The 62,427-nt window shown below is 36.9% G+C and overlaps 3 protein-coding genes across 3 annotated transcripts; 1 reads left to right on the forward strand and 2 right to left on the reverse strand.

Annotated features, from left to right (window-relative positions):
- Positions 1-790: 790 nt before the first annotated feature.
- On the forward strand, positions 791-7,250 carry LOC139687747 (uncharacterized HIT-like protein Synpcc7942_1390). Its single transcript, XM_071585021.1, has 4 exons — positions 791-1,087; positions 1,164-1,400; positions 1,480-1,549; positions 7,137-7,250. Exons 1-4 carry the CDS (start codon positions 1,001-1,003, stop codon positions 7,226-7,228), a joined length of 486 nt encoding a protein of 161 aa, XP_071441122.1. The 5' UTR covers positions 791-1,000; the 3' UTR covers positions 7,229-7,250.
- Positions 7,251-7,253: 3 nt separating this feature from the next.
- Positions 7,254-29,464, reverse strand: Wee1 (Wee1 kinase). Its single transcript, XM_071585019.1, has 7 exons — positions 28,810-29,464; positions 28,144-28,389; positions 27,742-27,966; positions 27,317-27,468; positions 24,990-25,115; positions 14,941-15,068; positions 7,254-8,069 (listed from the first exon to the last, which is right to left on the reverse strand). Exons 1-7 carry the CDS (start codon positions 29,364-29,366, stop codon positions 7,731-7,733), a joined length of 1,773 nt encoding a protein of 590 aa, XP_071441120.1. The 5' UTR covers positions 29,367-29,464; the 3' UTR covers positions 7,254-7,730.
- Positions 29,465-34,297: 4,833 nt separating this feature from the next.
- On the reverse strand, positions 34,298-57,204 carry LOC139687873 (uncharacterized). The gene is made up of 5 exons (XM_071585206.1): positions 56,795-57,204; positions 55,442-55,619; positions 39,205-39,760; positions 37,100-39,090; positions 34,298-35,425 (listed from the first exon to the last, which is right to left on the reverse strand). Exons 1-4 carry the CDS (start codon positions 57,057-57,059, stop codon positions 37,123-37,125), a joined length of 2,967 nt encoding a protein of 988 aa, XP_071441307.1. The 5' UTR covers positions 57,060-57,204; the 3' UTR covers positions 34,298-35,425; positions 37,100-37,122.
- Positions 57,205-62,427: the final 5,223 nt, after the last annotated feature.

Raw genomic sequence — 62,427 nt, forward strand, 5'->3', positions numbered from 1 at the left:
GGATACATATATAAGGAACAGGGATAGGAACACACACAAAAGACAGACAGGAATGGTGGGGAAGATGGAATCAAGCAGATCACAAGTGTAAAATAGTTTCCTTGACTGGGATTTATATATAAAAATAAACTCTTTATATATCCCCCCACTCCTTTTAAGGTCCCTATTTTCTTTCCTCGCTCTATTTACACATTACCTGGCGGAAATACCTGTACATTTTCAATATGGTACCTAATAGTAATATCTTGAAAATTGACGGTATTCCATTTTACCATTTTATTTAAAACTTTTGATTCTTTCAAATAAAAGTATCAGCTCGTGGGCTAGATATTTTTACATTTATTTTCTTTGTTCTGAACGGGGAAGCTTTTCAGTATACAATATCTTTACCTTAGCATTTAATAATGACTAGCTGCCGTCATATATCACGATATTAATGTTCACCAAGGAGTAAATAAGGTAAGATTTAGAAAATTTCAAGAAATTAAGAAAATATAAAGAAATAAATTATTCGGTTTTCGTATTACTTTTTAAGTTGTGAGCTCTCCCCTAATGATAATGGAAACCCACCCATCTCTTTCTTTTAAAACGGTGCAAAATAAAGCAGCAACGGTCGATATTTGAGGTATCTCTTATATACTTAGTAGAGGATAAAAAAATGAAATGATATATGTCAATTTTTGGGGGAAATGGAGACAAAAAGAGATTATTAGAGGAGGAAGAGGGGATTGAAATAACTTACCTCCGAAGCCGTAGTTCAAAATTAGAGGGGCGAGAATGCCTGCGCATCGTGTGCTTCATTAACAGCTTTGTGGACATGTACTGTAGGTATTGTAATGTTTTAGTCCACTTTCCTCGTGAACATTTGGATAACGCGTCCTAGTGGCGAACTACATTTGAAAGTTATCATCCCTGAATATTGTCCCCTCGTCATTATTTAGTAGTCTACTCAGGAGGCGCTGGATCACATATGTAAATTTAACCGGTTGGTCGGTTATCAATGACTATCCAAATGATTAGGTCTATCAAAACTACATATACTTCTCTTCTTAGAACCACAATTATTTATAATCGCTCCTGGAATAAGGTTAGATCATTAGTATTAGATTTACACATTAAAATGTGGTACGGACCCTGATGAGTTTTTTTGTGAATTGTTACAGGTAAATGTTAGGTTCTCTAGCAATGAGGTTGAGAAGGCCCAAAAGGCGGGAATGAACCCCAAATCTCTAACAATCTTCGAGAAAATCATAAAGAAAGAGATACCAGCTGACATAATTTACGAAGATGACAAATGTCTCGCCTTGAACGATGTTAATCCCCAAGCTCCCACCCACTTCTTGGTTATACCAAAGCTGAAAATAACCATGCTAGAAAAATGCGAAAAGACTCATAAAGAGGTATCTCTGGATTTCATTGATATGCTGTTAATGGAATGACCAAACGATTTCTAAAAATTTTATTGCCTTAACTTTCTAGCTCCTTGGACATTTGCTTTATACAGCAGCTGAAATCGCAAAGATTAAACTAAACAATGGATACAGAGTTGGTGAGTATAAAGTTTCGCCGCTGTTTTATGCCTCAGCATATTGCATGTGTTGCAGGCATGTATACGGATTTGATGAATTTGGCAGTTTAGTAAGATTACCCTACGTTTATAACTCAGTTGAGTTTTAAAAAATCATCACAACAACTTAAGAGTTTGTTTATTCGTAGTAATCTATACCATGTAGTGTACTTGCGAAACTAATGTACAAAATTATGAACGAGTAAAATTTCAATATTTCTCTTAGAAAAGAATATGATTTATTCAATGTTAAATAAACAAAATACGAAGAAAATAAGGAATGCAACAGTTAACAACTATAGGTGTATCAGATACAAAGAGTATGCCCGGAGGAATTGGGACCATTTCGAAAATGATAAAGTAGAGTTGAAATGCAAACAGGTTTCAAGAACGATGTGGCTTAACTATTAATTTCCTCCATTCCAATATTACTAAGAATATCTTTGACTTGTTGGAAGCGTATTATTTCATAAGAAAACGACTTGAATCTGTGAATTCAAAGAAAAGAATCTGTGAGGTGATGAGTAAATTGTTTGGGGACACCTTTGAAAAACCTATCTATTATCCTTCTGAATATAGCCTTATCCTGTTATGGTCCAGCTCAAAGGCAGCTATATTTGATTGTGATGTACTTTGGAAAGCATGGGTAATTTGAAAACTGAATGAATCCACTAGTCCCTTGTAATTCCCTGGAATACAAAATTATGCTGCTCCCTCGTTCATATCTCCCCATCCCTACATAATTTTCATTTAGTTGATCCTTTCCCATCAAATCCCATTCCCTTATCCCACAATATCCCATTCTAACGCTCACAGACCTTCCTATTGCCATTTCCCCCTTGTTACCAGGTGTTTCAGTAGCTAGGGTGTCCTCAAACCTGGAAAATGCAGGGAATTGTGTTCTCCTTGAAACCTTGAGGAATTGGTGAATGTTCAGGTTTTATTGATGTTTGAAATTTTACGTAGGAAAGTTAACAAAAAATTTAGTTATTAAGAGAGGCATTTGACAGCTAACGTCAATTGCACCACTAGGGATAAGTGGGTAATTTGGTCAAGTTAGAATGTTCAGGGAATGGAGGAAGAGTGGAGAGAAACCTGGCATTGGCATTTGCGTACTCTTAACGAAAGGTGCTAAGGGGACTCACAATTAAACTTCCCAGCTGACGCAGGGCGAACTTCACTCGAATTGCTCTCCACATAGTACCCCGAGTAGGGATTGGGATACACTAAAATATCCTGCCATATCCAGGATTTTAACCTCGGCCCCCAGGGTGGGAAGTACATTAGCCACCACACCACCCTGATCCTTACTTAGTTCTTGCTCAGGTGCATGATTTTAGTTAATCTTGTGAGTAATTTTGCAAGGGAGGGCTCATTGTTGATAATCTGGGCTCACTCTAAAGGTTCTGATTGGGGTGGTTTAATCACTCAATATTCTTTAAATATTTGCATATAATTCTGGTATAGAGTATTATGTCGTGTGCTCGATTTCACAGTGAGACTACCAACCATTCTTTAGCATTCTAAACCCCTGAATTCCGTAATTATTATTAGGTATTTACCTGTTGAGGTAAGATGCACAAAACTACCAAATTACTATTTTGTTTCTCCTAACAAAACAACCCAGCATACTTTACAGCAAGTCCCTCTTCATCTCTGTGTTCTTCCTTCCTCCCTTCTTCCTGTCCAACATCCCTAACCTATTCTTGCCCTCTCCTCGTTTGGCTAACATTCTCCTTTCCATTACAGTCTTTAACATCCCACTGCCGATCAATATGCCTTTCATCCATTTTCCCTGCCTCCGTATGATTTCTCCCTACAATCCCCTCTCCTTGCCCATCATACGTAGCACTTCCAAATTTCAAAAGCCTCCAATCTACGTACTATATATCCTCCTACTTCAGTGGCCATGTTCCATGCCGTGTATAAATATGCTCCATATCAAAGTTTTGACTATCCTTTTCTTAACATTCTTACACAATATCCCTGTACTGTTCTGTCGCACTAGGCAAAGAGGCTTTCACTAGGAGGAGGTTGATGAAGTCATTCCTCCCAGTGAAAGTCTTGCTAATGCAATTCTTCTCCATATGTCCCAATTACTTGGACCTTTTTGGTCCACAATACTTCCAAGATGCATAAACTGTTCTACCTGCTCTAGTTTTTGCCCCCCTATTTTAATGTTAAGCTTAGCCTTTCTCTTTCTGGAAAATCACATAACCTTTGTTTTATTAATATTAATTCTCGTCCCATATCTAATCGCACTGAATTTCTAATTCACTCAGCAATGCTTGCAACAACCTCTTGGCTAACTGACAAATTAGAGCTTGGTCATCAGCAAACCTAACTGATATTACGAGTTCCCCTCCGACTTTCATTCCTGCCTCCAGTTTTTCCCATGCCTCTTTAATCATTTCCTCCACATATACGTTGAACAGCACTGGTGATAATGGACAATCCTACCTTACACCTCTTCCTAACCCAGCCCATCCAAACTCTGTATTCCCCACTCATACCTGAGCAGTATGAGACATGTACAGGTTGTGGATTAGCCTGTCCTGTCCCTCCAATCTGTTCCTATTTTCTGTAGTATACTCATTAGGTTTTCCCAATTCATTCTATCAAATACCTTTTCGAAATCTACGAAATAGGCAAATATGTCCTGATTGTATTCTGTATTCCTGTGGATCAGTTATTTCATTGCTGCAATTGCATCACGCGTGCCTGTCCCATTTCTAAACCCAAACTGATCATCTCCTAAGGAATCATTTGTCTTACTCCCTATCCTTTTGTTGATGATCCTGAGAACAAGTTCAGCTGGGCGGGAAATCAAACTTATTGTTTTATAGTCCTCATATGGTGTAGCCTGTACCTTTTTTGGAATAGGAATGAGCACAGATCTCACAAAGTCTTCTGGCCAGATTCCATCCTCGTAGATGTAGTAGTTGACTGGATAATGATGTCTACGGTGGGCCCTGGTGCTACACCTTACTATAGTCCTTAGCCTGTTCTGTTTAATTCCATAACTGTTTTGCATCCTTTCCAACTCCCTTAATTATCTCTGAAATACCTTATTTCGTCCCTCAACCTTGATTTCCCAGAATTCTACCCTCTGCATCCTATCGCCTCTCTGTACATCCTGCATCCACTTTTCCTGCCTTCTTCGAATTTCTCCCAATAGCCATCACTCTTCCCTTACCAGACCTAGAACTTTATCAATTGTTTTACATTTCATCCATTTTAGTTTCTCTACACCTAATCTCAAAGGCCTCCATCAATGCTTATCTCATCCTGCTTCAGCAACCTACTTTATGAAACTTGCAAAACTATGCTCTGTATTTAAGTTTTAACTGTCTTTTCTTCACATCTTTTCTCAAGGTACCTGTCACAATCTCCTGCCTCTTTGTAAATGCTCTTTACCTAGCAAAAGTCTTCTTTTTCTATCCTCAGGACTCAGCCCATCTTCATCCAAAACTCTTCTACCTACTCCAGTATGTCCCCAAACTTAAATGCTTTTCTTAGCCATTATATATATTGAGAATATCATTACCTTCATTTTCTTATAATTCTCATCCATCACACTGATTTGCAATGTGTTAAGTAATGATTGTAACCATTTGGCTGACTGGCTATGCTTGATCATCCACAAATATAACTGATTGAAGAGTTCCACATCTTTCACTCCAATCCAACCCATGCCTCACCATTTCGATTGCATACAAGTAATATTAAAAAGAACATCCTATTCCTGCTCTCCTACAATCCAAACTCCTTACTTTCAACTCATGCTGGTACAGCCCGAGACAATTATAGGTTGGATTAAGTCTTCAGCCCCTCCGATCTACTCCTATATGCCTTAAATGGAAACATATTTACAAAATAAGTGTTAGAAGTTTTAGTCCATATATTTCACCATGGCATAAAAATATACCCAGCCACTTTTGTACCTTTTAGGGGTATTTAATTTTTTTGTTTCGCCTGGTAGTATACATATTGTACAATTTTCTGCCATTACATTCTAATTTATTTTGGCCTTAGTAAGAAATGTTAAGGAATATGTTATAATGAATGATATTACTGTCTTATCTAAGACTCATAAAGGCATCATTGCCAAATTTTCTTTTCTGTTACCCAAAAAAGTTTGCCTTCTACATTCAATTTTGATCTGAATTTTTCATTGATCTTTTTATAGCTAATTGCTTCAATAAATTTACTATTTAATACAATGCAATGAAAGTTCCCTTATGATCTTAGAAAAGTGTAAGCACCTTTTTTCAATTTAAAGAGCCAAAAAAGCCACGCCACCTCCATTTTGCAGAGATTAAGCAATGCCATAATCAAACCAAAACTCTTACTTATCAAATAAATTACAATTTGATCCCCACAAGACATTAAGTAGGTTTTGCTGATTATGGAAAATATATACTGCTATTGATTAATTTATTTAGGTGTAGTGCTTCAGTAAAAATGCTCTAGTTAACATTAAAATGGCTTCTTAAATTTCTTAGTGCTGTTATTACCAGAAAATGTTTCGACATATGATGCATTTATTTTAACACATAAGCTGCCATACTGCCGAACTGGTGCGAAGTGATTCTTAATAAGTAATATAAACAATTGATAGTATGCATCATGATTATCTTGGCGTTACATAAGCTGACTCAGCACAAATGGTACCGAATAACACTCCCTGTATCTTGCGATCAGTGAATTAAGTTGGCCTGATAATTTGCCATTGACAGATGAAAATAAATGGAACTTGATGGGAAAAATTTAGACTCTCAAGAAAATTTGGTCTAGTTACCCTGATAACAAGAATTTTCTTCCTGGATACACAATCTTCACGCATGACCCAGAGAATATTAAAAATTTCAACTAATACCGGAAGTATCGGCCACAGAGAAAAGCTAGAATACCTGACCCACCTCTGAAGGCATACCCAAAAATGTGTGAACCAATATCACAGACTCCACTGCATTGAGCTTGACAGTTTTAAATGACACCACTTTCAACACTCAGAAGAGTGGTTTCTAATAAGCATACATATTGAGATTAACTTTTTGGTGACAGTTGATGAGTGGCTTCTGGCATATGGCAGTATTAGTCTCATATTATACAACTTTTTGAATTGTCATAAGTTGCACATGCAAATTACTTGAATGAGGAAGGAAGAACTTTTCCATTGGGTTTAATGCCTATGCCATTAGATACTAACATTGATGTGAGAGGAGAAGGAATAAGAGTAGATAGAAGGGGAAGGAGTCTCTTGCTGTGACCAATGGATAACCCACCCTTGGATAATTAGGGCTCTACTACATAGGATAACATTTGTTAGTACACCAAAACACTTGGCTTGATATAATGGCACCTATGAATTCTTTCAAGTAGTGCAGGAGATGTTCAAGTGCCTAAAATGCCTTCACTGTGACATAAGTTCAGAAATATTGACACCCCAAATGATGACTTTCTTTTATATTTACAGTTATGGGTGTGCAGACTTAAAAAGTGTATTTCATAATCATACATAAGCTGTGATATGTAATTCTTAAGTATCTAACTTGGTCTTTTTCAGTGATTAATAATGGAGTTGAAGGCTCACAGTCGGTCTATCATTTACACATCCATGTACTGGGTGGAAGACAAATGTCCTGGCCTCCTGGATGAAGCAATGATTAACTCAAACGGATTTGTTTTGGAAACCTTATGTAATGGTAGAAAGCTTTTATTTGCTAACAAAGTAATAATAAACATGTATAATGTAAAGTCGGCCATATCTCCAAAATGTTTTTCTGTTCAAAAAGACACAGATCAATATGAAATAGTGATTTACTATGGAAAACGTAAGCATGCATACGACATGAATAATTCCTACTGATGTACAAACCCTACATGACAAGCTTTAAGAGAAACAGCACAAAATACAGGTCATAGCAAAGCACTGAGCTAGTACTCAACAAAAACTTAAAAAGTGAAAAATATACATAATTTAAGTGCTAGGGGTCGCATAGGCATATAGCAGCTCTGGTACTATAATAGTTGTACAAAAAGGGAATGACTCCACAAGCACAGCACCATGGCACTCATTTTAACATTAAAGGGCTGTACAAAGCGTATACACAAAGTATAGGGAAGTTTATCACAAGATCAGATCACTGACATCAAAATTTCAAAAGTTTGTTGTACTGTGACTCCTGTTCACTTTCCTTCCGATGATTCTGGAGGATTTTCCCTGCGCAGTGGAACTGACAACAGGGGTGGAAGACAAAATGCAATTGGATGGAATGGGGGACACGGACCCTTCAGGGGATATCACACTAGGAGATAAACTCTGGATACACTTGGCTGCTTCTTGCAGCCGCCTCCAGAGAATTTCATTTTTTAGTCTTTCTGCATTCAGCTCTCTCCGAAGTTGAGCCTTCGTCTTGTTACCAGTGGGACAGAGTAATCTGTGAGCCAACAGCTGGGCAGCTGCCGGCCTGGCATCAGGATCGGGATGAATCATTTGCTAGAAGAGAAATTCAAACTTAGAAGTTATATTTGAATAGTTGCACACAACCAAAATTTGGGCTAATGCCCAGTAAAATTTATTTATTTATAATGGCTCAGATGGGAAAGTTGATATTCTGCACCTTACATCATTTGAAAGAGTTACAACCTTCAGCTATCTGAATATATACTGTGGCAAAAATTTAAAATTTGATTTTGCAACATTATTTACAAATCTTCATCGAGCATGCTTCTGCAAAATGTTAGGCACTGCAAAACTTACATGGTGCACATATGTGCAAAGCATGATATCAGGGAGAGGGAAGTATATGTTGAACGGGATGGTTAACCGAGCATATAGAAGAGAATACGGTATGCAGTTGTGCTAAATTATAACTATTTCCACGAAAATAGTAATACGTGTTTTTATTTACAAGATGAGAAACTTGTTATAAGTCTCTGAATTTATGTCAACGTTACACCTTTTGTGCGTGGTCTTGCCACATTTTTATCATATTTTCAATCAGCTCTCTTCCTGTGCCTGCTATTATTATAATTAGTCAGTAATTAAGATTTTGAGGGTGGCCGAAGACAATCTTACAAGGAATAAATTAATGAAACTTTGTAAGTAGACACACTGCTTTAATTAATTTCATAATATGGAGATAGCTACATATTGGTGGAATGGAATTAATATGATCTAGTTACTGATTCAGATTATCATACTATTCATTTAATATTATTCATTTTTATTTCTCTTTATTAAATAAACTACCTATTATGGAACATAAGAATACTTGCGACTCGTGAGTTTCATAATTTCTAACTAAAAAAACCAGTAGAATGCAGTTCTAAGATAGTTGGATGCTACAGGTACATTTGTTCAAATCATGGTATTGCTTCCTCTTTTCGTATTTCAATACTTTTTCCTTCGTCTATTCTTTTCCCACAATTCAACATTACAATGCAGAAGAATGCTACAATCAAGAACTGGAATGCACCAGTCTAGACCAGTAAACTCAACCTGCATAGCCAGAAAATACCAGGTTTGTATAATAAGTATCGTTAACCAATTTTTCCTGACTTGTGCATGAAGTGCTGGTTTCAGACTGTCAGCTAAATGTGCACATGATCGCACATTGTATCGGCATTGATAAGATGACAGTGCACACCATATCATTGAAAAAACTTGTCCCGAAGGTCTAGACGGATGACCACGAGTAGTCGAGTGTGCGCTTGAGAAGACCTTCTGCTATTCATTGAAGAAGACCCAGACTTGTGGACAGCCCGACTTGACACCAGCAAACTATTTCCAAAAGTGAAATCCACCCTCAAAGAACACCAGCATGGGACAAGTGCCATCAAACAAGCTTGCACACGTACCCTAAATGATTTTCTGGGAATCTCTCTACGAGGGTTTCCTACAAGTTGTGGAAAAGTGGGCCAATGCTAAAGGGATGTATTTTGAAGAATTTTGAGGCATTGTAGCAATATCCAAAACATTATTTTTGCAAAACTTTTCCCAACACTTTTTACAAACACCATGTATCACATGTAATGTGGCTTACTGAAAAAGTCCGAGTGATATTATGACTTAAGGAAAGCAAATTTTACACACTAGTATATATTTAATTTGATATTACATCTTCTGGTATATGCTATAATGCTGTTAAGCAATTACACGGAGTTATTAAATACATAGTTCCTCAGGCCATAAACTAGAAAGTAACCTTGAAATATGCAGCAGTTCAGTTAAGGAGAAAAAGCATTTGAAAGTTGGCAACAAAAGCAAGTGATTGTGAGCACCCTCATTGATGCAGGTGGTGACTTCCCATCTTCCCCACATTGGGTAGGGTTTTGAACAATGAACCCTGGTGCTGAAAAGTGATTTCTGCACAAGAGCCATCAATTTCTGCAATGCCCAGTTGTCACCCATGAACCACAGTATAGCATTTGGCTTTTGATTGGGACAGAAAAGCAGCAGAAATTAAAAAAGACCAACTTTGTAAAAAAAAAATCCTTACATTCACTTTGTATGAAGCATAGACATAAGGTTAAAATATATACCTCTGTTTTATAACCCTAATATTTTAAAACTTGTACAGCGGTACATCATCTATAATCACTAGGTAAATAAAAAGTTTGTACCAAACTTTATTAATATTGATTTGGAATAGAATTGTCAATGAAACAAGTGTTGAAAAAGATTTGCCAAAACTAAAGACGAAACTGGTTGGATACCTACCATAAAAAGTATTTGAATACTGAATTTCCACACAGCGAAAAACAGTATTATTGTTAGAAATATCAAGCATGGACATAATTGGCCCATAATTATGAACATTTGAGAAAATTGATACTAAACACGAAATGATTTTAGTTCAAAAATCATACATCAAGCGATCATGTAAAATCTGCCCGTAACTGACAAAATACACTCATTGCATGGGCACAATGCATAGTTTAATACACAAGTCAAGATGGCCTGTACTAAACCAACCAAGGGGCCTTTGTTAAAATTATCAAATCAAATTTCAAGGAATGTAAGGGAAAGAAAAACAAATTCTACGGCATAATTCATCAAAAGCTATCCTAGTAATCATTCAGCATCCTGTTCTTCCTACCCCCTTTTATTGGACATCAGTTTCTTACAGCTCATACAGGGTACTGCACGTTGAAACCGGACAAATGAAACTTATGCTTTTAAGCAAGTTTATTTAAAAAAAATATAAAAGAAAATCCTTTTACATACAAGTAATGGTATCTGTCAAGAGAAACATCTCAATATAACCCCCTTCAGCTGCAATGACCGCCCCCAATCTTGTCCTGAATCGATCGCATACACTCTTTTAAAACAGCACTGTCCATGGCAAATTCTGCTATGATAGCCGTGCTTAGAGATGTGAAATTAGGGTGCCTTGTCTTATTGGTAACTCTTTCGACTACACTGCAAACATAATAGTCGAAGGGGTTCAAGTCCCGGCTATTCAGGGGCCAGAACTCTTTTGACCAGAACATGCTCAGGTTATCTGAGAGCCAGTTTTGGACTAAATGACTCATATGAGCTAGTGCACTATCCTGTTGAAAGACAAACTACTGTCTACCTGAGGCCACAGTTACCATCCACGGTTTCACGGCATTCTTCAAAATTTGCATATAGACTTCTTTTCTGACAGTTCTTCCATTTTCAAAGGAATGTGGTGGCATGATATCACCCTCACTGGACACAACACCTAGGACGTGAACACTAGCAGGAAATTTTGTTCCAGCAACAATTGGGACCTTCTTGGGGTCGTGGGCGAGCCAGCGTTCATTACTCTGGTTGATCTTAACGGAGAAAATGTTTTCATCAGAAAAGAATCTGATTCGCCCCACAGCTTCATTTTTTTAGAGAATACAATAGCAGGTTGCAGCATGCATCCACTTTGTTCTGGCAGCCTCAGACAGCATCTGTCGCACCTTTATTGTGTACGACTTGTATCATAGGTCCTCCTCTGCCATCCAACAGCGTTCTCTCGCTAACATTCAATTCTGATGCCAATTTCAACAGCGATCGCCCAGGGTCCTATGAAATCGGCTCCTGAGTCTTCTTGATGACTACCGCAGTTCATGACATGCGTTTACTCAAATCAGATTACTTTGCCGGGTTAGCGAAACCTTCCCCAGACTTCTCCGAAGCCTTATACTTAGCCACAAAATTGTAAACAGTTGATCTGGGGTACCTGAAGAATCGAACTATTTCACTGGGCAAATTCCCAGCACAAACACTTTTGATAATAGCAGCTCTTCGATTGTACTCCGCACTTGTACCTTAACATCTCAGCCATTTTGAGGCAATGACCGAGTCCTATAGCTTTCAAGAACGCTAATCACAACCACCAGTGGAACTACGATATGGCGGGAAATTCAAAATGAAATTAGTTCGGAGAAAACCACTGCACCCTGTATGTAAAAAGTTTTAATTGAATAAACTACAGGCTGGGGCAACATAACTTCCTTTTTTTAAATTCACACCAATCAGATTGTATAGGTCATAGCTAGATAAGAATTTGAAGAAAAAGATTTGACAGCCAGGGTTCTAAAGTTTTCAAATGGCTTATTCAGTATGTGGACAATGGGAGGCATAACCTACCTGTTTTGATTTTCAAAACTGTTTGAAACAAAACTTTAAATTTGTACCTACATTAAAAAAAATTATAAAAAGATTGTTTCATAAAATGGGCTTCATTGCATTTTGAAAAAAGGAAGTTATGTTACCACCCCCTGTACAATGCAATCTTGTGTTTTGAATCCTAGCAATTTCATGGAAGACAAATGTGATTTACCAGGATCTACACAGGCCTCCAAAGACTTCCGGAGAGGCAAAAAATGTATATACATAAGGTCTGTTCAAAAAGTATCACGACTTTGTGTTTTTTCAAAAATTATCTATTTTGTCCCCTTCAAAGTAATCCCCATGAGATATTATAAACTTGTACCAACGTTTTCTCCGATCCTTGAAGCACTTCAAAAAAATCATTTTTGGTGATCTTGTTCAGCTCCTTCAATGCAATCTTAATCTCGGCAATCGTAGTGCAGTGTCTTCCTTTCATGAGCCTCTTGGGTTTCGGGAACAAGAAAAAGTCACTGGAAGCCAGATCTGGGGAATACAGTGGCTGCAGCATCATTAGTGTTGTTTTTGACCAAATATTCGCGCACAAGGAACGATTTGTGAGCAGGGGCGTTGTCATGGTGCAAAAGCCAATTTATGTTCTTCCACAAATCCAGGTGTTTGTGACGGATTGCTTCATGCAAATCGCGCATAACTTGCAGGTAATATTACCTATTTACCGTTCTACCCTGTGACAAGAACTCATTATGCACCACGCTCCTGCAATCAAAGAAAACTGTTAGCAAAACTTTCATATTCGATCAAACTTGGGGTGCTCTTTTCGGTCTTGGCTTGTGCTGCAGCTTCCATTGGGATGATTGAGCTTTAGTTTCCACGTGATAATCATTAACCCATGATTCGTCACCAGTTATGACCCTCTGGAGTAAATTTGGCTCTTGGCGGAAATTTCATTAGCAATGCTAATGCGTTGCTGTTTTTCGTAGAAATTGAGGATGAATTGAGTTTAGAATTTTGTGGCGACCCGTGTCATGCCCAAATCATTAGCAAATATCAAATGGCATGAGCCAATCAATATATATTTAGATCCACAGCAACTTCTATAATGGTGATTCGACGATTGGCCAATACTATTTTCTTCACTTCATCAATGATTTCGTCTGTTGTTGACATGCTCGGGCATCTGGCATGCTCTTTGTCGTTCACATCTTCTCGGCCCTCCGAGAACATTTTGTACCACATAACCATAGAACATTAACATTGCTTCGGTTCACGGTAGCTCCTCCATATGCCACAGTCAACATTCGGAATGCGTCCACGCACTTAATTTCGTTTTTCACACAAAATTTGATACAGATTCTTTGATCTATTTTCGGGAACAGGAAAAAATCGAAGACAAGCCAAAACACGTCCAAGTAAAACAGCGGTTAACAATTAACTGAACATTCAAAATGGCCAAACCTTTTGGCATAAGTGAGAGACATAAGTACCAACATAATGCCATAAAAAAATACATAACCGTCGAAAATTCAAAATTTTCGATACTTTATGAACAGACCTCGTTCAAAGGTGTGGCTGGCCAAAATTCAATTTGATATTCCCGTAGTTTTATACCATTGGCACCTAAATATGCTTGAAATAAGTACTGAACAGTCACCACCTCAAAAACAGTTGCAATGCTGAGAACAAGGGCAGAGTAAAGCCAAAGATCCACAATTATTGAAAAAGTACATGCTGGTTGCTTGGCGACAGAAATTATTTGGTTCTCAAATTTTCAGATATTATTTAGTTCAGTGCCTATGTATAGTACCTAGTATATGATGTCACTGCAGTATAACGAGGAAGAAAAGTCTAACAATGGCTGTACAACAGTGATGCAGTAAAATCACTCAAAGGAACATGTCAGGGCAGCCGACGTGCTCCAACAGACTCAGGATCTCATTTCTGAGGATCCTGGGCCATCAATCCAAAAATTGTTGTTGGTTGGCAGTGTGAGTGAAAAGACAATCTGTTGAATCATAGAGCAGGACCTCCACACTACAAGTCTTAAACCATTAAAATAAAACAAAATCTTTCCAAAGCCACCATGGAGAAGCACATTGAACAATGCAACCTACTTTTGTGTACCTTAAAAACAATGCAGCTGGACAAATCAGATTTGTTCCTAACAAAACTGGTTTTTACTGTGGATACTGAAACCAATCGTAGGACCTACTGCTGGCTTTCCCACGACCCTGAAGAGGTCCCCGTTGTTACCAGAATGAAATTTCAGGTGAATGTTAGCAGTTTTTTCCAGTTAGGGTTATGTCATGCCAATGCACTTCTTTAACAAAGAGGAAAATATAAACAAAGAAGTTAATTTGCATGTTCTGACGAATGTAGAGAATCCATAGATGGTAACTGTGTCATCTGGAAGGCCATATATTTTACAGCAGATCTGAGCACCAGCCTAAACAAGTCATTTGGTGCAAAATTGGTTGTCAGATGTCGATATGTTTTGGTCCAAAGAATTCTGGCCTCCCAAAAGCCAAAATTTAAATGTTTGAGAGCTGTGGAGCATGGTCAAAAGGGTCACTAAAAAGCACAAACATCCGAACATTGCGCCATCGAGAGCCATTATTGAAACAACATCAGCCGATATGGACCTTGGTGCAATAAAATGTGTCTGCTAACACTTCAGACCCAGAATAAGAAAATAATGTCTGGCTTTTAGCGCCTCACACTATATTGAAGTACCGCATGAATAGCTGCAATGCACTATATTAATACAATTATAATTTACCTTTAACAGATCATTGAAATCAGTAGAATACTGTGGCAGATTAGGAAGTAATCCTTTTCTGATCTCATGCCATTGGTCCCCATTTTTGGGAAGTGGTCCTCCTCCACCAGCTTCAAACATAGTCAAACCTGTTAAAAATAAAGAAAAAAATATGAATTAGGTAAATACAGAGTTGAGTATCTCCTTAATTATTAGTTTGAAATGATATATCCAATTAAGTAAATTAAGGGAACTATTCTATGCACTAGAAAAAGATTACTTTCATTTGCTGATATTTGTTTTCTGGTTTTGCTCAATTTTATGTGTACTATCTAAACACTTGCTGGAGGTCCACTTCGCTAAAAAAATTTAACTCCAGGTAAAAATATATTGGCTGTCACTGACCAGTATATGCAAATTCCAGAAATTAACGAACGTTCATTTACTGTAAAGATTTACCTCACTGGTTAGCATTTCATCAATCTTAACAGCAAAACTACCCAACTATGGGATGAGAGCTAATATTTTTTTCTAAATGTGTTGCTGTAACATACGAGGGTCATCCGGAAAGTAGTACCCGTTCGTGCCGCATGAAGTGCTGACGACGCGAGTAGCCGCTGGACGAGGTCAGATAGCTTCAGTGGCTTGTCTGCCTTCTCTGAGCCAAGTTGCGTGACGCTAGCATTGCCTGTGTTGTTTCTGTGATTGTTTACAATGTTTAAAAAAATTGAGAACGCCGCCAGTTGTGAAGTGAGGGCAGTGATTAAATTCCTCAATGCAAGAAACGTTCGCCCATGTGATATTCATCGCCAATTAAAGGAGGTGTATGGAGACAATGTAATGGACGAGTCGTCTGTTCGGCGGTGGTGTCGCAACTTCAACATGGGGAGGGGGAACACACACGACGATGAGCGTTCGGAGAGACCGTCTGTCATTACAGACCAACTGGTGAGCTCAGTTGACGAATTCGTGAGGAACGATCGGCGCGTCACAATTGATGACATCTGTGAGCATTTTCCCAATGTTTCTCGAACAATTGTTCATGAAATTGTTAAACACCATCTGCATTATGCAAAAATTTGTGCAAGATGGGTCCCTCGCGTATCTCAATGAGCTGGCGGCGAAGGACTATGCAGCAGGAATACAGAAACTTGTCACACGTTATGACAAATGCCTTAATTTGCTTGGAGATTATGTTGAGAAGTAGTTTAAAGTATCCTCTTTCAAATAAAATTTTTTATGTTTGTTAATATTTACTTTTGTGTCTTTATTTCACGAACGGGTACTACTTTCCGGATGACCCTCGTACATTACAAGGGAAGATAATTCAATGTACACATGTTTGACAAGTAATCTCTCTAGGGCAATGTGGTACAATGCTTGGAGTATTCTTTCAAACATGAACTGGCATCAATAATACTTAGTTCATTTGATTAATTCCTAAGTTGATCAAGGAGTTTCCCCTTGAGATTCTCCAATAATTTTGAGACTATAATGAACATAGCAGTTTTTAATGAACTAAACAGAAATGCTCAAGAATTTCAATTTCCCAATTGGTTGTTTTTAATCCACTTGGAGGAATTGTGTCCGCAGAAACATCCCAAATAACCTCCTTCAAACACTTTCCTATCATCTTGTTTTGTTGATTATTTACAGCCATTTATGTGAAGGGTCAATCATGGAAGGCAGTGAAGAATTATATCCACAGAATTGAGCCTTGAAAAAATAGCATGCTTCTGTGAAATTCTGCGTGGAACGAACTCTGTGTTAGGAGTGGTTTACCCGGTTAAAAATGGATGGCAATCAGTGGAAGACGAGTTTTCCAGAAGACCATCAACATTGACTGATGACCCCCACATCAAGAAAGTGAATGATCTTGCTTGTGAAAATCAATGTTTGACTTTCAGAGAATTTGCAATAGAGTGTGACATCTCAAATGGCTCATCTATGAAATCCTGAGTAGAAAATTAAAGTTGCATCGAGCCACAGCCAAAGTTGTGCCTTGCCCTATGATAGCAGACCAGAAACAACATTGAGTTTAAGTCAGTCAGGAACTATTTGATCGAACTGAAAACGATGAAACCTTTTCAAGGACCATAACATTTGATGAGTCATGAATTTATGGATAAGACATCAAAACAAAAGTAGAATCTTCACAATAAATTGGTAAAACACCCCCCTAAATGTCAAGGTGGTGATGAACTTTTTTTAATGCAAATTGGGTCGTGCATCACAAATACCTATCTAAGGCCAGACAGTCAACATGGAGTACTACCAGGGGGTTAAAAAACTCTTAAGAGAGAGAATCAGGCAAAAACAGCCCAGACTTTGGAGGAGCAACGAGTGCTTTCTTCACCATGGCAACTTTCAGGCTCATTCATCTCGTGAGTTTTTAGCCAAAAATAAGACTGCTGTGCTTCTCCACCCACCCTAATCACCAAACCTGGCCCCATGCAACTTTTTCCTGTTCCCCAAACTGAAAACCATGGGCAAAGGAAAACGATTTGCCACCATTCCAGAGATAGACAAAAATTCAATGAAGGAGCTAATGAGTATTCCAGAAGAAGCATCCCAGGATTGTTTCAAGAAGTGGAAACACCATTGGGGTAAGTGCATTAATTAAGGAGACTAATTTGAAGGGGGCTCTCACAAATAATTTGTTAGTTTTTTTATTTTAAAGTTTAGTAATCATGATAGAATATTTAGACGCCTGGCTCGTCCTCCTAGATGAGGACCAAGTACACATGGTACCAGATATTATCAACTTCATCATTATGAACCTGCAAATCACCATTAATTTCAAAAAGAGCAGACTCGCCCCGTCCTATAGAATTAAGTACTTGGGAGTGCGTATCGACACGGAACAAATGCAACTCTCATTAGCTGAACACGCTTTGAACCGTATCAGATACATAATAAATGTAATTAAGAACATCCAGCAAAGAGACATTCCCAAGGCAGCGGGCTACATATCATGGCTCGTTTACGCGCTGAAATTACCATCGTTTCTGATCCAAGATACCACGCGTAGGGATACCACATGGTTGAGTCGATTATGGGATGACGGAACCTGGTTGGCACTAAGGACCTTTTCTAACTTTCGCTACATCATGGATGTCTTTAGCGATGCCATGCCCTTTCAGGTGGCGTGGGTAATCCCCATCATTAGCACAATGGAAATCTGGGCTATGGAAACAGAACGTCCCATCATGGAGACCGAGGCCTTGGCAGCACTAATGGTGGCCCATCACGCCATTAGCATAGCAGAGCCGGACACCGCCATTATTGTACATATCAATAACCAGGCTGTAATAGCCTCCTTGCTAAGAGGCAAAGGAGTAATATTTCACTGTAACGATGTAATGAATCTTTATGTCTCTAATAAAGGAACAGTCACGCAACGTGACCTGGGAGTACATTCCCTCGGAAGCAAATCCGGCCGACCATCCTTCTCGGACCGTCCTACCTCCCTATGCCCGCTCGGCCACGGATTCGGGGTCCGGGCTGGCATATACCTGTAGGTGGGACGAGGCCTGAGTTGGTCGAGAACGCTCAGAAGGGAAGGTAGTCCCAGATCTTAAATAATTTGTTAGTTGTCAAGTATTTTTGCGTGATAAAAAAGTTCAGGAAATTTTTGAACAATTAATACTTTCTGCAACCTACACTAAATGACACCAGCAAATACAATGTGAGGCCAAACGAATAAAAAAATCATCTTTTCTTCACCTTTTATCATAAAATGTTCAACTACAATTTCAAGTATCTTCAAACAGAGACAAATATGCATTCCATATCTATTTTTCCAATTTTAAATGTAAGGAGAGTGGCCAATGGATCAAAGAATTCATAAATATCTTTAAATAAAAAACAATAGACTGGTGGACTAACACTTTAATTTCAAGTGTAAATGAAAATAAAAAGTACGCCCTCAAATTGGACCTCTTTCTTTTCCTACAATGGACATTCATTTTTCTACCAATTAGAACTTTATTTAAATATCTCATAATTCACAAACAGCAGGTGGGTGTAATACTACCTTGATCAAAAATTTCCCGGAATTTATTCAGAAAATTAAAAATACAAGTTTATTCATCTAAATCTATATTGTCCCCTTCAAAGTAATCCCCATCGACTGCAACACACTTATGCCAGCGCTTGATCCAATCCTTGAAACATTTTTTATATTCGGTTTTCGGTATGTCCATCAGTGCTTCCTGCGATTTTTCCATTACTTCCTCTCGGCTGCTAAAACGCGTTCCCCGTAATGGTTTTTTAACTCGATTGAACAGAAAGAAGTTACAGGGAGCCAAATCAGGTGAATTCGGTGGCTGTTGGATGGTATTTGTTGCATTTTTCGTCAAAAAATTACGAATAATGATAGCACTGTGCGACGGTGCGTTATCATGGTGCAAAATCCACGAGTTTTCTGCCCACATTTCTGGTCTCTTTCGGCGAATTGCTTCACGCAAACGTCTCATAACGCCCAAATAATACTCTTTGTTTACTGTCTGGCCTTCTGGCAAAAATTCATGATGCACTACACCGTTGTAATCCATGAAAACCGTCAGCATTGCCTTCTTTTTTGACTGAAAACGACGTGGTTTTTTTGGTCTCGGCTCATTTGGTGAACGCCATTCACTTGCCTGATGTCTGGATTGCGTGTCGTACTCATAAACCCACGTCTCGTCTCCAGTAATGATCCTTTTGATGAATGTGGGATCGGATTCAGCCTCGCAAATCATGTATTTTGCGACGTCAACACGGTCTCTTTTTTGCATGAAATTGAGGTCTTTTGGCATGCTACACGACGGAAACCCAAATCATTAACCACAATGTCTTGGGCGGATCCATAGGCAATGTTCAAGTCCTCCGCTATTTCTCTGATGGTTAATTTGCGGTTATTGACCAACATTTCTTTTACTTTATCAATTTTTTCACCGACTTTCGATGTCGATGGTCTGCCACTGCGTTCATCATCTTCGATTGACTCACGACCACTTCTGAACCGCTCGTGCCACTGGTAAACGACCGTTTTTTTTAGAGAATCGTTGCCGAAACACTTTTCCAACATTTCCAACGTCCGTGCGCCACTAAATCCGTTTTTTACGCAAAATTTAATACAAGTTCGTTGTTGCAAATTCAAATCCATTTCTGCAATTGTAAAAAATCGCCAACACACACAGAGATAGATGTACTCTTGGCTACGTAACTTTTGCAAATGTCAAGTTATGACACTAAGATTTAAAGGGAATATCAACAACAGATGTACCAATTTAACAAAAAAAACAGAACTCAAATCGGAACGATGGGAGCGCCACACGGTGGTTATTCCGGGAACTTTTTGATCAAGGTAGTATAATTGAAGGTCAATACCTCAGTTCAATAAGTTGCAGTTTTGGGAAATACATCAGAGCCAAGGCAATGAAAATTTGAAGTTTTAGGCTAAACTTCGTAAAGTTGATGGAATATGTCATGATAACTGGGATTTGTTTGCATGTTGAAAGAAGATTTCTTCCATAACACTTATTATGTATTTGAAATTGTGCTTCTTTAATGGGAAACCTCAAAAGACATAACTTCACATTCAAATCTGAAACCAGTTGTCCTTCCGATGTAACATTTTACGGGGGAAATGATTTTATAAGAACAAATTCTAATGTAAGAGTACGAAGTATTTGAGTCCTAAAAATTATGAAGCATTTCCACTAAGTCATGTCAAAAACCATTTCTTAATTTAGGAAAGAAGGAAACCTGAGAAAAATACCTGCTTCGCTAAATGTTGGACATGGTGTGAGACCTCATTACGTAAAGAACTTCAAGCCATATACTACAAGGTGCGGCGTTTAAATCCAGACAAATTTCAATTTGAACTTTTGGCCATATATCAGTTCCACTGGAGGTCGCGACCGGCGGCCTAGAAAGCTAGAGGTATCTAGTAAACAGTCATAACCTCAAAATGGCCAAGATGTTACGTACAAGTATGGATTACAATCGAAGAGCCACTATTATTGAAAGTTTATGCGCTGGGCGTTATTTTTCGAAACAATTGATCCTTTTGGTACCGCAGGTCAACTGTTTACCATATTGTGGCTAAGTATAAAGAAGTCTGGGGAAGGTTTCGCTAACCTAGAGAGGAATTCTCTCAATTGAGGAAGTGCGTGCTTGTCCCAATTTAAGGACCACACCCTGTATACAACAGTTGACATTAAGAGCAATTAAAGTTTTCAAAGAAGCTGAAACAAAATCTATTTTATTTTGCGTCCTATTCTGCTACTCTTGCCTCAATTGACTTGTTAGCAATTGGATTGTTCTACTTCTTCGAGCAGCAGCACGAGTATCTTACCTCATTATTTACAAAAGGGAAATCTCATTTGAGTCACGACTACACATGATTATATATTTCCTTTTAGTTATTATAAGGTTATTACAGTAGTTCGAATCGAAGTACAGCTTCCTATTTTGGCATTTCAATACATTTCCCTCCGTCCAAGGTTTTCCACAAATAATGGCTGTAGTTTATTGCATTACAACTGAACTGGGGCTGTAAATGAACAAGTACTAATACAAAATGCATAAAACGTACATTTTATAACACATCTAAGTCTGGTAAACTAGAAAATCTAAACAAATAACAATAGTGATGTCTACATCAACCCCATATTAAGCTAACCAGTTACATTCTTCTGTCACAGCGTTGACGTCTGCTTGTATGTATTTCACAAATTATTAGTCAGTGACAACATGGCTTGGTGGAAGTGACACTGAATTTTGCAGAATCAGTTTATACTGCAATATGACTTCAGCCTTCAGAGTAGCCTAATAGGAAAATACAATCACTACGAGAATGGGATGTTCAAATTATGTGCTTTTATTATTTTACTTTTTGGTATACGCAGAACATAATCCCCCTGCATTTCTGTCAAGTGGACATGCATTTAATTATTCATTGGAGGTACAAAAGAATGGTAGGAATCGAGGTGCAGGCGAAAGTCATTGTAGTGCTCCTCTCTCCCTCCCCATAAGGTCAGAAGAGGATCCCTAGCAAAAGTATAGTGGAAAACTAAGGACCCTATTTTAACTTTTAAGCATTACAGTTGGTTTCTGGGAGGGTGCACACTAGACATAATTGGAATCTAATCATCTACTAGTCTTCTGCAAGTGATACTTCCTCTCCCCTACATCAAGGGGCTACAGTCCACCATAAATAATAGTGTAGGTCAAACTTGGATAAGGAGACATTCATAACCAGCAATATAGAGGAAAAAAGCAGAGGGAAATGGAGAATAGGGGAGTTGGTTTTCTCTTCTCCATCTCCCTCTGAGAGCTGGACTCCAACATCATAATGTATCGTTGCCTTGCCTTGATGGCCGGAAGTTCCATCAGCACAAGTCTTGCTACAAACTCCCTGATCTCCTTGAGAGAGAAGCGCTGCATTTAGTTGGCCAACTAATGCATTAGGCACCAAAAGTGTAACAAAAAATTGCAAAGGTCTATCAATTTAAGGCTTGTTCCATCTGTTGGGGGTGTCTACGCAGTGGACTTTTATCAGGATGTTCCTTGGTAGCATATTTCCTTGACATCAAGTTTTTCTTCATAATGTTTACATTTAACTCGGTAATATGGAACAACTAAATGGCAAGCTAAATCCATATCAAAAAAGGATGAAAGTTTCCAAACATTTTTACTATTACTAGTTGCTCTCATCTCAAAAGTATTCTGTGAAAATGATGTAAGCATTTTCTCATCCTTAAGATTACTGTATAAATTTACTCTTGATTCTCCATACATAATATACCTACACTTTTAAATGAGCAATATTTGCAAAACATCTCCATGTACATGTATGACACACACACCTCATGTAATATTTTGTTATGGCCCTCTGCCATATAATTTTATATACTTGGAGGACTTCTTAAACATTTGTTCATAGATATTTGTTTAGAACATTCCTCTTGCACTAATTTACACCCTTACCTCGTTAATGCATCATTTATTTTCAGCCAGCAGAGGGTTATTTTTCACCTTACTTCCAAGCAAGGGTGTCATAGTTTTGTATTAATCCCAGTATGTAATCAGGGCGGCCACTTATTTGATGGATTCCTATTGCTGAGTTTTCATTTAAGAATAAGCTACCCCTTCCCCCGATTTTTCTTCCTCCAGTTTTGAATCTGATTATTCATTTTTCATGGATCATCTTTTCTAAGCTTTGCTTCCCAATGGTATCATTCATGTTGGTTTGACAATAGTTTCAAAGAAAACCATGTCCTGCATCTACTTAAAACACAAACTGACATAACCAAAAGCTCTGCATTTAGTTATGCAACTGATGCAGTAGGCAGCAAAAGTGTAATAAAAAATTGCAAAGGTCTATCAATTCAAGGCTTGTTTCACATGTCATATTCCCAATTATACTGCATTAAAAAAATTATTTTTCCACAATTTTTTTTGGAATTTGGTAAGAAAATGTGTCACCCCAGGCTTCTTCCTGATTTTCTTAACTCACGGGCCACCCCAGTTTTAAAGGCTCAATTCTACAGCATTGAATGGTGGTTCTCAATACATCTAGATGTCATCAAATGCTATGCACTTGGGACATTCTGAACATACTGATCTTGACATAATTTGTAATTGATGCATTGCTAATGAAACTGGTGAACACAAAAAGCACATCACGGAAGAAATTTTCCAAATCAAGAGTATTTCGTGGTCAAGATTTTTGAATTACACAATTATAACTTTTGATCTTGTTAAAACAAATTGATTAAACCATGATTTAGTGCCTAAAATGTATTGTAAAATATCACTGATTACCCTATGAAAAATGTGACACCTGCCACATGTAAATCATATATATAAAATTATGGTGGTCCATATTAACAAATGAATATATGCTACCTTGTAAGATATAAAATTCTGTACTTCCAAATATGTGACACAGTGATGAAAGCTGTCAAAAAAATTAAACAAGATTCTCATTATGTCATACATAACAGAGTTGATGCAGCAATTCAGTCGGAAAATGTTTTCAAAACGGCGAGAAAACAATCATTACCATTATTATAAATTGATATTTATAGAGTAAAGTCAAAGTAACCACTTTCCCTTAATATATGGTACTATAGAAGACTACTATAAGAAACTTATTGAAATGTTTACTGGTGCTTTTAGGAATTTAACATGAACTCAAATCTTTTAAGTGATACTGGAAAATAAAGTGACATCAATAGAGAATGAAGAGCATTCTGAACAGCCTTGGACAAAGGTGACTAATGAAAGCGGAGCAAACTTCTGGCCAACAATCTACCTAGATCAACTAAAAACAAATATGGCATCAGTAGCAGCAAAAGAATCTCCCATGGTTCGGATCATCACAAACATTTTGTGACCGTTGGAGGGACAAAACTGGCTGCTGCATCACAAGAACTGTCTACACTGCCTTCAATATTCCTCAGTCCCTTTAACAATTTGGGCATTTTTGCACGCCTCCAAATTCACTTGGCCTACCACCACCTAATTTCTTTTTCTGGCGAATGAAATATACTGAAAATTGAATATTTCAATAAATGAATGAAATTAATACCAATTGCAGTAAGTCCTCCACAGGGGTGAAAAAAAGATTGATAGGGGTATTGAGAAAAGCGGCAGTATCCCTAGAATAATTGATTATTAAGTTATACATTGGAATTGTTTTGAGGACAAGAGCAAAATACAATTCCAGATGGTTACCATCTTTGTATATCACCACTGGGTGATTGGCCATTTGACAGTCATTTTTACAGTAAATATCTCAAAGTATTTTTGTTTAAACTACCAGTTGTATACTCACAAAGGTCGAGTTATCTGTCAATTTTTCATGAACTAACTACCAACCAATTATGACACCCAGTTAAAACATTCCTCATGTAAAATGGTGTTACACAGAACAAATATTAATCTGGTAAAACCACTTCAAATTGAGCTGCTGATACTTTAATATGCATGCAATTTGTGAGGCTAGCTTCAACACAAAAAAAATCTATTAAGAAATAAGACAGCCAATGTCCTAATTAATAACTACTACAGCATACCTAGAGCGAAGATATCAGCCTTTGTCAGATGAGAAAAGTCCTCTTGAAGAATTTCATTTGGTAAGTACCTGCAATCCCCTTCTTCTACTTGTGGGTTATTGACTGAGGTGACATGTCCCAGGTCACCTGCAAAAAGAATTAAATACTAGTAAATATAAAAAATGGAGCCAAACATTGAGATCCATCCCACATTAGAGATTCAAACTTTATCAGCAGCAAAGATTGTCTAGATATATTTCTGAGCACCCACATCGATATGAAGGTTAATAACTTTTTATTCTTTAAGGGGATGATTACACAGCAGGGAAAAATCAAAAAATAAGTTTTTCTTAATTTTAGTATAAATATTTCTCTTCAAATGGTATGTATTAATAAAATGCAGGCACATGCATAACAGTATCTAAGTTAGATATACTTGTCTACACACATGATTGAAGCCGCCAGTGACAAGAAGACCAACTAAGGCCACATGATATAATGACAACAACCCATATACAATGAAGATGATAACTAGGATTACATTGCATTCCTGTTTCATTAGATTTAGTAAGTCATTAAAAAACATTGATTTGTTAAGTCAATGACAATGAAAGAGGAACATCTTTGTTCCTGGCTTGGGAACCTCATTTTCTTGGAATATATAAGCCTATATGATATTTTAATTCACATTTTTCAGTTTAAGTTTCTTCTTGACATTAATGGCAATTGCTTGTATAAACAAATTGTTAATGCTTATGTTCTTTATTTAATTATAATCCTGGGAGCGTTTCATTTATAAAGTATGAAAATACTTTTCAATAATTCTCCCTGAAGAATTTCACTGTCGTTGCCCATTAACTTACTGTATTTGCAACTAGTTAAAAGTTTCAAGCATATTTTAATGCATTATTGTTATAATATCATTAGCAGTTTCTCAAGTTCACTAGAAACCAGAGAAGATAGCTTCAAGCCGGAAACAATTCAATTGTTTCCGGCTCAACTTTGCGGAAATTCATTTAATTAAGATCGCTGACCTTTAGTTGACATACGCACCACTGTTATCAACATAAATAATGGTTTGATACTTGAAGTTATAGCTCTCTGAATACTAAATCCAATATGGCATGCAAGTTTTACACTTCAAGTAAGGGAGTGTGGAAGTCAGATCCTTTTCCTGTGATACCGAGGGTTAACCAGAAAAATTAGCATGATAAGCCTGAGGCACAATGCAGAATAGCTGGAACCAAGGCGTAATCCCTAAATTTACTTTTAATATTCTATACATTGGTATTACCTCTGATAAGGAAACATCAACTAGTGACAATTAAAAAAATAAAGCAATAAGATAAATCCTAAATTGTAGAGAGTGCAGTGAATGTGAAAATGGAAAATCAAATATATCTCCTTTCTTTCTTCGAGACTTTCAGCTATTGGCAATGGAAAGCCAATCAACTAATTTTGAAGACCAATGACATACCAGTTTTTGGTGAATAATTAGATTCACAAAATGTACCAATTTTATTAGCTAACTATCCCCCTCGTTTACCATAAAATCTCTCTTTCAAAATTAAAAGTTTTGAAGGAAGATGATGAAGTTCTGAATTAGAAGTCATTTAAATTTTTAACCAATAAGACTATTTTTATTGACAGTCGATGCACCTGCTTGCACAGAAATATCATAAAATTTAAAATAACCTTCCCGGCCTCAATTTTACATTTACTTTCATCGTTCCCCCAAACCACGAGTTTCTTTTAGTGTTATGATCCTTTCAAATGTGAACTAAAGAGGATTTACTGTAGCTACAAGAACCTGCTAATGAATTAAAAGTATATTTCAAATTTATGAACTATGGTGCAGCCCTAGTACGGCACCTTTGTGCAATATGAAGTAATGAGACACATTTAATGTATAGAGTTCCAATAAATAGCAGCAAAACAGTGAAATTAACATTTTAAAAGCAATAGAGGGTGCATCTTCTCACCGCTTGCAGATCAACAAGTTGAGAAATGTCAGAAAAGCAACAAAATGATGCCCAAGAGTATATCATAGTATTCAAGTATCAAGCTCAATTCATTTACCAGAAAGAAGCAAACAAAGTTAACTGAGAACAAAATATACCTCTGTTGAGATAAAAACAACACTGATGGGGCATTCCTATACAATAAAAATTAAATTGATAAAGTTTTCAGGATATAAACAACCAGCTATTTGTCAAAATATTTTTAACATGCACAATAACTACTCGAATTACACATCGGATGTACCAAACAACATTGGATGATGTTTTTTTTAATTATTAGCCATTAAAACAGTGGCAGACTTTTGAAATGACAGGAGATATCCTCACCTATTTTGTAACTTATTTCTTCTTCTGATGCCTCCTCTTCAAACCCATCATCGGCTGAGTCATAGTTAACAGCATGCATCCTTCTTTCACGCGAGATAAAAATATTTCCAGGTTTTATATCCATGTGAACTAACTGCCTAGAGTGAATGTACCTGCAAATTAACATATTCCAAGAGAGAAAATAATTACTATTACTTAAATAGGTGTTTTTGGAAGCAATAAATGCAATAATATTTTACTGAACTTCCCTACATGACACACAATTTGAGAGCAAAAAGAAATTAAAATTGCCAATGGCCATTCAGACATAAGGAAGTGTATCAAATGTACAAAAACCACATTTAACAGAAATAAATGTACAAGAATCAAATTAAGTTTACATCAATACCACACTGGACAGGACAGTTTTGATTCATATCTAGTACCTTAGGCCTTCAGCAACATGCATAAGTATGAGCCTTAGTTGTGCTTCAGATGGATATCGCCCAGCAGCTCTGTTCTCAGCAATTGCATCAGCAAGGCTTCCACCGTTGCAATACTCATTTTGTATAATCATATGATTATCTTCCGCCCATGCTGAATAATAACGGACGACATTTTGATGCTTTCCAAGGACTGCGTGAGCATATACCTCATTCAATGCTGTTTTCCTTGATTGCAAAAACAATTAAAATTAACTTAAATTCAAATAAAACCGCAGAGGATAAACAAACCACAAATTATATTAGCTACTTGCTGCAATATGTTCTGAAGATATTGACGGCAGACATACAATGAGGTTAGTATATATATCAAGAAAATAACACGAATGAAGAAGATTAGCTTACTCGTTCACACTCCCGGCAACAGGTTTGGTACTTCTTTTGATAGCATAAACACATCCATCAAGGCGATTAATACACTTATAAACAGTGCCAAACTCCCCAGTACCAATGGTTTCAAGTTCATGAAATTCTTGATGATAACGTGATATGTTGGATTCATACAGAGCTATTCTTTTAGTAGGCTGCTCAGTTTCTAAATCTGATCCTTCAGATTCGACTTCTACACTTTTGTTCAAATCAGCAGACGAGCTAAGAATAAAATTGATTATTTGAACATTTTCCAATATTTTCAACAATGCTCATAACCGAAAATTGTCTACAGAAAACATGAACATCAAATTAAAATTAAATAGAGACCATCGAACATGCATTCCAAATTTTAATGCTAAAAAATTCTAGGAAACAGCAAATTCACCTGGACATAACACTACAATAATGACCATTTCAAAATATCAGCATTCCAATTTATTTTTCCAATTCCAATATATTTTATCTATTTATCAACATTCCAGAGTCACAAAAGAAGTGGAAATTGAGAGTTCCATATTTTAAGCTTGAATTTAAACAAAAAAAGGCAGAATAACAATGGACTCATGGTAAACAACAAACTGACCTTTCAAATAATTTAAATCACACGCTTAATAACAATGATTTTTAAACGTCACTTACCACGTAAGACTTCTCTTGGACCGTGTCCTCTTTTTAGAAGCCAAAAACATTCCATTTGCGGTAAAAGGGTTCAAATTTGCGGCCGGTTTTTCAGGCTGGGCGTAGGCACATGCCACACTTCTGGGCCTGTCACATCCTCGAAATAATCTTGAGCGGGGAGAAGGAGTGATGATGTTCGAACATTTTTCTATTAAGGTTTTGGGGGTGGCAGGCGAATCAAACAGCCTTAAGGCTCTCACTCTTTTATAAGGGGGTGAATTTGAAAGAATTCTTCTTTCGTCAACACCGGAGCTTGATGTTCCGGCTTCACAACCACAATCTGAGTCAACATGACCACTGCCAAATGGCCTCAACTGAAACAATCGCCGGGGCCGACTGGAAAACTCAAGCTTCCTTGGACTACATATTCTAGGCAGGGGACTTACACCAATGTCTTCGTTAGATGTATCGAGTACTTCACCAACATCACATCCTGAGCTCTGTGTTTGCGTACTTATGTTAAATTCTTCGTTATCAAAATCGCACACATCAAAGTTAATTTTGGCACACGCATTCATTATGTTTCAGACACCGAAGTTCCGTAAAATAATTAAATTAAGGGGAAACATCAGGGACAGGCACTCTACCATTTAAAACAGCACGCTTTCCAACACAATGGCGGGTGTTATGATGCATGATGGGAACAATCGGTTACGGAGGTGATGCTCTCATTTCAAAATTGTTTCAAGTGTTTTACCGGCAGATGGCGGTCTGTTTATCTTTGAACTATGTCGCGGCAAAGTGGTATTTCGTGAAAACATGATCTTATTGTTGAGTGAGAAAACTACATGTATGCATTTCGTGAGCCGTGAGGCCCGAATAAGCTAAAGAAATGTAAATAAAATGTCGTCTTTAGTCGTGGAAGTGAACATATTTCTCTGTTACCATGCATTTGATTGGCGAGCTTACAGTGCTAGCCCCGGCATTGATTTTGCCAGCGTCAGTAATGTGGGTTTAAATTTGAAAGCTAAGTTTAGTTAAATGAAGGTAGTCCAATCCGTTCTTAAATTTACTCATATACAAAATGCGTACGCATGTAGCGGCATAGTAATTTAGACTAGCTGATGAATTTATAGGTAGACTGCATGATGGCATCCAGGCAAATTTCTATGAACTACTGGAAATTTTTGCGTTCGAAGATCTTGAATTTACACTATTCTGTTTTAAGAAACTCGGAAAAATAATGAAGCTAAATCCAAAACTTAGCATGTGCCCTTCAAGATTTGAAAGAGATGGATTGCAAAAACTACCATCATAAGTCGGCAGAACTAAGTTACTCTCAAAAGTTGTCACAGTCAAGTTCGTGTACACTTTTTGATCCTGCCAGAATTTTAAGTCTAAGGCCACTAGTAGGATTTTTTTTGAAGGAGACACCGCCAATCATGAGCGAATCGAGTAAGTATTGATAGCGTACCTATGATTAAATTCCCATTTTCTGCAGTGGATAGTGCTTAACACGCTAAAAGCGACCACTGTTCTCGCCGATGTGGCCTAGCAGATGAATAGGTTTCCTTCTACTTTTAGAATTCCTACCCTTAGTTGAAATCTCCTCCATGAAACCAATGATTACTTATGATCCTAAACATGTGGCATTTTCGAAGTCAGGTTTTACCCAACTACCCTTTTGTTTTGTTTCAGTACTGAGCTAATTATACGATGGCTTTTCTGTCATTAGGATCATTTCAACTGCTATATTGTCAATCAATCAATTTCATCGATGATTTGTGCTGTAGATTAAGATAAAGAGTCTGAAGATTGGTTGGTATTAAGTCAGAAGATTTTAATCTTTATTTCACATCCTTATCCGCTATGTACATTTTCTATGACTGGGGAAACTTCTAGCTCAGTTACTGTATTTAATGGTAGTACTGAAAGCATTTTTGTTTGCTATGTCGCAGAAAACTATACAACTTGAAGATAGCTCTTTATTCCTCTAAGAAATTATTGGCATGGGCAATTGGTGCAAATACCCACCCAAAGTTATGAATCATTTATCAGAAAAAGTCACCTTGAAAATGATTCTTTATTTGCCTTGATGCTTTTAAGGCATCTTTTATGATAGCCAACTGCTGAAAGGATGCTTTGTTACCGGTCGGGAATATAAGGCAGTTGTAGATCACCTTGTGTTTACTGGTAGCTTCTGAAAAACATGAATGCTTTTGCTTATTTGGCTTCGTGTAGCAAATAGTAATTTGCTTTATTTCACACAAGTTACTGTGGCAACTGCATGTAAACTAAAGTGGTAGCTAAACAAGCCTTCACAATGTCTTCATTCAACATAAATTCATGACTGTCAGCCATGCACTCATGAAGTACAAGAAGAGTCGTCATTTGGACTGGATTTTTCTCTGTGATGATACACTGGAAATATATCTGTGAAATAAGTTGAAATTAGGACTAAATCATTTTGGAACTACTTGTTTTGGGAATTCTTCGGCGAAGTATTATTTTATTAGTCAGCATACATTTAAAGATGTATGTACTTAATCAGCTAATGTAGAGGGTGAATAATCTAATGAATGTAATACATACATCAACTGTTGTAAATTGGTGTAATCCATCATTGAAAAATGATTTTGTAGTTTCTTCACTTTCATTGGAGGTACATGGCACAATGGATTTGACTACACTGAAGCATATTAATGTGCAATACGTATACAAGTATTTCACATGAATATGCTAAAGTGTAGTAAAACACATCATTTCACTACCAATAAATGTGAAAACTAGTTTTTTTATGGTGGATATCGATAATTTCCATAAATTAATGCCTTATGATACTAAGGTTAATTGGTGTAATACTACCAAAGACAGTTTTATACCCATTTTTGATATGCTAGATCCATGAATAAGAGGATACAGTTACCAACCTCTCTTATTTTACATCACTGTCACTCAACCCTGAAATTTATCTCCGACTGTAAAAAACTTTGTAGAAATATTCATCTGCCTCAATGAGTGAGTTATGGAGCTATTAAATAAATGGATAAGATAAATTCTAAATTATGAAAGTAAAATATTTAAAAACTTTGCCCTACACTGAAGTATTAGATGCGCTTTCTTGACTTATGGATTGTTTGTTTATGTTGTAGATAATTGGATTAAAAATGGATGGGAAGATTAAACGCATGGGACTTACTCCCTAGGTACTGGGTAGTATCATAATGAGCCTACATTTAAGAATGAATTGTTGCATATATTTAAATGCAGATGTTCATCCTATTGATAGTCATTAGATCGTTTTTTTCACTTGTGTTGGTGAGACTTTAGGCCAGCACAGACAACAAAAATGAAGTGGTTGCAGGATATGAATGATGGTTATGCTGATATTGTAGAGGCCATAATTGGTCAAAGCAATGGAAACATGGTCATCATTTGGGAAAGGGAGAGTGAAAGCAGAAACGTTGCAAGCACATAACAAACAATGACAGCAATTTAAGTTTTGGGACTCAATATATTGACGATTTTTGTGCTCCTCAATTCAAGATAAGTACAGGGATATGATTAGCAAGTTGTAAGTATGAATTCCTGGACCATTCCATGTGTTGGGTCCTGGCCCAGAAGCTACTTGACTCTTCTCTGTGACCAGAGTTACCTTAGGGCACATCATATACATGTAGGGTATTCTGTGGTGCATTCAATTTTATATAAATATCAGAGTGGGCATCATATATCTTTATTTTATTGGTATTCATCATAGATTGGACCATCAAACTGATTTAAGTTAAAATTGCTTTGTGCATTTCATGTTAACTAATGATCTTTAATTTAAAATACATGTAGTTTTCAAAAATTGTGGATATTTTTTCTCAAGGTATAAATTGAACAGGTAAACTTAAGTCTCCATAAAAACTTCTATTAATTGTAATTTTGTGGCAGTCGAAAGGAAAAAATATTTTCCCCACTGAAAATAGGCCAAAGGAAATTCCTAATATTTTACTTCCCACTGTGAAAATTCAATTCAAAATTTTCCCATTGTCCATCTCTACTCTTTGCACATAACTATCATCAAGACGAGCAGAAGTTTGGTATTTGGTTCAAAACTTATAAAAACTTTTAATCTAAATTGCCAAAGCACTAGGATATGAGCCATTATAATGCCTCTTAGATCATCATCATACTGATATCATCACAGAAAGTATTACTTTGGAATCCATATTACATTTTTGGAATCCTGATGGCACTCTAAATATTTTATTTATTTCCATCATCAAAAATTCATTTTTCTGACTGATTATCTTCTTTAACTTCATTCTAATTCTTTATGCCAATAGCTTGGAATTTTTAATCATCACTTTCCTTGTGTGGCTTAATCATAACCCAATAAAAACTCTGCTGCACTCATTCTGTCCATAATTATTCTGCTCTAGCTAATCTCAGGGATGGCATGTTGAATTAACTTTGTGAAAAATTAGCCAATGGCCTTAAAAACAACCCACTTAAAACTCATTGTCATCCTTTTACTAATCCCTATTTTTCCAAATCATCCCTCTATTATCCCATTACCTCTTTTCTGAATTACTACTAATGGAAGGTATAGGGAGATTAGAAATGTGGAAACTGACTGAGCTTGAAAGTTGCATTTATTGATGTCTCCAATGCGTTCCACTTGTTTCTGTCCATATTTATTGTAGGATAAAATAGATTGAAGTGGTTTACCATTGCCTTCCTCATTAGTGTTTCCATCATGACACCATCACTTATATGGCTGCCTGATTGGGGTCAGATGCCATTGACTACCTCACTGAGGAACAGAGCATTATTATTGGCCCTACCAGTACAGATCAGTTCATTGGAACATGCATCCCATTACGCCATATCGAGGTCATAGCCAAGGGGAGGGTTCATTTCTGGAAAACTGTTTCTCACAGCTATTTGTTGATTTGTGTTGGTCAGAGTTATTAAAGGAGTCCCTTGATGTTGTTTCTTTTTTATGAAGTTTTCTTTTCATGCTATATCCTGCTCAGTTAACCCATCTTGCTTCTTTCAATACTAGTTATCTTGCTGCATTAATAGCAAAACTGTTCTATTTTGTTCAGGTGTGTCATTCCATAGTTGTGTTTATAAGTTATCCCCCTTTCTTGGACTTTAATATACGTGTAATGTACATCTGGAGGTTTTAAGTACTTTTTCATCTTCTACTTTATCAGTGGCATTTACCTCATGGTTATTGTGGACACTGAGCAACCCCACTGGTAGAAAAATGAAGAGAGGAAAGCTTAGAGCAATGGAAGAACAAAAGAGTTTTATTTTCAAAAACCACATGGGTGGATAGGAATGTTCAAAGCGGAATCATTCATTTATCACAAAATTGATACTCTGAGATGCTGGCTCTATTATATATTAAAGATCATTTGTTTTAAGGCATAGCTAATTTTCCCTCTGTAGTTTAAATAAATCATCTAATTACAGAAGAAATAATAAAGTTGTATACATATTAAGAATTTTATTTAAAAAATTTTTTCATATGTACAATCAAACAAACATTTTATACATATTTGTAATCCTGTGCCAGAATCATCTTATTTTTAAAGTGCTTCAAAATCAGGCCTTCACAGCAAAGTTGGCTCTTACTTTTTACCTTAAAAACAAGCCAAAAAATCAATGATAAAGCTCTTCTTATAACATATAAGTCTTTGTTTTCGACATCCTTGACAAATGCCACACAACCATTAATACTTGAGACATTCACGTTGATACCCTAATGAAAAAACAACTTAGTCTCAGCTGTACTACTCAAGAAAATAATTCCCGAGACTTCCAGTAGTTGCACATTTATAACTTCATCATTTACTACTGGTTGATGAACTACAGTGAAGTTTTTTCATTAGGGTGATGGACAGCATTTCTTTTAATAACAAGTATATAATATTAAAATCTCCAGTCTTATAAAAGCTTGCCATAAAAATGTGTATCAATATATAGCAAAATTAATATGCCCTTTAAAATAGCCATTATAACAGTGATTATAGGGATGGAGTAAGAAATTAGTAGTTAAATTTAATACAGCCAAATATTTATAACAGAGAAACAGTAATTTTTGTGTTTTTCAACTGGGCTGGACTTTAATTGAGCTGACAATGTCATCAGATTGACATTAGGCTTGGCTAATATGTATGAAGCCTAAATCCTGAAATGGACATGGTCTACGTATATTAAATTAGTAAGGTACACATACATTTTTATTATAAAGTCTTTTCTCTTTACTCTGTTTTGTAGATCAAAAGAATTCAAATATGAAAGCTTATTAACATGTCTCATAAAATTAGGATGGAGTTGTTTTGCTATCCTTGCCTGAGCAAACTATTTAAAATATGTGTACTGAGTAATTAAAGCTTAAAAATATTTAACAGTTATTAAGTCATATTTCTGAGACTTTGAATGTTAAAAAATTACATAATAAGAAGAGATCGTTGTTTAACATGATGCATCGATGCAAAGTAATTGTAGCATTTTGTTGGCCATGCCCTCATGTGACAATTCAAGCTCAGCAATACAAATTTTTAAAAATGAAGGCATTGCAAACCTCAATCGTTGTCTCTGTGTCTACTATTAATTCTTCTCACTGGTCTTCCCACTGCATTGAAGAAGAAAAAGAGTTATTCATGGGTGCTGATATTGCAAAAAAGGGTGTCTTATGCATTGAACAATCATAATAGCCCCTTGTTTAACTATTAAATAAAGCAGTTAATATTTATATTAATAAGCGACTTGAATTTGAAGTTAATTCTAGAGAATTTGGCAATGATATCTCTTCTGATAAGGAGCAGCTACAGTAAAAATGGTTGAAACAACAAATTCAGAGTGTAAAAATCATTCGTCTTATCCCGGTGAAGACAAATGATTTTTACACTCTGATATTGTTGCATTGAAATGCATATTAGTGGATGACTCCATTAAAAGTTACTGTTGTGGCATGTCTCACAGTTTCTTGGAATCAGTAGAAATGGTTAGTCTATATATCCATAGTTTACCGTATATAACTTTTCATCCTTACATGTAAGATAAATTTAAACTTGAGATACCATTGAGAAAGGGACTAGCAATTATCAAATAATGATACTGTGAATGTCTTACATTGCCTGTGAGGTAACCATGGGTGAAAATGCCATTTCAGTTCAGCATTAAGTACAATTTCAAGTAATAAAACCATTGATTGTTAGGATAAATCACATATCCGCAAGTGCTAAAAAAAAGATATTCTTGAAAAATATAAATTCTTTTATTTTGCCTTTGAATGCAGCATGGATGTAGAGTAAAATTAATTAACTAGATTTTTCGTTCTTGTGTATAAAAACATAGTTTAGATAAATAAACACACACACACACACACACACACACACACACACACACACACACACACACACACACATATATATATATATATATATATATATTCAAACACGAAATCCCGCCAAACGGCGAATAAATACTCATATATACAGAAAGAGATATAAGGAAAAGGGATAGGAACACATATAAAGGACGAACACAATAGAGGTGGGGAAGGCGGAATCGAACGGATCACAAGAGTAAAAATATTTCCTCAACCGGGACTCGAACACCGGATCTTTCCACTTGCCGGGCGGATGCTCTTAACCACTTGAGCTATCGAGGATAGTCAATTTACCCTGAGATCCGTGGGTCTAATATGTCGCCAAGCGCCCCATTTTTTCAGCCAAGAGATGGCGTCAGGGGGCTGTTTCACCCACCAAAGGAGAAATAGACAATACACAAGGAAAGGAAAGGACAGTGGGTTATAATTCATACAACATCATACAGGAAAGGAACAGTGCGTTTCGTGGCACGCATAGCCAGAAGAAAGAGATGAGCCACATTGGCCAAATACACATTCAAACACGAAATCCCGCCAAACGGCGAATAAATACTCATATATACAGAAAGAGATATAAGGAAAAGGGATAGGAACACATATAAAGGACGAACACAATAGAGGTGGGGAAGGCGGAATCGATATATATATATATATATATATATATATATATATATATAATGTATATATATATATATATATACATATACATGTATATATATACATATATATATACATGTATATATATATACATATATACATACATATATGGTATGATGAAAAGGCACTTAATATAGTTGCAGAGTGTACTTTGCCTTTTTATGCCAACTTTTAGAAAGAAATCTCATAAGGGAATTACTTTTTTTATTAGTTTAAAATTGTCCCATGAAACAATTATTAAACTGAAATAATACTTACAGATATTTATCAATGCATTCCTTCTAAGTAGTCAAAGGCCGGCTTAGAATTGATGAGGGAGGTATTGGGGATCCTGGAGCAGGCATAGCAGCTGCATTTATTCCAGCATAACAGACTTCATCTGGGATCACACTATATCTTATAGGAGGTGGTTCTTTCAGCAAAACACTACTGTTACTTCGACATCGATGGGGCAAATGATGTGAAGCAAATTCGCAGTTAAATATTACACTTCGGCGAAAGAAAACTGCAGCAATAAGGAGAATGAACATGGAGAATGATACACCAATGAAAAGCATTGTGCCTTGATATCCATTTCCCTCTTCACTACCAAAAGCTCCTAATGCAATGCCACCCCTTTCCACATCATTTTCTGCAATTGATATTGGACGGACAACCTGAATACTTTCTGTTTGATCCTGATCTAAGTTTTCTACGTCTGACTCTACAATTAGTGGCCCTGTCTCAACTGAAATCTCATTCATAGTTGTAATTTCATGTGTTAAGGTACTGCTTTCATCTATTTTGTCTCCCTGAGGAGTAACTTGATTGATTTCCTTGACTATTCCTCCATCCATTTCTTCATGATTTTCATTTGCAACTAAAGCTAATAACGAAGCATTTAGGACAGGTGAGCTGCCGTTTGTTTCCAACACTAATTCTGCACTCCATTCATCATCATCTTCATCACCATCTGCAGGATTTTGGTCATAAGATCCTGGATCACTTTCCTCTCCCTTAGTAGTTGGACTTGAAGTGGTTTGCATATTCACATCAGTTGCTTCAGTTGAAAGAGTTTTTGTGATCTCCCCATCATTTTTCAAATCAATAGGTGTGGATACATTAAGGACTTCATCCATTGATGGACTGGGTGAAGTCACCATATCCAACTCTTTCCCTTTGTCCACAGAATCACTCCCATCCAGTTGGTGAATATCTGATTTGTGACCAAATATGGTCCCATTATCTTCGGAAATGCGTATTATGAAAAGCCCTTGTTCACGCAAACTGACATCCAGTTCATCCCTGGGGTTTACCATGAAAACTTCCATTATCCCATCTTTTGTCTTTGTGCTTGACTGAATTTTGTGATTCTTTGATTTTGCATTTGCTTTGCTTCTAATCTTCCCACTGCTCTTGGATGGAATGCCAATCTCACCAACATGCGCAATGCCCAGGGCCCTACCCTCTTCAAGCTCTTCAACTTCTTCTTCCTCTTCCTCATTTTGTCTCTTATCATCTCCCAAACCCTCCTCAATAATTTGCAAGTGATATAAACCAGAGTTAGCTCGAAACCATTTCAGTGCTGCACCTTGCCATATGTTTTCAAGGGGTGACCATTGGTATGAATCCTTCTCGAGAACCCATAAGTCAAGCAATTTTCCATAGGCAAGCAAAAGATATTTCCGCCCAGTTGCAAATGATTCCACAGCTGAGATAGCCCACCGTCGTGTTTGGGATGCACCTTGACTGAGATGAATTGTTCCAAGGGTCTCAAATTTTGGTACTCCATCTTCCATGCAGAGTGAATATGAGTTTAATAGATATGATGGGCTGCCAAGCACTGGGCATAGAAGGATGAGGCATTTGCCTAATGATGTCCAATGCATTGTGGATGTGTCTTTACCACAGCTCCTTAAATTTGAGAACATGGTTAAATTTTCCATAGAAACATGATCCCATTGAGTCAAGCGTAAATCAAAGCGCCATAAACGAGGAATCCAACTCACAGTTTTTCCTATTTTTTTAAGAATTTTTGTGTTGTTAGCCTTTTCCTGAGACAAAGATGTGTTGTGTGAATCTTTTAGTGGGATTTTTTTGTCATCCAAAATTGTTTTAAAATTGGTTATATCAAGTGCAAATAAGGCTTGTGATTGTTTATCACACCATGTAATAGGAGGTCGGGTGAGAGTGTGAAAATCAGGACAGAATGTTGGTGGTCCCTCTTCCATCGGTGGATTTTGGCTGACTTTTTTGTCATCAGCCTTTGCCTGTTGGAAAGAAAAGTGAGGTGTACATCAAGATATTTAACCCTTAAAAATACTCATTTTGGAGAAGTCTATGCTATATTCATAGGTAAGCAGGCATTAAAAGACATTACTTACAGATATTTTCTGTTCTGTGACATTGGAGTTCCCTTCCATTGGATTTTTGACTTGTAGCTCAGCAGCATCAGCCATTCCCGCTGCTTTTTCTTCATCTACTTTATCACCCTTGTCAGCCATTGTAGTATCATCATCGCAGCAAACATATGTGGTCCAGAGCCTAGTGTCATTCATCTCCAATAACCATACTGTATCCACTGGTTTACTACCCGGTGCATAAACTGCCATGATACGTCCATCCCCTCTGTTCTTCTGGGTAGTGTCTTCAGTCGATGATTCATTCCCGGTTTTGAGCATAACTCGCTCATTATTATCCTTGCTATTTGTTTCCCCCAAACTTTTTCCTGGTTTACTTCCTCCACCACCGCACAGAATAGGACGGGTAAGAAGATGATCAGGGCCCCCAGGTGCTGGTATTAGTGAGGATGTGGATGGATACACTCGTGTCCAGAGTCTCTCAGAAGGTTGATAGTGCCATAAGTCACTGAAGTACTTTGTTTTAATCTTTTGCAAGGGCTTAGGGGTTGTACTGTGCTTGGAGGAGTTTTTATCAGGCCTGAAAGAGAACACACGATGAACATTGATTCTTGCTTGAACCAATTGGCTTAGCCAATGACAAAGCATTGTTCATATCCAACCATTCTGAAATGCATAAGCACACGTAACATGTTCAATTATTAGCACAAGTAGTATATATTTAATTAAGAAAGGAATAAAAGAGTATCGAAGCAGTCAATCGAAGCAGTTAAAAAGTATGTATCAAGTAAAATACCTGGCAAGTGCTTCGAGATCGAGCAGCTGAAGGTATCTAGAGGCACCTATACCTCTTTTCGTGTATCTGTTGGTGAAGACTTAAAAGATGTCGTGGAAAGTCCCGACTTTTGGCCGAAACATGTTTGTGTCAGTAGTTTTTTTTTCTGAAGGCCCGCCTGACCTCCGCAAAGGGTTAGTCAAAGTTAGGCAGCCTTTAACAATCATGCAAGTTAATATTCAGTGCCTTAGGAACAAAGTAAACCTGCTGGAAGTGGCTCTAAATGAGTGCGAACCAGACATTTTGTGTATTACTGAGCATTGGTTAAAATATGAAGAATTAATGGTTATTTCACTCTCAAATTACTCCCTAGTGTCGTCATTCTGCCGGACCACGTATAAAAATGGAGGTGTGGCCATATTCGTGCATAGTAAAATAAAGGGGACTATTAACTCAATTGACGTGCCTGTGAAGGAAGAAAAAACTTTTGAATGTGCAGTGTGTTTCCATGAAACTCCAGTGGGATTGCTCGTGCTCATCTCCATCTATAGATCACCAACTGGTGTTTTCATTCATTCATTAAAAAACTGGACCAACTCTTTTGCTCCTTATATGCAAGCAACCGGATACTCGTGCTGAATGGCGATCTCAACTGTAATCTCTTAGTTGACTCCCCTCACAGATCCGAATTGTTGAATCTGTTCAAAACTTACGGCATGGAATGTTTTAACAATAATCCTACCAGAGTCACACCCACATCTGCCACCCTAATTGATTACGCTGTGACCAACCTTAACCATGAAAAAGTAGTTACAACTGTTAGTGACCTAGGTATAACAGACCATTGCATGGTGAAAATAAGTATCGATACTAACCAACCAATGGATAGTCCAAATGATAAAACTTACCCAAGGCGGTCTCTCACTCATGGAAATATGCAGCATTTTCTGCTCCTTCTACAGTCCCAAAACTGGAACAATGTCTATGACCTTAAGTCAGTAGACGAAGGTTTCAATTAATTTTATTCAATTTTCAAACACAATTTTGAATTGTGTTTTCCAATAACACATCATAAAATATTTCATAGAACAAAATGTAAGCCATGGCTAACTGATGAGATCCGTTACTACTCAACTATCCTTAAAAAACTTGCTATCTCCAGTAAAAGTTCAAACAATCATGAACAAAGGTTACTCTATAAGGAATTTCAAAAGTATTACCGTAAACTGATTTCTACCACGAAAAGAACCTATAATGATAATAAGTTACTTAATTCCAATAATAAGTCCAAAACTGCATGGGAAATAATTAATGACTGTAGAGGTAAGAAAAATCCACAACTCACTCTCCCAAAACTTTGTAACCCTGAAAATAACACTGCCATTAGCTATTCATCTCTAGCTAATAAATTTAACAAATACTACGTATCAGCTCCTTGCCTAACTACTTCTCCAGCCAATGTGCTTTTTGCAAATGCACCATCGTCAATGTTTGCCTAGCCCTGTTCTGAAACCAATCTAAAAACCATTGTCTCCTCACTCAGAAACAAATCCAGTTCTGGCCCAGATGAAATTCCTGGTAAAGTTGTTCATCATTGTTTTGAAGCCATAAAAGCACCCCTTTTATTTTTAATTAATGAATCTTTGATACAAGGGATTTTCCCATCCCAATTAAAAGAATCAAAAGTAGTGCCCATTTATAAAAACCATGGCTGTGTAAATGATTTGAACAACTACAGACCAATAGCCGTCCAAAATACATTTGATAAAATATTCGAAAAAGCCATGTATATGCAAATAGCATCTTATCTCGAAAAAAACCTACTATCAAATTTTCAGCATGGATTTAGATCTGAAAGGTCCACCACAATTGCCATATGTCAGGCAATCGACAGCATACTTAATTCATTAGATACTAAACGCAAAACTCTTGGAATGTTTTTCGACTTGTCAAAGGCTTTTGATAATGTAAACCACAATAGACTACTAATTAAACTCAATAGAATAGGAATTAGAGGAATTCCTTTAAACTGGATGAAGTCCTATATTCATAATCGCACTCAGAAAGTAGTATTATCAGTTGATGGGTCAAAATATTCATCCAAAGCATACCAAGTTAACAAAGGTGTTCCACAAGGCTCAACCCTTGGGCCACCCCTCTTTCTGATTTACATCAATGACCTACCTAACTGCTTACCAAATAATGATGGAATAATACCAGTGTTGTATGCTGATGACACTAATGTAATAATATCAACACAAACATATCCCAGCCTTGTGGAAAAATCTAAGTCTGTCACACTTGCAATAAACAAGTGGTGTACAGACAACCTTCTAGACTTAAATGTAAATAAAAGTAAAATAGTATACTTTACACGCAATAAGAACGTGTCAGATGATCTGCTGGTAAAAATCAATGACCAATCAATTGAGCATGTGACAGAATGCAAATTTCTAGGTATTTCTCTATGTGCAAATATTTCTTGGGATACTCATGTAAAAGCCCTTCAACACAAGCTCAGTTCAACTTGCTACTTATTAAGACACCTGTATTAAACTACAAGTAAAACTGTACTACTCAATTTGTACTATGGGGAAATTTATTCAAATGCCGACCCCGGTGGCGGCGGGGTAACGTCCTCGTCTGCTATTCCAAGGGTCGCGGGTTCGATTCCCGCCTGGGTGAGTTTTCCTCCACCTAGGGCTTGGGTGTTTATAAATGTGACCATTGTTATCGTTGTTAACAGTTCGATGTAAAGGCCAAAATGTGCTGTTTTCGGACTAATACTGAATAAATAATTAAATATAACCTACAGTATAATATGATGGGGATCAGCTGCTATTTCTCAAACCATCTTTAAAATGCAAAAGAAAGCTATTAGAATCATCACCAGGAAACCTCACAATGCTCCATCAAGGCCTATTTTCCGTGAATTAAATTTGCTACCACTCCCATGCATCTACATTATGTTTTTAATTCTATATATAAAAAATAACATCGGCAACTATTCTCTTAACTCTGCCTATCATCATCATTACACCAGAGGCAGGAATGACTTCCATTATGGGAATATAAGAACTGAAGCATTAAAATTAGGACTCAATGAAATGGGCATCAGATTATATAACAAACTACCCAAAAGTATCAAGGATACAAAAGGAACTGCTGCATTCAGGCATAAATTAAAAAGATATCTACAGCGCAATATGTTTCCCTCGGTTGATGAATATCTCAACAATATTCCCAACCAGTAAGTTCATACTTTTAGTTTCTAGCAATGGTCATGGTCTGATTCATGTTAATGATCAATAATTTTTCTGAATTTGATATTGCATGTGCATGTTACAGTTAATGTTCATGGGTTTGTACCAAACATTTATATAACTATGAGCATCATTTCTTTTATGTATCTTAACTGAGCCTGTGTCTTTGCTCCTTTTTGACGTGCCTTATATCATGTACATACACCACCCACCTGGTATTTTTGTATTGTGATCTCTGGGCAAATAAAAAGTAATAATAATAATATCATGCTAAAATATACTGACGCAAACCCAAATTTAATAGATACTAAATGATATGATCTGAAATCTAGATTATGTGACCTTTTTTGGCTCTTTGCTCATTTTTAGTACTGATTTCACAAAGTGTCTCAATTATATTATTATTATTATTATTAAAAATACACATGTGCTGATAGACATTGTCAGGTGGCACACAAGTCCCAAATAATTGCAAAAGATAATACATAAAACTAGACTTCAAAACACAAATCTCTTTAACAAAACAAGTGAATCCCCATCCCATTTACAACCATTTATCAGCAAGAAAAAAAAAGATAAATTAAAAAAAAAAATTAAGCTATTACATATAATACCATACACCACACATCAATCAAATTATTACATATATACCTTACATCTATTCTTAAAAGTATACACTCTGTTAGGAAAGGGCTCGAATATTTTTGCAGGTAAAGTGTTCCACTCAACAATTGTTCTATTTAGAAAAGAAAATTTTTTTTTATTTGTTCTCTGTGCCCGGCATTTTATCTTAAATTTGTGATCATTTCTGCCTATAAAATTTGGGTTCCCCGCCTCTTTCCTAAGATCTGCCCAAGCTTTCTCCCCCTTCAAAATTCGGAACATTCCACAAAGTCTGCTTACTTTTCTTCTAGATTCTAGAGGTTCCCAGCCCAGCGTTTCTAGCATGTCAGACACACTCTCCATCCTCCCATGCTTCCCCAGTACATATCGGGCAGCCTTTCTTTGCACCTTTTCCAGTTTTTTAATATGACCTTCTTCATGAGGGTCCCATACAAGAGAAGCGTACTCTAAAATTGGCCTTACTAGGGTCTGATAAGCCTTCTCCTTGGTTGCTCTAACACTCCCTTTAAGGTTTCTCATTACCCAATGAAGAGTTTTGAAAGCTTTCTTATAGATGCACTCCACATTTAGCCCCCACCCTAAGTCCTTAGTTAAATATACACCTAAGTATTTGACAGTATCACTTCTAGGAATGACATTTTCTGAGAATTTATATTCCCTATTGTTTCCAATTACCTTATTGCTAAAAGTGATTGATTTGCATTTGTTAACATTAATATCCATCCCATTTTTTGTCACCCAATCTGCCATTTTATTAATGTCCCTTTGAAGTTTGTCACGGTCTCTGTCATTTTCGACTTTCCTGTAGATAATACAGTCGTCTGCAAAAAGTCTTATCTGAGAATTAATATTTATTGGGAGATCATTTACATATATTAAAAACAAGAGCGGGCCAAGTACGCTTCCTTGTGGGACTCCCGATGTTACCCTTGCTTTTTCAGAATACACTTCTCCTAATTTGACCCTTTGTGTTCGACCTTCCATGAAATTTCTGACCCAAGAGATTACTCTTCCATCTGTGTGTAGTGGCAATTGGCCCATCTTAAGCATTAAGAGATCGTGGTCAACTTTGTCAAAGGCTTTTGACAGGTCGACTATTATAGCATCCACCTCTATTCCCGCATCCATAGAGTCGAACATTTCTTGGCAGAACCCTAATAGCTGAGTTTCGCAAGAGTGCCCTTTTCTAAAACCGTATTGGCGACTATACAACCAATTCTCACTCTCCCACAAGTCCCAGAGATAATCAGCCATTATCTTTTCTAATAGCTTGCATACAACTGATGTCAAGCTTACCGGTCTATAATTATCAACTAGTGCCTTATCTCCTCCTTTGAAAATTGGCGTAACATATGCCTCCTTCCAATCATTTGGCAGGGCATTATTGTTTAAGGTAACATTGAATAAATGATTTATATAATTTGAAACTACACTACCGCCCAATTTAAGCAAGTCAATTGAGATACCATCTGGCCCTTTTGATTTATTTGCCCTCATTTTCATAATTTTTTTATAAATTTCTGCGCTGGTCGTTTTAATACTTTTGGTATTTAATATTTTTTCGCCTCCTTGTTGACTCAGAGATGAATCTACAGGATCCTTTTTATTTACCATAACCTTAAATACACTTGCATACCAATTGTTAAACGTATTAGCCTTTTCCTTATCATCAACGATTAGTGTCCCATCCTCTTTTTTTAAAGCTGTTATGTTTTCCCTGTTGTCTTTCCTCCTCCGGAGGTACTTGTAAAATTTATTTCCATTATCTATCCCGATTATTTTCTGTAGAAAACTATCTTTGGCTATTTTCTTTTCCTATTTAATTCACGAACTAATTTTTGATTTTTGATAATTTGTCTGTGTTCTTCTGAGTGGTTATTTATTTATTACTTTTCATAGTCATTCATAGGTAACTAAAAAGAAAGAATTTAAAGAAAAATAATACATGCATAACATATGCTTTGATCAAAAACACATTCAATACTAGGTATATTTTTCATAAGAAGCTCTGTTTAATTTTTCCTGTTAATTATTGATAAACAAGGCGCTTATTTAGACAATACAATTTGCTCCTGAATTCTACTATGTTAAGCCTGGTTCAGTTAATTTAACCTAATTAATATCTAAATAATTGTATTTTAGTAGGCATAGCATTCTTGGGATAGTTAGTTTTCATACTACTTTGACCTTTATTTATTATTTTTCTTACTTAAGTTTAAGATTTGAAGCAAAGTAATGATCCAGAATGTTTTTCCAGGCTTCATCCATCCTCACCACCCATCATACTTCCCATTATAAAGTGACAGTGTTTTCCTCAAAGTACCTAACCTGTCCCCTCGATAGAAGTGACCTGGTTGAAATGTACTGCATCGGCCAAATTGTTTAGTACTTTCACATTATTAAAAATAATATCCAAATTAATGATCTTTTTAATTTTAGAGGCAAAATATTCGTTATCAGATTCTCAGTTTTGTCAGATGCTAAATTAATACAATGTACACATATTTTCCTTAAAATGGGAGCCACTCCAAATGCTTCACCACTTTCTATATGATAATGTGAGTACATATATTATAGATCTTGGTAAATTCCATTATCAGATATGGGAAGGTTGTCTATGTTTCTGTGAACTATTATTGGACCACTAATGATTACTAATATCTTCTTTCATTGCTTATTACTGAAGTGTCTCGATATTTATGTCATGACAGTTGCATTTTGAAATATATTACCATGTATTAGTTCCATGAGTGGTTTCTAGTCACTGTCCATAGTGGTTAATTACTGGAATGGAAACTTTGTGAAAAAATGAATGCTACCAACAATTTGACTGGAAATCCTGATGCTTATAATCCATATGTTTAGCTCTTATTCTAACTTTTTAAATATTATTTAGATTACTGACACTGTTGAATGTTCTGTAACCACTACTAATAAGAACCACTGGAGTTATTTGAAAAACCTTAAATAAAAATATGCGCCAACAAAGCACATCTTTCTCAATGAATTATCTGGTAATCTTTTAAATTGTACTAGTTAATTTTCTCAGTATTTTTCTAGTTTTTACTCTAGCAACCAATCAAATTTTAGGGCTTGCCAATCAATTCCTCAGATGAAATCTCTATATCCAGTTTTGCTCTGCCTTGGGCCCAAGAAAATATCTAAGACTGATTGTATTCTTTCCATATTGCCTAAGGCCAGTAGCATTAGTACCATAGCGAAAATAGCTAGTTTTTTATTTTCACTTTTGGAACTGTAAGACAAAGTTATCAGTGGCTTAGAAGAGTTCCCATTGTATGAAATATCTGAAAGCCATGAGAATCACATTTCCTCAAGGTTGTCAGCATTTTCACCAGTAGTGGAATATAAAGTCAGCAATCATTGCCATTTATTGAAAGAAAAATTCACAGGATGAACTCATCACTCCTCTTTAAAAAATCAGATCTCTTGGAAAAAATCGGTCCAAATTATTCTCCTGGGGGTAGTTTGCATATTGTTTAAATCCATGAGGAATGAAATTGTAATACCTTTTCAATTGGTGTACGAATCCATGATCAAAAACCTAATGTAGATTCTTTCCACCATAATTATTTATAAAATATATGGAAAAGGGGATCCTTATATCTACAAAGATTAGCCTGATCTTCATGGTGGCAGGCCAATCAAATTAAATATTTGAAAAAGGTACCCATAAATTACTCTTGATGCAGAATACACTCAATCATAGTGAAGGAAGGCAAATGTGATCTAAATATGTTACCCCCTATTTGTACCCCAAAAAATAGTAAAATGACTGCTGTAACTTTTACTATTTTTATGTATATTTACAACTGATCAGTTAGTACTGACATTTTTTGCATGGAATAAAATTCATAAATAATGTTAAGGATACACATATTAAAATATAAATTAATTTAACTTTAACAAATTTCAGCTGTCTGTGTAACTCAGTAGGTCAGAGGAAGTTACTAAGCAAAGTTTGAGGGGAGAAATCAAATTATATTGTATTTGGAACAGACAGAAGCAGTCAACATGTTTTCACAAATTGTTAATAAGCATATCTTAGTAGTTTATGTGTCACTCATGTACGTGGCCTTAAGTTGGCACTTCACTAGGCTTCGTCCAGATGGCCTTATATTATATGGGAATTCAGGAAAATAATAAAAATATAGGCATTCATTCATTTGTAGTTCAGTCTAAATACTGGTAATGCCAGCTCTTCGTTTTGCTGTGCACACATTCAATTGCAAGCGTGTCCTATTCCATATCATTTCCTGTATTACATATCATTATATACTGTTATAAAATGTTTCAGAGTTCGAAATATAAATTTACGCAGTCTTTCAACATCTCAGAATAACCACAGATACATCCAGTCCTTTCCTAAGTAAGGGTCTGGAGACATATTTAGACAATGCATAAACATTTTATAAATTAAAAGTTGTATGTAGTTTGAATTACATGTACCTACTTCCTTTTCAAAGTATCATGTTTTCAGCATATAAATGTATGTCACAGTGTTTTTTGCCGATTAATTTAGTGGACTCGGGAAATATTACAGATCATTATCATAATTACATAGTCTACTGTTAAGGTACATTTTGGTTGGACACAGACTTGACAAGGATACATTTATTTGCTTATCATAGCTCAAAAAATGCTATGAATTAGTCCATAAAAACTCTTCTTTCCATCTTTTCCACTATCTTTCCATCTCACCTCGCACAGCCCTAAAATATCTAAGTTTCTTCTTTCTATCTGCCTTTTTATATTTTCTATTTCACTTTCTTCAACTTGGTACCAGTATTCCAAGTCTCTATTCCAACTGGTTTGGTCCTCTCAAGTGTCATCTGTGATGTTACTGTCAATATCACTTTGTAAGGATTTTTTGAGATGACGACTGTGGGAGCCTTGCTTCTCCCAATGCTTGGGATGACACATGACCCAATAGGCTGAGTTCTTTAGTTGCCTGGACTCATGCTGAGATCTCTGACCAGCATTGTATTCTGGGATAATAAATTGAGGTGGTATCCCATTGACTTCTGTGAGAGTGTTTCGAATGTGACACCATCGCTCAAATAGCTGCTCTACTGGGGTCATGCTTTTGCAGTTGCCTCAAAGGGGAATAAACACTGTGCCAACCACCTTTCATTGGGCTCCTACCCTTCAACTTATGAGCATGGATGACTCTACCAGGATCAATTATCATTGCTCCTGCCAGCATGGCTCTTGAGGTCATCAGAATGCACTAGTCCTTCCACCACATCAAGGTTGTAGTCCATGGAGAGGAATGTTACCATATATGACTCATAATAATAGAATATTTATGAACAATTATATTACTAAATAACTGAAAACACAAAAAGATTCAATTAGTTTTTGCTGATATGTTCATGTGCAAGAAGAATTTACTGATATCTATGGGTTATACATTCAATAAACAGAAGAATTGATCATCATCATGGGTTGGTCCTTGGGTCTTGGAGAGTTCCTACAAACCAATCCAAGGATTTGTTTGTAGGAACTCTCCAAGCTGTCAAGTTCCTTCTCAAATCATATTTCCCTTATAATTCCTTGGACCAATATTTTTCATTTCTTGTTTCCCATATTTCATCTTTAGCTTTCCTCTCTAATTTTTTCTCTCCAAATTCCCTTCAATTCAGTAAGCAATTGTGCCCCAGTGTACGCTCAGTTAATTTCCCTCTTCTTGTAAGTTTCCTCTATAAACCTCTCTCTTAACCCACTGTTTGAAGTACTTCTTCATTTGTTATTCTGTCTATCCATTTATTTTCATCATCCTTCAATAGTACCACATTTCCACTGCCTCCAATGTTATTGTCTCTACTGCTCCACCAGTTGGTGCCTCACAACATTAGGAAATTGAACTCCATATTCATGTTTTAACGATTTGCTTCCTTATGTCTGTTTTGAGTATTATTTGCCTTCAGTGGTCATTAATTCTCATCAAAAGTCTCCTTCCCCATTAATGTTCTGCTTGCTATAATTCTCTTACTTTTTCCATCACTGGTGATCTTGCTATCTTAAAAGCAGAACTAAACTGATGAATTCCAGGGTCATTGTTAGGGATTTATTCCATTAAAAATGAGCATACACAGAAATATAGGGAAACATTTAATTACAAATGCCCAATGTTTCAGAATATGAAATATTATGAAAATTTGAGATGCATTATTAAAGATATTCACTAAAAATAGGTTAATCTTGGTTGGCCTCCGAAAACCATCTCTCGTCTTCATGGATGCCTAAGCATGTATTTCCTCCAATGTCCTGCTCTACTTGCTCCACATTCTTTCCATCTTCAGTTCTCCATATTTCCCATCCCCTTTCATTCCATCCAAAATTATTGGTGTCTTCCACCCTCTACCATTCTATCACAGTCATCAGTGTCCCACTATCTCTCAATGTCTCTATGATTTACTCTTTCCATCCTCTTCAAATTTCATCAGCAATTTCCCCTCCTTCGCTACCACAGCTGCAATTTTTCACTGAAACAAATCTTTCAGACAAGTATACTCATATTTGTTCATGCCAATCTTTTCATTCTTCTCATCATTCTATTCATATTTCTCTATCCCCACAGCTCTAAAACCTCACATTCAAGTTTATCCTCTTTTTCAAAAGACCAAGTGTATTGGAATAATAAAAAATATTCACTCAAAATATTACAGTATTTGATAATCATTTCTATATGAATTGCCTATATTATCTGCCATTGATTCCCTCCTCTGTGTGAATGCTTATTCTGCTGATGACCTTATCCTAAATTAATTGGCCCATCTTTCTCTAAAATGTATTCATGCATGTACTACCGAAATATGTTAACTCCTTAAGATATATGCCTCTTAAATATTGGGAAACTACTCAATGGTGATACAATGTTGATAAGTTACTTAAATTTGTAATAATTATACATTTGCACTGAAGTAATTGTAGTTAGAAAGTTAGCAACATATGTTGTTGTTAATATTACATTAGTGTCATACCTGGGTATGGTTAATTGTCAATGGACCAAATACTCCTGTACTTCTGAGCCCTGAATAACACAACGAAAAATATCATTAAATCCCATAGTGCATTGCACAATAACTCGTTCTTTAGCTCTGTATAATTTCTGCCTCCTTTAATCCATTCCAAATTGCCCATTAGTTTCATCGTTGTGCTCGTTCTATCCCAGCAGTCTACTAACTATCACTGCCTTCAGCACCCTATTGCACATCACTATATCTCTTAGTCATGTCTCCTTCGGATTTCTTACAACAGCCGTCTCTCATCCCGCACTATCCCTAGCCCATATTCGGTTGCTTTCACTTCTGTCCATTTTATTTCTGCCATTCTTCATCACACCGAAATCTTAAGAGCCTACAATACACACTTTTCCTCTGGCTTCAAAGGCCAAATTTTCGAGCCATAATAATCTCCATATTTAAGCTTTCACCAACCTTTTCGGAACATATTTACTTACGATTTATATGATATTAGGAATTCGTAGTTCCATTAAATTAACACAATAAAAACAAAATATTCTTTGAAATATAATTAAGTCAGCATATGAATAGGTCATTCAGATATCAAATTTTATTTACCGACTGTTTGTAGATTCTCTCGTGTCACCAAACTGCAACTTTTATTTCCCGGTATAAAATTGACTCGATTTTAACAAAAACTAAAAGTGATCTATTAAAAACACAATGATCTATATTTTTGTATAAAATTTTATTTCAATATCTCCATAGCTTTTGGATTAAAAAAATAGCAAGATCGCGTCCACAGTCTCGTTACCAAAAAAGCGGCCGTTTTTCCAAAGTATAACCCGTACTACTTACATACTTAAAAACTGTAAACGTCCTTTCACATAGCTCAAAATAAAATGAGCTTAAAGGTCCTGTTCTTCCCGTAAAAATCAGCCGTTTTAGAGTTGTAGTTCAAATTTGAGTCTAAGCATACCGGCACAGTAGACCGTGACAGTGAATTGACTCTCGTCGAATGTTTTATGTCACTAACGAACATTTTTGCGATTGTTTATTTCCATTGTACCAGCTACTTTTCACTTTTAATTATTTTTCACTGTCTGGATACAGATGTGACTTAGTTTTATTCCTTCTTTGCTCCCGAAATCCTGGTTGGGTTTTGTACAGATAGCAAAAATTTAGCACGCGAACGAATAGGAGAAATTCCTTAAATACAGGGTTCGTCCGGAAAATAAGTGTACTGATTTTTTCCCGCCGCTCCAGGCGCGCCCAGCACCGCTCTGACGGGCTGCGATTGGAGGGGGGTATGTTGGCAAGCGACGCTGAAAAAGGCAGTCGGCTCTGAGCTGTGGTGTAGTGAGGAGCTCTGTTAACGCGAACCTCCACGCTCGACCCACGTCACGGAACGCGATGCCGAAGTTTTTGGAGCAGCGTTATTCCATCAAATTTGCGGTAAAGCTTGGGAAATCGTCTACCGAAACTGTCGGTATGATTAACCAGGCTTACGGGGAGTCAGCCATGTCCAGAAACATGATCTTTCGGTGGCACAAGATGTTCGTGGAGGGCAGAGAAGAGGTCGACGACGAACCACGGCCTGGACGCCCATCAACGACACTCACCGACGAAAATGTGCGAAAAGTTCGCGATGTACTGAACTCTAATCGTCGTCTTAGTGTTCGGATGATAGCAGAGCAGTGTAATGTGCCAAAAACAATAGTGCACGAGATTATTAGGGAGCAATTACAGATGCGAAAAATTTGTGCAAAGTTGGTGCCGAAAGTGCTCAGTGATGATCAAAGACTCAATCGTTTGGAAATCGCGACACAACTTGCGGATCACTGCAAAAATGATCCACATTTTTTAGAGAACGTTGTTTCGGGTGACAAGACGTGGATCTTTGAGTACGACCCGGAGTCGAAGAGACAAAGTGCGGAGTTGCACACCCCATCATCACCCCGTCAAAAGAAAGCTCGCATGAGCAAATCTCGGATCAAGGCGATGCTCATTGTCTTTTTTGACAAAAGGGGAGTCGTCCACTACGAATTTGTACCTGAACGACAAACTGTAAATGCTGCATTTTACGTCCAAGTGTTCGACAGGCTTCGAAAACGAGTCGCCCGCGTCCGGCCAGCGATCAAAAACATCTGGCGGCTGCATCACGACAATGCGCCGTCTCACACCGCGCTTGTCGTGTCGGACTTCTTGGCCAAGCACGGCGTGGCAACGCTGCCGCACCCGCCCTACAGCCCGGACTTGGCACCACCGGACTTCTTTCTGTTCCCGAAGATAAAGAGGAGTTTGAAAGGAACGCGATACGGGACTTTGGACGCCGTCAAAGAGGCCGTGACGACGTGTCTTCGAGAGGTTCCCGATGATGCCTTCGCGGGAGCGTTCCAGGAATGGGAACGCCGCTGGAACAAGTGTATCGACTCACAAGGGTCCTATTTTGAGGAATATTAGCTTAAGATATGTAAAAGTGTAATAAATTTTTTTCCTGAGCTCAGTACACTTATTTTCCGGACGAACCCTGCATACTGTGTAGCCAGCAGGAATGAAAGATATAAATATGATTATTTTTTTTCGAATCAAGACTCCTCAAAGACGGCCCTGACACCCCACGTACGAGTACATCTTTTAGGATTGTGCAAACCTAGAAAATTTAGAATTTCTGTTGTCGATAGTTTAATCCATAGAATGTTTTTTAAACAAGGTCAATATGGATATTTTGAAAAAGAGAGGGCTTTTGTGAATTTTAACGCATCAAATTTGGGGAATCTAGTGGTGAGGTCCAATTTTGTCTCGGCTTTTCTCTTAGTGTCCCACAAATCCGAATAATTTTGCAAACCCCGAAGCAAAAATACTTAGGGCAGATAATTGATGGCCAGCTCCCATATTCGTCTGTAAAGTGAAAGATGGGTGGCTAAGTAAATTTATGACGAAGGTCCTCAGCCTAACGATAAATGGAATCTCTGTTATTCCTTGATGTAGTTGACACTTGACACCAGGGCTTAAAACGATGCGAAGAAATATTATTCTAGTTTTGGCTCGAGTTTTTCCTCAATCGCGGTGCTAGCAATTATGCCTAGATCATAACGGAGATTTCTTGCACCGTTTTCTTTCCCTATCAAGGTGAAGGTAAAACTTCAAATTTGATTTAAGGAAAAACATATCTCGGTTACCATATGGTACGCAGTAAATAGTTACCTTTACTGCATCCTTAGGTTTTCGAGAGTAATTAAAGGAATTAAGCTCATTAAAATTATTGTGGTAATAGTAATGGCGCTGTACATAAAATGAACTTAATTTTAAAAGCCACTAAAGTACTTCCAGGTGCAAAGAAAACAAAATTGTGCAGACAGGTGATTTTAAGCATAAATACGGAATTACGGACGTCATTGTATGTAAATACAATTAGAAAATGTTACTTCTGGAGCAAATGAGTGAGAGACGTAAGCCACTAACATAATGTCAATTTTAAACATTCTAAGGATTAGAATTTTGCTTAAAAGACCCAACATGCAATTCGATCTGGCAGTGCTGAAATTCTTATTAGTTTTCGAGAACAATTTGTTGCTATTTATAAAATAATAATTATAATAAGAGCCTTATTAAACCTTTTAGATATAACATATAATGGTACTTATTAAGTTCATCATAACTTGTTGGTCTTTTGGAAAGTAGTAAAAAACGAGCCTTTTCTGCGCTTAAATACTGAAGTCTACGAAATGGAAGGCATTACCTCAAGAAATGTGTGGCTTTTAGACCTTGTTTCAACAAAATTTGGTATTATTTTGCCATTTTGGTGGTACAGATTTCGTGGATTTTGACCTGAAGGTATCGACATTGTGGTACTAGCGTTTACGCCGGTGACTACTCCTGTTCTCTACGCTAACAGCTTTCCCAAAGGAAAAATTCACTTAATGAATGTGTATTAGATCTCACCAATTTTCTCTCTCCACATGTCTATTGTTCACTCCAGATCAATCTAAAATGAACTATATATATTGGAGGTATATAAAATCTCACTTCAATATTGGCTTCCGTCAGTTTGGTCTTTTTCTATTAATCACAAGACACACCGTTGTAATGTTTTCCTTGTTATGTACTCCTGCCATGACACATTTACCTTCTAAATACGAATGAACTCTATTGTTAGATAAATTGATGTTTTTGAAATTTAGGTACTTTCTGACTTCCAGACGACACTGAATAAGCAATAAAATCAGCATGAATCAGATTCTAATGGCATTATGGAAAACACTGTCCTTTCGAATCATTACTATTTCTGCAACACGAATGCCATTGTCCACATCATATTTATTTATGGTAAAAAGATTTAATGGCTTTTTGACATTTTAACGCCACCGTTTGGAAGGTATTTTCTGAAAATCTATACAAATGCTCTGACTTTTGCGAATTCTAGACAAAAAAATACTAGGACCTTCAAAATTCCTTATTTGGGATTGTTTTGTTGTGCCTTTGATTTTTTTACTTCGTTGCTGGGTTTTAATGATGTTAAAGTTTGACGCATGCAGACGTCAAATGACTGGGGTAAATAAAAAAACCGTGCACTCTGTGAAATAATTTAAAAAATTATCCATGGTGCATACCTCTTTTTCTTGAGTACGTTTTCCTTGGTGCGGAAGATCTTGCTGTTAATAGCGTTTCTATGCCCTCCAAACAGCCACCACACGCCCGAATCTGGGTCGGTCCAGGTGGCAGCTCCTTCCCTCATTTGAGGAACAGTGCTGTTTACATTCCGCCAAAGGGGTTTCGTGAAGGACCATTCTGAATTTTATTTTAAGAGGAAGAGAAAATAATTATGAATTCAATGCATTGCTCAGTTGAATATTTAATACACTGCGAGTACTTTATGGATGTAAGTTTTTTACTCAACCTTAAACCCTTCAAGTAATAGCCAGAAATATTCTCAACGCCATTATCTCACAGGAAATATTAATAAATTGGAACCCATAAATCCGTATGGGCACTCGATAATATTAAAAAAATAAAGGCATTTAAGAAAACAATGGGATTATGATCGATAGTAATATGAATGGTAAAAATTTGGGACAGCACTTTTTTACAAACGTAAAATTACACAAATATTTTTGTACACATTTGTAATTTATCTTTAAATAAACTTTTAAGGTAAGGCGGAGACATTTTTGAGACAAAGTGTATAGTTTAGTACAATATTTATTTGACACCTTTTTTAGCTACCATGAAATCATATTTCCGTGGATAAGTTTTAATTGTTATTAAATTAGTATTTTAAGTTATTTAAAATTTTGCATATTTAAATTTATTCAAATAAATGGGTTCTTTGAAGCTTTTAATCCATGATACCAGGCATATTTTTGCTACAGAGCGATTACGAAAACGATAACGGCACACGCTAAAAATGTAAACAACAGCGACCGCAAGACGCAAACAGACACGCAGGAATAGTAAGCAAGTAACGGAAAGCATTCTTCATCGATCTAGAGCCAGCGTATCCATGGAAACCTAAGCATCCCAGATTCCCTGGCAACGGAGGATGGAAAATAGCGGTGCAGATGCGAGGAGATTACAATATGGCGGTGGGGCGAGAGCGGGGGGATGACAGGGTGGAGGGGAATCGATACATACCTCTCCGGGGATGAAATAACGTAAGCATATGTTTACATGTTAGATATGACTTCTCATTTTCTATAATTTTTATGACTTGCGCTAAAGATTTAACGCTCGATTGAACACTAGATTCGATTGGGATAAAATATATCCGAATCGAACAGCAAAAATAGCAAATGGTAATATGAGAATTCGTAGTTAAGTTATCGTCTATTCATTAGCTCCCAGAGCTCGTTTTCGTCTTAAGCCATTGCTCGTCGTAGAACAGGTGAGCGGGGAAAGTTAGCGGTACAAAAAGAGAAATGGAAATATACATTATTAGTAAGAAAGAGTATTTAGAATAGGGTTACCTGCCACGAAACTCTTGGACGATGGTTGATACTTCTCCGTAAACAAATCGCCTTGGTTGCTTTCGGAAACGTTTTCGGCTGTCGTGGGGACGACGGTGGTGAAATCCCCAGCCCTGTGACAAGGCGCCACAAACAGGAGTATGAGCATCCATGAGAGCAGGCGAGACATCTCGAGGCGTACGCCGTTCGAGTGTGCAGGGGACTCCGCCCCCCTGGGTCCAGGATCTCTCTTCCCGCCCATCTCGCTGGACATCCTTGGGATCATCTGTGTGACGAGTTTGGGAGTCGGAGGTGTTTTCTTTTCGAAGGGGGTGGAGAGGACGGAGGGAAGGCTCTCCTCGCGTCTTTCGCTCGCCCTGGGCCACGGGATCCTTCCTGTGGGGAACTCCAGTTTCTGTAATTACTGCCGCTGCGACCCAATGTACCTTGCTCGAAGTGAGAGAGAGAGTAGGATAAATGTAATCCCCTTCCCCCAATTGATGTGCGCATGCCTGGAGGTGACGCGTGTTGGCGAGGCTCCAGGTTCAAAGATGAAGCCTGCCGCTCAGCACTCTGCGACAACCGGGAAAGTGAGGAACTTTGCTTCGACCGGGAAGTCATCATCATCAGCGCCCGTCAATCCTAGATTGATCCGATCCTAGGTCCCCCGAGCTATTCTCTCATGGGCTAATCTCTAAATTTCTTTGCAGTTATTTTACCTTAGACATCCTGATCGTATAAACTGGGGTGTGTCGGTGAAATTAAATAAGCGGAAGATATCCAGTCGTAGTATATTTTAGTAATTTTAGTTTTAATTATTTATTCATGCAAGCATATTTTTACTCACTTTTTGCCCACATTTAAATTCTACTGCAGTGGTAGATTGGACTTTCCTCGCTTTGTCGTTTCAGATGGGGGTGTGATGAATTTATTTGGTTTTGGAATTACCTTCTTCTTAGTAATTTAAAAGTATGGAGATACAGGTAACCAATCTATAACCACCATCTTTGAAACTAGTGGCGTTTTCACACGTGCAAATCATTCTTGTTGGTTGATTTCTGTCGATGAAAATTCAAAGTAAAAAATAGATACATTTCGCAGATTCCAGTCAACAATAGTCAACATGTCCAGGCAAAATGATAGCGTTTCTTCGAACCAAAATTTCATCGTATTTATACTAGGAGTTATGTTCTTATGTCTATGTTATATAATAAGCCGGTCGTGAAAATACTGTTAATATGAGGCTATTTTTCATGCGGTATTTTAGCTGTGTTTACGCGACTGTGGTCACCATTAATACAGATCCAACAGCATACGTACTCGAAATGGTGGTAGAACACGCAACTGAAGTCCATCACTGAATCCGAATCTGCTATGTCCATTTCACAGAAATGATCCGGTGTGAAACCTGAGGACGAAGCTTCGATGAAAGTGATGACCCCTGCAAAATAGCGATATAGGCGCGTAGTTAAACAGCATATGTTTAGGACAAAATATTATGAATACCACTTGGAACAAATGAAGAAGACAACATTCAAGTAAAACTAAGGAAAAGAAATCTTGTACAAATTTTCTGATTGGAATGCAAGATAAGAGAGATTGTGGAAACTACAGGAAATAGAGCGTAGACCAGAATAAGTAAAGAAGGCAAGAGAAATTATTGACGGCAAGCAATAGTATTTCATGTGAAAATGGTTCATCAAAATTTGATTAAAGTGGTTTACTATTTCGTGGCCGTGGCCGGGCAGGATAGCATCAGGCGGATCATTAGAAGCGATTTAAATAGGACGGTGCATGAGAATAATGAGCATGAAATGAACGAAATGTGAATAAATGAGTACCAATCGCAAGAATGAGCCAGTGAAATATAATGAGAAATATAAGAATAAACATTATTGGACATAATATCAAGCATGACATTTGGGCTGTTCAATAAGTTCTTAAGAAAAAATTGAAGAGAAAATCATTTTCGATGGATTTTTTTTATTTTTAACCATTATCTCCTTTTCGCTCGAAAAACTTTTTCTAGTTTTCCTCCAACTTTTTCAGCCGTCCAAAAAGTAGGATTTTGGAAAGTCTACAAAACGGGCATCTGTGTTGAAGATGACCTCCTCGTCCGACTTGAATTGTGTTCCGCCGAGCCATTTTTTCAAGTTTGGAAATAAAAAAAAATCCCTCCGGACCAAATCTGGCGCATACGGTAGATATTGTAATAATTTGAACCCTAATTCAATAATTTTTGCCATAAAAACTCCGCAGGTGTGCGCCTGTGCATTATCTTGATGGAAGAGCATTTTTTTCTTTGCCGATCGAGGAAGTTTTTTTTAATTTTCTTGCTCAAATGGTGCAATAACGAAGCATAATACTCTACATTTATTGTTTATCCGTCTTAAGAGTAATCAATACCCATGATTGTGAATGAATTCCAAAAAACCGTGACCATTTCAATTTCGTGTCGATTTCACCTTCTTCGGAGCCGGATCGCCTTTAGAAACCCACTGTTTTGTCTGTTCCTTGGTTTCTGAATTTTGGTAGTGTAGATATCCATAATTCATCCACAGTTATGCATTGGCGCAGAAACTCGTCAGGATTGCAATGGAAATGCGCTAAAATATCCCCCGAATCGACCATCCGATTTCTTTTATTCTCCACTGAGAGCAAACGCGGTACTCATCTTGCCGAGATTTTTCCCACCTAATTTTTCGTGCAAAATTGAAAATATTGTACTCTGTGATATGCCTTAGGCCTAGACTATTTCGCGAACTTTAATTTGTGGTTCACTCAACCATTTTGTGGACTTGTCAATTATTTCAAAGGAGGTCACTTTCCTTGGACGTTTCGATCGATTTTCATCATTTGTGGACGTACGGCTACGTTATAAACAGTCGAAAATACAGGAGCAGAATTACCATGAACTTTATGACACTAGGTATTTATCTCTTTTAATTTTCAGTCTTTTAAAATGAAGTGTTTATTCACCACACGAAACTATTTTTTTGCATTTTTAATGAACAAAAGTTTGTTGCTTCATTCGACTATGAAAAAGAAGCCACATGATGGATATAGCTGAAACTTAAACAGCAGTCTGTTGAGAATAAGGCTTACTAAAATCCAACATTTTTCGATACCCATCCCTGGGATTTTCGAAGGAATTATTGAACGAAGCACGTAGTTTAGCTGTGCAATGTGGTGAAAGAATAAGAGAGAATAGAGAAAGTGTTCATGTGTACAATTTACTACGAAATAAAGAGATGTGGGTATTCTGAATATTTTGGAGAGATGCTGAAAACTAAGCGTGGAATTCTTAGTGAAACCTCGCGTGTGTAACAATGGGAGAAATTAAATGTACCTGCTATAACCAATTGCCATCAACAGTACTGTCTGCGAGCAGATTACTTAAAAGTGGTTCGGCAAGAGCGGTTTGAAAATTCTTAAATTGTTTATACTCGTTGATGATTAGTTACTAATATTGTCATTACTCGTATTTTCATAATGAATCCAATATCCATAATTAATATACCTAAAAAGTATCCCGAAATGGAGTTGTATGTACTTTAAGGATGTATTCAAGTTTGGCACAACCCTGCCTTGTTTTAACATTAGCTGAGTTGGGAAGCTTGCCTCTTCAACTCGTCTCCTTCAAGTAGTAGAGGTGAATTCTTCTTCAGTATGCTTAACGGAACAACAACATGGATGATAGACAGCCCCAGGGAAGAAACATTTCTATTTTATGTCTAACTTCTCGAACGATGTATATTTGCCTCATGACTGACATTACTTATCTATCTCCGCTCTTCATTCCTATTTCCTTTTTATATTTTGATGGCAGTTTATTATTTTTGACTATGCATATGATTTTATTTTAAGAGAGCACTCACCAATAATTTCTCCATGTAAATTTAGAAACACTTCCATATGCGCAATAGATTAATGGCGTACTTGCCAGTTACCTCTATGGGCACACCTTGATCCCCCAGGTCAAGGACGCAGCTTAATTATGCATTAATTCTTGATGCTTGGACTATAACGTATGGAATATCCTATTCTAATGGAAAATCCAAGGCTCCGTTTATCATTATCGAGTAAATTTGTACTTAGAGTAAGCGACCAGATATTAAGGGAATTTGTCGGGTAAATCATGTAAATCGTTTCACCTTCAGTTGGATACAATTCGTAAGATGATTTGATTAGAATCTCCACTCCATTTTATTCTCAGATAGCGTCATCGTTTTTTCTTTCGCCATTTTCAGCGATCATTTTTTTTTGTTGTATTTGTCCAACCTGGAAATCTCAGGGAATTGTGCGGATATCCTGAAAAATCGGTACTTGGTACAATTCACGTAGGGAAGCTCAGTGTCATTTTGAAATGCAATCGAGGGCGCTAGTAATTCGTACCCTCTTGCTCTGTTTCACTCTCGTCTGAGCGAAACTGCTGAGATATTACTTCAATTGAGGCCGGAGATCATGCTTTACGAGAAAGTGGAGGCCTGTATAAAATTTGTTTTTTTTTATCTTTATATATTATTGCTGCATTATTTTGCTCGTTTTTGCTTTGATCATTGTATATTTGTGTTTTGCTACTCAGAAGAGACTGTCATATTTTTATCGGCCGTCTAGAGGTCATGAGTAGATGTATATGTTTTAATTAGTTATTTTCAGGTTAATTACCGGTCATTGAGAATGACAGATATTTAATTTGACCGAAATGATACTTTCGTCACCATTGCTGGCGTTTTTTGAAGTCTACCATTTTCATGAAATAGGACATTACTATTTTTTCTGAATATTGACTTCATTTTCCAGGAAATTCATATTCATCTGAGGGCAATTTCTTGGCCGATAACTTGCGATTAGAAGAGAATTTCTCATCAGGATGGTGCACTTAGCCGATATTACTCACATGTTTAGGAATACCTATGGAAGAAAGCTGTATTTTATTTTGCGTGGCAAGTATCGCCATGAGACCGTTCCTCGTCATTTCTGACACCTGCCTGCAGTCAATAATTGTTATCCCATGACCAATATTTAGCGGAACAAATTATTTTGCGGATATCAAACGTCCTGGAAAACTGAAAATATTATCTGCAAACCGAAAAATATCCTCATAGTTGGGCAGTGGAAATTCTCTATGCCATTATTGCGAACCGACTTGTCAAGTTTAATTCTTTCTGACCGTTTCATTTTAGATGGAAGACACCGGGGAGATTTCTTATTCTCTTCTAGTGAAGAAGAAAAAACAGTGAGGCGTAAGTGAGCACGATACTCCGCTTGATACGGACAATGGAAGTTACCTGGAGATGAATACCCAATAAAAAAATGCATTCGTAAATGAACCCAATATTTGTACATTTCTCACAACCAGCAAAGCAAATCCCAATTGTTCCCAAAGTGTTCCGTCATTAACGTTCGAGTGATTCTTTCGTATTTTTATGCCTAATTTGTGAAAACCAATGAAAGAATTAATCGATTCTTGAGAAATATTTCTTTTCAGCCCGTGGTCGAAGTGATGCTGTTTGAAGTGTCTTCTCAGTCGAGGTCTAAAATTGGCTTTGTGTGAATCAATTATCGTGCATGTTTCTTGTTAACTAACAGGAAACTCCTTACAGCTGCACATCCACCGATCGATGTGAAAAGGTATCACCCTTCCTCTCAAC

This window comes from Hetaerina americana, unplaced genomic scaffold, assembly GCF_022747635.1.
Source record: "Hetaerina americana unplaced genomic scaffold, ioHetAmer1.1.p SCAF_2, whole genome shotgun sequence".
Classification (NCBI taxonomy): domain Eukaryota; kingdom Metazoa; phylum Arthropoda; class Insecta; order Odonata; family Calopterygidae; genus Hetaerina; species Hetaerina americana.

Excerpts from the sequence above, each read along its gene's own strand:
- Wee1 (XM_071585019.1), bottom strand. The coding sequence starts at position 29,366 with ATGAATGCGTGTGCCAAAATTAACTTTGATGTGTGCGATTTTGATAAC. Across the intron at positions 27,469-27,741 it reads CATGTTGCTGAAGGCCTAAG|GTACATTCACTCTAGGCAGT; the intron begins GTACTAGATATG and ends GTTAATTTGCAG. Across the intron at positions 8,070-14,940 it reads ATTTCAATGATCTGTTAAAG|CAAATGATTCATCCCGATCC; the intron begins GTAAATTATAAT and ends TTTCTCTTCTAG.
- LOC139687873 (XM_071585206.1), bottom strand. The coding sequence starts at position 57,059 with ATGATCCCAAGGATGTCCAGCGAGATGGGCGGGAAGAGAGATCCTGGA. Across the intron at positions 39,761-55,441 it reads AACGTACTCAAGAAAAAGAG|GCCTGATAAAAACTCCTCCA; the intron begins GTATGCACCATG and ends GTTCTCTTTCAG. Across the intron at positions 39,091-39,204 it reads TCACAGAACAGAAAATATCT|GCAAAGGCTGATGACAAAAA; the intron begins GTAAGTAATGTC and ends TCTTTCCAACAG.
- LOC139687747 (XM_071585021.1), top strand. The coding sequence starts at position 1,001 with ATGACTATCCAAATGATTAGGTCTATCAAAACTACATATACTTCTCTT. Across the intron at positions 1,088-1,163 it reads ATAATCGCTCCTGGAATAAG|GTAAATGTTAGGTTCTCTAG; the intron begins GTTAGATCATTA and ends GAATTGTTACAG. Across the intron at positions 1,401-1,479 it reads GCGAAAAGACTCATAAAGAG|CTCCTTGGACATTTGCTTTA; the intron begins GTATCTCTGGAT and ends TTAACTTTCTAG.